Source organism: Carassius carassius, chromosome 13, assembly GCF_963082965.1.
Source record: "Carassius carassius chromosome 13, fCarCar2.1, whole genome shotgun sequence".
Classification (NCBI taxonomy): Eukaryota; Metazoa; Chordata; class Actinopteri; order Cypriniformes; family Cyprinidae; genus Carassius; species Carassius carassius.
In genome coordinates, this window is record NC_081767.1 from 1,143,694 (window position 1) to 1,215,782 (window position 72,089).

Below are 72,089 nucleotides of genomic sequence, written 5' to 3' on the forward strand. Positions count from 1 at the left end.
CTGGTGATAATGCCTGGCCTGCTGTACATGTTCATCACTGCCACAGAGCTTTATCAGTCTTGTGCTTCTTCCAGATCTGTGGCCACCAGTCCTCCGAAAACACTGTTTGGCCAACAACAGCTCAAGCCTTTCTTTATCAACCCCATCATCTCACATCCTGTAGCGCTCAATGCTATTAATCCTTCCCTTCTCGTGTCGACCACCAGTACGATATCAATGCCTTCAACGACACGTACAACTTGAGAAAATCAACATGCACGTGGGCAGATTTTATCAAGATCACTGGGATGTTAGCGCAGCGATAAGACATCTTCTATAAGTTAATTAGCTTTTTATCGCACCACACAAATTACCAAATTGTCAAGCTGCTTTTTAAGAGGCAGCAGAAAGCGTTTTGAGAGAAATACAATAACGCAGAGCAGAAGCGATGGAGTGTCCATTCAGCAGAGGTGACACGGCTGTAATTCAGAGACGCTGCTAAATCAGCCGGCTTTATTCTACCTCCATCGGTTCGCTGCGGCCCCATGCAAAGTGCACCGTACAGGGGCCTCCACTCGACTGCCACACTGATAAGAGAGATTAATGGGGTTGTCGCACCGATCAGGACTTGAGCAGCACAAATGTGACTGCTATCGCTGCCATCTGCATCCCTGCAAAGCACTGAAGTGGATGAAACCAAAGGACAAGCCGCCTCGAACTGTACACGCTACCAAAAAGTCCCCGAAAGAAGCAACTCTGAATGCTCAAGCATGTACAAATAAAAGAAAATTGCACGGCTTGAAAAGAACAAGAAAAAGTCGTGGAATATGACTGCTATTCTGGCAGATACTGTATTTGCATGGAAATGACATCTTTTTCTATCGATGTGAGGTTTTGTGATCAGACTGGTAATCTCAGCTCTCCACACTTTTATTTTCCTTTGGGTTTCACTCAGAGATTCTCCTCAAAGCAACAGAAACTCTAAATGGAAAATTCAGATGGCAAAAACAACAAAACAACTTCTTATTATAAAATGTTTTCTATAAATTCCCTTAAAGCAGTTCTGCTTTCATTTCTCTTGGTCAGCCATCTTACAGACTTTATGTAATATTCATATTTACTTTTATTTATCCAGGATGCATAAAATTGATCAAAAGTGACAGTGAATTCATTTATAATGTTACAAAAGATTGATATTTCAAGTAAACCCTGTTCTTTTGAACTTTCTATTCATCTGTGAATCCTAAAAAAAATCAAATGTATCACAATTTCCACAAAATATTGTGCAGCACAACCGTGTTCAACATTGATAATAATCAGAAATGTTTCTTGAGCAGTAAATCATGATATTATACTGATTTCTGAAGATCATGTGACACTGAAGACTGGAGGAATGATGCTGAAAATACAGCGGAGCATCACAGAAATACATTACACTTTAACACAGATTCACACAGAAAACAGAAGTTTAAATTGTAGAAATATTCAAACATTTTAACTGTTTTTTATCAAATAAATTCAGCATTGGTGAGAATAAATAATAGCATACTGGTCAACATAATTACACTTTATATTTAAACAGGATGCGAATAGAGTATAAAAGCAGTAGTATAAAACTATTGCACTATTAATGTTCTGCTCTAGTGAGCTCTTAACTTCAAAATTGGAAAATAAACCATCTCTTCAAAATGTACAGTGAAGCCTGAAAGCACAGACTTATTCTATCCCCAGGCTTCCCCTTTCAGCACAACACTGGTCCATCTTCTTTGGTTTGAAGTCATTTGGCTATGGTTTTATTAGCTTATTCTGTAGTCTACACGATAGTTCTCTTGCTGTAGGAATTGGCTTTGTAACAATTAAATTGTCAGTTTTCTTGGGTGATTGATGAGCTGGATCTCCTCACTCTGTGCTATCTTTGGCAAACGCAGTGTCTGTTTGTCTCGGAGATGAAACATCACTGATAGATGGACTTGTTAAGGTGCAGTGAGCAGATGAAGCCAATTACAACAATGTTCTACAACAACTTCTGTGATATTTGAGATGGCCTGAAAAGACAAGCACAAAAGGATCAAATTGTTTACACCTTACTTTTGTGTGACATAATCCTTGAGATTATTTTACAGTTTCTCAAATATTTTATACAAAAATTAAAATAAAATAATATTATATTATATTATATTATATTATATTATATTATATTATATTATATTATATTATATTATGTTATATTATATTATATTATATTATATTATATTATATTATATTATATTATATTATATTATATTATATTATATTATATTATTTTATATTATATTATATTATATTATAAATTATATATTATATATCACATCAATACAAAGTGTGGCAAACTTGTTCATTTTTAACAGTTCTAAGACACATTTCGAGTCTATACTTTCTTTACTTTGATGTGAATGTTTGAAAAAGATTTGATGTTTTTAAATGAAACATTTTTTTTTATTTTTCCAAAATCATATGCAAACAAACCTCAATTAATTTTCTTTGAACTTGGAACTGGATTTTTAAGACTTCCTTTTCCCCTCGACTCATAATCGCTCCTTGGCCTCAGTATTTGTGTATGAGGTCTGTGAGTCCGATGTGAGATCTCTGTAAACCCTCATCAGTAACTCTCAGGCTGCAGTGAGGAGCCACGTCAGGCTAATCTACATGACATTTATCAGCAGGAATGGCCTAATGGGGATGTCAGCGGAGACAGGGAGTATAGAGGAGGAGGAGGACCACAGCGCTGCCACGTTTGGCTTCTGAAAGGCTCGGTGACAGAGACGAAGGGCTGCGTGACCATTAGTGATCTCTCGACTGCTGTAGACGCTCTTTAATCTGAGCACTGCTGATCACGTTACAGTGAAAAACACAAAACATCACTGCACTGTGGGATGAAATCAAACCCTATATATCTACATTCAAAAAGATATGCAGGCCTAAATGGAAGTTTTATGTATTTGCATTGCATATTTTTATCCAAATTCGAATACATAAACGTTTTAACATAAACTAATAAAGTTAATGAGATGCATATTTTTAAATGGGTCTAAAAACTATACACGCACACACACAAAAAAGTTGTAAAGTTCACAGTTGTAAATAAAACAAAATGATTTAAATGTGTTTTACTAGAAATAAAAAATACTATTTTAGTCTTTAATTCAGTGTTACCATTTGTTTGTAATCATTTGTAAAATTAACTAACAAACTTGTTTAATCCGTAAACAAAAACTACACAAAATATTAATGTCATATTTTATTATTAAATATTTGCATCTATTTTATTTAGATAATCATAATTTCCAAACGAATTTATTCAGATTGTTTAGTTAATTGTGAAAACAATTAAATTGATTAAGTTCACAAATTATAACCATGGTTAAAATATGGCTAGCTGTGGATAAAGGAATTATGGTTAAAACAAATGAGATTGAAACTAATTAAATGTATTAATTATATATACATAAATCTGGTTATTGTATATAAAACAAATTTATTTTACTAATTGTAGAAATCTTTTCTGTTTATTTATGACACATTTATCACGCTAAAACTGTAATGAAAAACACACGGAAATTTGATGTTGTCTAAAAAATAAATAAAACAAAGATTATTGAAAATGATACACTCAGAAATTGCGTTAAGATTACACAAATAATTACAAAAACACATTGAAATATTATTATTATTATTATTATAATTGTTTTATTCACAACATAAAGCCATATAGTATACATCAGATACAGTTTCCATCCATTTGTATTACATAGTTTTAACATAATAAAAACAAACTTATTGTGATACATTTTTGGCATTAAAATACATAAATCCTGAATTAAGGCATTAATAGCTCAGAAGCATCTGTTCTGCTGTCAGACGATCTGTCCTCAGCGCTTCATCATGCTGACCACACCTGACGTTTGTGTTTCTTTTGTGCTTTTATAAAATCTGAGGAAGCGCTGGCACGCTGGCCTTTAATGTTCCCTCACGCTATGATGAAGGACGGCTCTGGAGAGGACGGACGGACAAGCAGAGCAACAGGAGAAGTGTGAATGTGCTGAATCACTCAGACACTTTGTGAATGTGCACAGCTCTGTAGTTTCGAGAGGAAGCGTGGCTCAGACTTCTCTCTGACATCTGAATAGGTTTTGAGGCTTTTTATATGAACAGATCTTGTCCATATGATTGTTAATCAAGTTTTGCTCACTGGGAAACTCACCCAAACTGTCATCCAGTACTGACCCTCATATTTGACCAGTCCTGTGACTTTAATGGGACAGTTCACCCCAAAATTTAAATTAGCCCATGATTTACTCACCCCCAAACCATCCTAGGTGTGTTTGATTTTCATCTTTTAGATGAATACAATCAGAGTTATATTAAATAATGTCCAGGCTAATCCATACTTTATTATAATTATATTTATTATATAAAAAAAATGGATTTCAAATTTTGGCTACCATACACTCCATTTCTAAAACATTATTACTCATTGTATTACAGTATATATATATATATATATATATATATATATATATATATATATAAATAATTTCTAAGTTTTAGGGGCAAGAAATCTTACAGTAGCCTACAATTAGGCTTTATGCATTATTTGATTTATTTTATTTTTTATTCAAATGTGTTAAAAGTCCACACGTCATAGACAGCAAATAAAACAAATAGATTTTTTTCTTCAGATGTTACATACAAATGTGCACAAATATATTTCAAATGTTTTAAAATATATATATTTATATGGTATTAAAATACTAGTCATTTTGGATTTGTGACCAAACTACAAGTCCCACAATTCTCAGAGGCAGCATGAGAAATAAATTTATACATATGAATTTAATTATAGACCCAAAATGCATTTTGCACTTAATTTTATTGCATGACACTAAAATGCACTCTTTCTTAGATAGAACTGTAAAAAAAAGAGAAAAAAAAGAAAAGAAAATTTCCAGCCAGTACAGTTTATTCCAATCAAAACTGAAATGACTTTAATGCACAATGTGATTTCCGAACTCATAAGGAACTTATCAGTAAGAATTTATAAAGCAAGTCATTAAAAGAAAGAAAGAAGCATTTTTTAACAGGTTTGTGTTCTGGTCTCAAGTCATGAGATCATCTGTGAGGAGCGGTGTTAAAGACTCATTCTTCATCGACTGGAGCTCATGTCTGTCTGAGCGAGAGATGGAGGGTTTTTGTGATCTCCTGGAGCGCAGCAGTTCTCCTTCAGTGTTCCTCGCTGGACTGTGGTTATGTACGGCCACACACGCTCATTAAGATCACACCTGGTTTCAGCTTTCATGAGAAACAGCTGCAGTGTGTTCTGCTTCTGCTCTGACTGCTGTTGTGAATATGCAGTTGCCATAACAACAACAACACAATACACTACTGTACACTGACAACACTGTCACTTTAAAACTTCTCATTATATAAAAACTTCATGTATACTGTAAAATGAAGGTGTTATGAAAGGAGACTCAGACCGTGGATTAGAATCAACGTTGATGGCAACAGAGTCAGGATGGAGAATGGCATGTGAGTGGGTGATAGAACAGACAGGTTGTCAGAATGATAGCGGTAAGCAGTAATACTTCTTGATCTTACAGGAGCTCGGGCAATGGTTGACTCCATGACGAAGGAGGAGATAGACGCTGAAGAGGAAGTTTTAGTAATTTTCTCTTTTTTATTGTTCATATTTTATTAATGTTTTTTTTTTCTTAATATTAAGCAATGTTTTTATGTTCTGTTTAAGATGTTTTTTTTTTTAATATACATATTAAAATGGATTGGTGTTCATCAGTCTTAAAAAAAAAAAACTTATATATATTTCTGTTAACTACAATGCAATTTACTACTACAATTTACAATTTATAAAAAAATTAAAACCTTTTTAGACCTTTTTATAAGCTTTTTATATTTAGTTAAACATTGATGTATATATATATATATATATATATATATATATATATATATATGTATATATATATATATATATATATACATATAATAATATGTATATAATTTATTTATTTTTTATGAATAAACTCTAAATAACCTTTTTTCAACTTTTGTTTCCCTTAATGAATAAACTTCATAAACTTAATGAATATCCATCAATTTAAAAGTATTCAGCTAAAATAATATACATTTAATTTTGTTGTTTGATGAAAATTTTTCCATTTAGTCAGTTTTCCTCTTGACATTGGATCAAAAATATATTTAATGAAAAAAACAACGACAACAAAAAAACTATGTGAACTTAAGTGTGTTAAGGACAGATAGAGAGACCGAGTGGGAAACAAATGCCTGAATTTGAATGAAGTAGACGCTCTAAGAGAGACTGACTGATCAACACAAAAACTGCATGATGTGTTGTTGTTTGTGTCTCGGTGAGGAGGGAGAAGCTCCTCACAAAAGCTTATTTCCTGCACCATCTGCTAGCGTTCCTTCACACCATTCCCCAAATCCATCCCATAAATCTACATTGAAAGGGATCCCCTGCATAAGCTGTCCATGAGCCAACTGCAATCACTCAGCTACATCTACAACCTGGAAAAACAGCTTTAAAACAGAGAGAACAGAGACAGAGGAGACGAGCCGTGAGCCTCAGAGGAAACCAGCAGTTCGGAGGAATGTTACTTTTCAAAATATTGTATCTATGTTTATTAAAAACAACTACACTGTGTATTGAAGTACAAAATGTACTCAAAAAAAATGTGAGGGTTAAAAAATGGTTGAAGGAATGTCTGTAAACAATATATATATATATTGCCCACTGCTCCGGGTGTGTGTTCACAGTGTGTGTGTGTGTGTTCACGGTTTGTGTGTGCACTTTGGATGGGTGTTCATATAAATCATTTGTAAGACCGAAGTCTGAGTCTCACAGGCGTCTCTGTAGCTGGCCGTTTGTGAGACGCTAAAGCATCCAAATCAAGAGACAAATCCAGACAAAGTGATTTGGCTGACTGGCACTAACTTACATCCAGCTTCAAAACGCCAACAGCTGCTTACTAAATCATCTGTAAAAGAAGCAATGCCACCCAAACTCTCTTGAAATACCACACCTTCCTACCTCTCGCATTTAATTGTTGGCAGAACAGCTGGTGTCTTGTTTTAATTAAGGGACGAACAGGCTTCATTGTCTCGCGGTGCGTTCAAGTGCAGGGTCCTTCATCTCCAAAAGCGTTTCCACGCAGCAGAACGCGGCCACATTTAAAATGCATAATGTCCCATTACTGTCTCAGATCTTTATGTTTATGTCTAACACAGAAGCAATGCAGCTAAGATAGTTTAGACTAAAACTAAACACTGGAGCAACACTAGATGAGAAACACACATTTGCATGACATTTGCTTGTCTACAGTCCACATCAAATTCCTGCAAACTAGCAAAGCCAATCAGAAAATATTTGTTTAAGAAGAAAGTATTGGAGCAGTGTTACTGCAAAGCAAAATGAAATAAAATGAAACGTGTCAGGAATTATATATATTAGCAATGAAAGATGGCGGCGCGTCCACACGCAGCGGCTTCTCTCTGTCCAGACAGAACGGGGTTTTCGTGTTTTTTGTCTTGTGAGTCGCAGTGTTTTTGAACGCTGTCGTCGCGTCTACCTGTCTGTAAGCGCAAATACAGTCGCGAGTTTCTGCTCGATGTCGGCAGAACCGCATTTTTACAATTAAACTCCGTGCACGCAGAACAGCTGCGAAACTCGGTCTGCTACGGAGGCCTCACCATCACCGACCCCCACTACTGCATCTCGCCCACAGCTGAGGCGCCACAAGCGGTGTGAGAGGAAGCAGAAGAGGGGTAAACGCAGAGGTATCCGGGCTAGGCTAACGGCTAAGCCACACAAGGCATCTATCCCCACCATCGTACTGGCTAACGTACGCTCGTTGGACAATAAACTGGACTACATTCGATTACTACGCTCAACTCAGAGGACTGTAAGAGATTGTTGTGTTTTTGTGTTCACGGAAACCTGGCTCAGCAACAACGTTCCAGACTGCGCTATTCAGCTCGACCAGCTGACGTGCTATCGAGCGGACAGAGCTCTCATCGCAGGAGGAAAAACCTGCGGCGGCGGGCTTTGTGTTTACATCAATGACGCGTGGTGCCGCGATACTGTTGTGATCTGCAAACACTGCTCACCCCTGGTGGAGTTTATGATTATTAAGTGCCGGCCGTTCTATCTGCCGAGGGAATATACTGCTATACTGCTCATTTCGGTGTACATTCCGTTCAACATCATTAGCAACAGGAACGATGCTCTAAATGAACTGTACCAGCACATCAGTGAGCAGCAGACAGCACACCCTGATGCTTTTCTCATCATAGCTGGGGATTTCAACCATGCTGACCTAAAGAGTGTGTTTCCAAAAATACACCAACACATCAACTTTCCAACACGAGGTAATAACATTTTGGACTTTGTTTACACCACACAGAGAGGAGCTTACAAAAAAAACCCTCCCCCACATCGGAGCCTCAGACCACATCACTGTCATGCTAATGCCTGCATACAGCTACATCAGACTCGGAGAATACCCGGCCGTGATCAAACACTGCTTGTGTTTTTTGTAACTTGCAACTTATAAAATTAGGAAAAGAAAAGAGTGAGCCAAAAAAAAGTGATCTCTCTCTCTCTCTCTCTCTCTCTCTCTCTCTCTGCTTTTAGAAGCAGAGCGCGCAGACTCAGAGTTAATACAAGTGCACACATGGTGATAATGCTTGCAGACTTGACACACTAATATTTAATATATTTCAAATCAGCAACACAATCTGAGGTGAACTGTCACATGAATGTTTTCTACGATGCTCAAATTGCGTTAAAGCATTTTAGGTTGATACAGCTAGCACGCATGTGCAGTCTCGAGTGCATTTCATGTTTCTATGGCAACCAGTGAGGGACACTTCGACCGCCAAACCGCGTTTTACATTTTCTCCTATTTTTATAATAATATAAATGAACCGTTTAATCTTGAAGTTTTAGTGGTCAGTTTCAGACTCGATGCAGAGCAGAGAGCACAGAGATCAGATGATAGCAAATAAATAACGTCAGCGGCCATGGCATTGCACGAGCGATCGTTATTATAGTTCAAAAGGGCAAACAGTCGAAGTTATTATGCGAATTAACTTGAGTCAGAATGCACAGTTGCATTTGTCATCCGTCACCGTGTCATCAAGTGGACTTTTGAAGCTGAAATAATGAGTGGATTCAGCTTGGACTTGGAATAATGAGAGGAATAACATGGATAACTTTCTTGTCGGAGGATTGTAATGCATCAAAGGCAGTCAGGTACAAGGAAGAGAGACTACGGCTCCTTAAATTAGGTAAGACAAAAAGCTGTATTTTTTGCAACAGGTTTATTGACTTGTAATAGCAATTTAAGGTGGAATATGTGACAGTCGGGTCTGTGTCTTCCCGGCGGGTTCGGGTCCAGATTTCAAATAATATATGGGTCCGGGTCGGGTCCGGGTAGGCATATCTCAGATCTACACGGGTCCGGGTCCAGCTTTTGAAATATTAGACGGGTCCGGGTCGGTTCGGTGTAGTACATTACGGGTCTCTTTCGGGTTCGTGCACGAATTTTTGGACCCGTGAAGACCTCTACTGTCACTGCCTACATCAACAAGTGTATTGATGATGTAACGGTCACAAAAACCATCACTGTCCGGGCCAACCAGAAGCCATGGATGACAGGGGAGGTCTACATACTCCTGAAGACACGGAACGCTGCCTTCAGAGCTGGAGATGAGGTGGGCCTGAGAACAGCTACGGCCAACCTGTCCCGTGGCATCAGAGAGGCTAAGAGACAGCATCCTGACGAGCTGCATCACTGTGTGGTACGGCGCCTGCAATGCGTCCTGCCGAAAGACTCTGCAACGCATAGTGAGAGCAGCTGAGAAGATCATTGGTGTCTCTCTCCCCTCCCTCCAGGACATTTATGGAACACGTCTCACCCGCAAAGCCCTCTGCATCATAGGTGATCCCACACACCCATAACAGCTTCTTCAGTCTGCTGCCATCAGGGAGGAGACTGCGGAGTCTCCAGGCCAGGACCAGCAGACTGAAGGACAGCTTCATCCACCAGGCTGTCAGGAAGCTGAACTCACTCCCGAAGGATTATTGGATTATGTGGATTATTGTGATGTTTTTATCAGACTTTCTTTCTGACGGCACCCATTCACTGCAGAGCAATTGATGCAGAGATGTCACATTTCTACAAACTGTAAATAAATTTGTAGCTAATTTTAATTTGGACGGTTTTTAAGGATTGTGTACATATAAAAATCGACTTTCAAATAAAATATATTTAAAAAAAAATCAATAAATAAATACCCTAAGAAATATTCAACAGAGTTAAAGTGATAGTCCATCCATCCATCCATCTTCTACCGCTTATCCGGGGCCGGGTCGCGGGGGCAGCAGTCTAAGCAGAGAACCCCAGACTTCCCTCTCCCTAGACACTTCCTCCAGCTCTTCTGGGGGGACACCGAGGCGTTCCCAGGCCAGCCGGGAGACATAGTCTCTCCAGCGTGTCCTAGGTCTCCCCCGGGGTCTCCTCCCAGTGGGATGTGCCCGGAACACCTTCCCGGGAAGGCGTCCAGGAGGCATCCGGAACAGATGCCCGAGCCACCTCAGCTGACCCCTCTCGATGTGGAGGAGCAGCGGCTCTACTCTGAGCTCCTCCCGGGTGACTGAGCTTCTCACCCTATCTCTAAGGGATCGCCCAGCCACCCTGCGGAGAAAGCACATTTCGGCCGCCTGTATCCGGGATCTTGTCCTTTCGGTCATGACCCAAAGCTCATGACCATAGGTGAGAGTAGGAACGTAGATTGACCGGTAAATCGAGAGCTTCGCCTTGCGGCTCAGCTCTTTCTTCACCACGACAGACCGGTACATCGACCGCATTACTGCAGAAGCTGCACCGATCCGTCTGTCAATCTCCCGTTCCATCCTTCCCTCACTCGTGAACAAGACCCCAAGATACTTAAACTCCTCCACTTGAGGCAGGAACTCTCCACCAACCTGAAGTGGGCAAGCCACCCTTTTCCGACTGAGGACCATGGCCTCGGATTTGGAGGTGCTGATTCTCATCCCAGCCGCTTCACACTCGGCTGCAAACTGCCCAGTGCATGCTGAAGGTCCTGGCCTGATGAGGCCAACACGACAACATCATCCGCAAAGAGCAGAGACGAAATCGTGTTGTCACCAAACCTGACCCCCTCCGGCCCCTGGCTGCGCCTAGAAATTCTGTCCATAAAAATCATGAACAGAACCGGCGACAAAGGGCAGCCCTGCCGGAGTCCAACACGCACCGGGAACAAGTCTGACTTACAGCTGGCAATACGAACCAAGCTCCTGCTCCGTTCGTACAGGGACCGGATAGCCCTTAGCAAAGGGCCCCGGACCCCATACTCCCGGAGAACCCTCCACAGGCCGCCGCGAGGGACACAGTCGAATGCCTTCTCCAAATCCACAAAGCACATGTGGACTGGTTGGGCATACTCCCATGAACCCTCCAGCACCCTGTAGAGGGTATAGAGCTGGTCCAGTGTTCCACGGCCTGGACGAAAACCACACTGTTCCTCCTGAATCCGAGGTTCTACTATCGGCCGGATTCTCCTCTCCAGTACCCTGGCATAGACTTTCCCAGGGAGGCTGAGAAGTGTGATCCCCCTGTAGTTGGAACACACCCTCCGGTCCCCCTTCTTAAAAAGAGGGACCACCACCCCGGTCTGCCATCCCAGAGGCACCGTCCCCGACTGCCACGCGATGCTGCAGAGGCGTGTCAGCCAAGACAGCCCCACAACATCCAGAGACTTGAGGTACTCAGGGCGGATCTCATCCACCCCCGGTGCCTTGCCACCGAGGAGTTTCTTGACTACCTCGGTGACTTCAGCTTGGGTTATGGACGAGTCCACATCTGAGCCCTCAGCCTCTGCTTCCTCAATGGAAGACGTGACACCGGGATTGAGGAGATCCTCGAAGTATTCCTTCCACCGTCCAACGACATCCCCAGTTGAGGTCAACAGCTCCCCACCTCTACTGTAAACAGCGTTGGTAGGGCACTGCTTCCCTCTCCTGAGGCGCCGGACGGTTTGCCAGAATCTCTTCGAGGCTGACCGAACCCGACTCCTCCCAGGCCCGAGTTTTTGCCTCCACAACCACCCGGGCTGTAGTCCGCTTGGCCTGCCGGTACCTGTCAGCTGCCTCTGGAGTCCCACAAGCCAACCAGGCCCGATAGGACTCCTTCTTCAGCTTGACGGCATCCCTTACTTCCGGTGTCCACCACCGGGTTCGGGGATTGCCGCCTCGACAGGCACCGGAAACCTTACGGCCACAGCTCCGAGCGGCCGCTTCGACAATGGAGGTGGAGAACATGGTCCACTCGGACTCAATATCTCCAGCCTCCCTCGGGATCCGGTCGAAGCTCTGCCGGAGGTGGGAGTTGAAGATCTCTCTGACAGGAGACTCGGCCAAACGTTCCCAGCAGACCCTCACAGTACGTTTGGGTCTGCCGAGTCTGTCCAGCTTCCTGATAGTCCACTGAAATAAATACACTGAACGTCAGTCTCTGTTTCTGTCATTCCAAAATCAGCTCCAAATCATGTCAAGAAAAGTGTTGATAATGAAACAATCACTGTAAAAGTGTGACAACTAGCCCCGGTCTCCCACTATACATACTCTCCACTATAAAAGCATGTTGACGTCATCTAAGATATTGTTAGAAGGCCTCAAACCCCTAAAACGTTCTTCTATTCACTTAGTCCAGCTCTTGCCCTGTAAAACAAAGGTACACTGGACTGTGAAAGTAAAATCTGTGCAAACGTTTGAAGTGTCTCCATGTTTCTGAGCACTGGAGCAGGTCTGTCTCAGTCTGTGTGTTGGGTCCAGTGCGTCTGTGTCAGGTTGGGCTACCTCTCGCTGCTTAATCCCAGGACAGGCATTGCTATTAGTTCAGGGCAGAAGCCTGCTGGAGAAAAAAAAATCAAGTCATTTCAGAAAGATTACTTTTTAAGCTTCTCTTCCTTTCCATTCTTTTCTCCCCACATCAGAGGCTTGAGTCCATCGCCCTCCTCATCCTCCTCCGTTCACCCCTGGATGATTTGATATCGTTTTGTCAAAGTCCACAATGTTTGCCTTCCGTTTTCATTTTTTGGGATTTCTTTAAAGTCAACATGAACACTATTTACTTTCTGAAGTCATACTTCAACCAAAAATACCAATGTCGCACACGCTCATTACAAACGCTCTTTCCAAATCAAAGTGATCGAGGGCTGTCAAACATAAAAAAGCAGCAGAGAAACAGACATAAGTTTATTTTTATATTTTTGCATGTGCATGTGTGTCTAAATGTCTTGATTTAACTGAATCATTCTTTGAGTCGGATCTCATCAATCAATTAGTAGATTCAGTACACAAAACTGATTTAGTTCTCAAATTCAGTTTGCAAACGCAGATATCTGGTCCGTTAGCATTTGCTCGTTTGTGTCCTGCAAAATGAATTCAGATGGGCTTGTAATTATAATATAATATAATATTCATAACATTTATGCAAAGCATCTCTAGAATGACTCTTAAATTCCTCTTTTTCAGCTGTTTACTGGCTCCATTTTGGTATTTACATCCACTTATTGCAATCTAATCAAATCACACTACATAAAACCAAGCTCCAAATTATTATTATCATTATATTTTTTTTTGCATTGAATACATCAGATTAGAAAAGTAAAATGGCTTCAAACAGTTTTGTGTCAGGCATCTTGTCTTATATCTGCGTGTGTAATTCAGAGCAAAAGTCCTCCGTAACTTCTGAACGAGGGCAAGTTTTTGCCGCATGATCATTTGCATAGCTAATCTGATACTTACATGTATCAATTGCTCCATTAATTAGGTCAGTGATCAAAGCCAGATCACTCAAGAGAAATGAGGAAGACTGTGATTTCTGACTGAGCATGGCACTTTTCAAGACATGATAAAACATGGGGGAGTGCAGCCTCATTTCTTGCAAAGAAGAGCAGCATAAAAGAGACTGCATTCTTATATAAGAGAGAAACACCATTAAAATGTGTTGGGGAGGAGAGAAGAAGAAAAGAATTGGTCTTACACTAAAGGTGAAAATATAGTCCACCTCTGCCATCTACTGTTCTGGATGTGATATTTATGATCACTGGATCAGTTTAAAGTCCAGAGGGAAGCGTTCAAACATCCCCAAATCCTCTTCTTGTGCAGTATGCATGTATATTTGAAAGAATTTTTATAATCAAACTCCTTAATGCAGTCTTAGAAGCTGTAATGCTGTGCATCGCATGTCTTCGAGTGCATCCTGCCTTCACTTTACAGAAGATAAACTTCAAATCACCTTAGAAAGAAGAAAAAAATACTCATAATATGACAAACCATTCGTTTTCTTGCTTTCCACAGTAAAGAGAAGAAACGTGATCGATTTGAAAGGCATGAGCAAATTGAAAAATGAGTCTTGCTTTAATTGTCTCCAGTGGAGTGATTCTGGCTTTAGTGAGTTACATGTCTTCATATTTGGATCACGCGCACCGACTACACACTCTTGAAGCAAAGACATTGTACTCATCATCATCATCTATTAAAATGTCTCTGAATTAGCAAAGCGTTTGTTCATAAATGAAGGTAATGGTCCTGAGCTTGTGTAAACATTTATGACTAAATACCTCCGTTTATACACTCAAATGATTCAATGAAATTAGACAATTTGGTGTAGAAACAATTTTAACCCAGAAATTGCTAGTGGATTTCATTAATAGTAAAAAAAGGCAATTAACACAATTAAAGGTGAACATTTGTTGTAAAAATCTTTACAATCTGAGCATTAAAAAGCCACTAGATATTAATAAAAATAACACTAGATTGTTATGAGAAATTTGCTGCTGTTAATATATCAAGATATAATATAATATATAACAGTAGGCTATCAATGATACTAAAATAACACTGGCAGGCCTAAAGTACAAAACTAGAATAAAAACAAGAAAATAAACCCCAAACTAACAATGACAAAGTAAAAAAGTTATTTACGGACTTATTACTGTATTACAATGTCTTTCGGATAAACCCGCCCATAAATAGCATATAAAAACACCTTGATTGACGGCTTTACACATCACTCAAAATCATTATAAATACAAATTGACACCAAATTTAAAAAATCACCTTTGATCTTTAACCTCTGCCCTCACATTTTCAGCTGGAGGGTTATTATTGACGTGCTTCTGAGACATTTCTGTCCAATGGGATCATTCTACCCAAGAGAGAGTGAGAGAGAGAGAGAGAGAGAGAGAGAGAGAGAGAGAGACTTCTACTGTGGCCAATGCATTGTGCTTTATGATGTGTGTCCTGGCCAGTCCCTTTCCCAGCATTCAACAGGTTGCCAATTAATCAGCTTCAACCCACTGAGAGTAACTCATGCCTAGAACCGTTCCCTCCAGAGACGAGGCACATCTCTCGCTCTTTCTCTCTCTCCTTCCACCCAAACATGATTAATCTCCAGACAGCTCCAATTTTTCACCTGTGGACACTCAGTCTCCCAAACATATGTATAACTTTAGATCTGCATTATCAGGATCGTACTGATTAATTGGAGGCACACATGTTACAGACTCAACTTTAAAGATTAAGAGGAACTTATAGCTTGGCTCCAGCGGATTTCTATTCAGACTAAGACATAAAGCGGCCAAAGAAAGAGCTTTGTCTAATTAAAAGCTAACATCCAGATGAAATGGGTCGTATCACGAGGCATCAAAGTTTCCTTCAGTTCACTGTGCTGAGAAAACATACTGTTTTATTCCAGTTGTGTGCTTCCACAACTTTCTAATGTCTGAAAAATGGATGAATATTTTAGACACCATTAGTTTGTGTTCAGCTACTGCATCCACTCATCACAATGAGATTATTATTCCTGAACAGTAAGAACAAATAATGAGAGTAAATTTGGGAAAATACTCTCAGTTCTTGTGCCGATTCTGGCTGTGTGTAGCCCCTACGATCAGGGTTATCATCCTTAACTAAAACCAAAAACAAAACCATTTCTGTGTTTCAAAGAAAGAAACATTAACCAAAATAAAATAAAAACTATGTCAGCACCTTTTCAAATTTTCGTTCAGTTGTACGATGTACAATAATAAAAAATAATAATAATAATAACAATAAATAATAATAATTATATATAAATTGAACTAATTCATACAAGGACAATCACAGGTTTATTTAAACATTTTAACAAGACTTTGATCATTTCAGTCTGATCTTCAACAGACAGTGCATTTAAAGATAGTATGAAGATTATGAAGACTGTTTCAGCTGTTTTTGTGCATAAAGTGCAAGTCAATGAAGTCCAAAGCAACACTGTATACAGTTTAAACAAACATTCGGAAGTCTATTTCAACTTTTGGGTCAAAAAGAGGGCGGGAATGGTCATTAAAGCCTGTTTTGGCATTTGTTACAACCTTACTAACATTTAAAAAAAGAGTTCAGGGAAATGATGCACAGCATGATTATGATATGAACAGTTTCACTGATGCCGAGTTATTTTTGGCAAGTGTGATGTGATTTTAGCACATTTTTGAGGTGCAGCTACTTTGCTTTCATTTGTAGCAAAATCTTGTGGCCTTCTTCTCACTTACAACAATTATTCTCTGAAGTTTCAGCAGTCATTTTTTAACACCCTAATAAAATTTCATTTTAAGGGGCTGGTTGGCCTCCTTAAAACCGGCGACGATTGTTGTTTTGAGGACAGTAAAAGTACTTTCACTCTTCTCTGGTGCATAATGCACAAATGTGGTTTTTATTGCCAGAGAAGGGTCAAAAAGATATGAATCCCCACGAATCCAGACAGACAACCGAAATCACCTTTGAGAAATCAATAGCTGTTACACTTCGCAAAACATTGACAGAAGGAATGGTAATTATAATTCTCTTCCCCTCAGTGTACAGTATGTATGTGTTGTGTTTATCTGAGAATATGTGCTGGTTGGAGTTTGTCTTGTATTAGTGACAGTACACTGTGACTAATCTGTGCTGATGCTGGCTTTTGAGACAGAGGAACAGAATGAAGTGAAAGAAATAAAAACTGAGCAGTGGCAGCTTGGGAAACCCATCCAGAGCAGAATAAAACAGCAAGCCAAGAGAGGAAGTGCTTTACAGTGATTTTACTACATGTAAAGTGGGTCCTAAAATCTGAAACAGCATGACTATGAGTGGCTTTATAAAACGGTATTAGAAAACACACCAATGTTCAATAGTTTATTTGTCTTTTACACTGGATGCACTGGAAATTGAAATGCTTGTTACAAAAGAATCATTTTAAAAGACTCATTTGATTGTGAATCATACTACACTGGTCACACTGTATGTTTGTGATTCAGTATAACCAAACTGATTTAAAAGAATCATTTATTTTGAATCAGACTATTCCCGCTGGCTACACTGGTCACACTGTAGGCTATGTTTTTGATTATGTAAAAAAGAACCGGTTTAAAAAAGTAATTTATTTGTGAATTGGACCACACTGGTCACACTGTATGGTTCTTATTCACTGAAAAAAAAACTAATAATAAAAACATATATTTTAAAATATTTGTTTGTTATTCAGACCACACTGGTTTTCTGTATTTTTTCATTTACTAAAAAGAACCATTCTAAACGAGTCATATGTTTATTATTTGGCCTACACTGGTAGCGCTGTATGTTTTTGATTCACTAAATAAATGACCAATTTAAGAGTAATTTGTTTGTTATTCAGACCACACTGGTCATACTGTACTGTATGTTTTTGATTCACAAAAAAAAAAAGTCAGTGGTTTGTGATTGTTTGTTACTCATTGATTAAATAAATAAATAAATACATAAATAAATACAGCTTCATTTGTTTGTGATGGTCACGCTGTATGTTTTTGATGTACTAAGAAGATCCGTTTGAGTCATGTTTGTGATTCGAACTATACTGGTTGTGTTGAATTTTTTTGATTCAGTAAAAACAAACAAACAAACAAAAAAACATTTAAAAGAGTCATTTGTTTGTTCATTACACTAGTCACGTGTTTTGATTCACAAAAAAAAAATGGTTTAAAAAATGTACTTGTAAATCTGAATACACTGGTAACATTGCATGTTTATGATTCACTAAAGGAATTTGCTTAAATAATCTGTTGGCTCTGTATTGTTATATATAAACACAGTAATGTTATACATTAGCTTGGAACCCAGCTCATCCAATCAGAATGCAGAGGCAGAGCTGTCCATTTACAAGCTTATTTTATAACATGACACATTTGTTTGATGACATGAAAATGCATGAAAATGTTTATGGTAAATATAGAAATGCCTTCCATCACTGCATATTGTTGTCAGTGCACAGCTAGCTCAATGAATACAGAAACAAAAAGAAATAGACATTATGAACTTCCTTCGGCAGTCATTTACAAGAAAACTAACCGCAGACAGTAAATCCTCATTTTTAAGTTCCCTATTTTCAGCTTGCCTCCAAACATTTAAATGGTTGCTCTGGGACAGCTGTGTGTGTGTGTGTGTGTGTGTGTGTGTCAGAGATGTGGACCTGCATCTCACCCCTGCACCAAAGATGGATTACCTTCATTGTTCAGCGGCGGACCTGCCCCCCTCCTTCACCTCAGGGCTTTATGCCTTCAGTCAGATTTAAATCAGGGCCTGATTGCTTGACTTCTTATATTAAAGTTGCAAGGCTGTATCAGTCTTTCTGAAATATTAAAACAACTGTGTTCATGTTTAAGAAGCGACAGAAATAGACTGTTACTTTATCTCAGGCAGAGATATAGTGAAGAGTGGAAGAATAAATGTATCTCTTTTATTTTGTGAAGGCGATGTGAATATGGTATGAGCATAAGTGCCCTTGTGTTATGCATAATAGCAGCTAGAGGCTCTAAAGTGCACCTCAAACCATGAACACTTACTCTTTCATTTAAGTGTACTTGTTCTTAATGTCTATTATCTCGACTTTGACGTCCTCATGCTCTGTTTGGAGTCTGGATAGATTGTTAAAATAGCTCAAACTTCATTAAAATACTTAACATCTGATTATTAGGTTGATACTTCAAGACTCTAGTTTTTAAAGAATTGATTATAAATGTTACACTACTCATGTTTTGCACCTTAGAGAACCCAGATTGATGCAAAACAGACACAGTGTTACCAATAGTAAGTTACATGTGTGAAATTTCAATGCTGTATCTACACCCAAAGCAACATTGAGCAGCTTTTAAAAACGTTCACTAACCACTGATAAGTCAGCTCTGAGCTCCAGCAATAAAATAACCAAATAAACATTAAATATTTGATTTACAACTTGTACAAAATTGCTCATAAACATAAATTGCCCATTTCCAGCACATCATTGTGAAATAAAAAGTTATAATATGAGACATAATTATAATAATTATGAGACAGTAAGTCATAGTTATGAAACCAAGTCTAAATTATGAGATAAATCGACATAAAATATTTAATATGAGCTACTAAGTCATAATAATGAGATAAAAAAGCCTACATTATGAGACACTGAATAATTATTGTGAGATACAAATTCAAAATTATGAGATACTAAGTTATAATCATGAGATAAAAAGTCTGCATTATAAGATCAAAAGAGAGGCTCATGAATATTAATTAGACAAGCTAAAATCGACCTGTTCTTAGCAGACTGTTAAAATATAATGAGATGATTTTTGGTTGTTATACTGCAAATATATACTCTTAAGGATATCAAAACCTAAAATAAAACTCCAGAAAAGTGTACAAATTTTGGACCTTTAAAAATTGGAGATAAAAATTCTACATTATGAGATCATTATGAGTTTTGACTCATTGATTTAATGTCATTGTAATCTACAAAAGCATTATTTTGTTTTCTTTTGTGGTGGATTCCATATATATATATATATATATATATATATATATATATATATATATATATATATATATATATATATATATATATAGATATATATATTAAATAATTTTATGATGTTATATTTATATAAATGTATGCTTAGAAACCAATAAATACAGACTTGAGAGAATAGAGACTGGTATGACACTCTGGCTTTAAAGTAGTGATAAGAAGTTATGAAATTAATTCTTATTTAAATTAATAAGAAATACTAAGAGATATGCCCTATGATATTCCTAATTCAGTTTCAGACAGAATAGAAGAAGTGCAAAAATTAAGTGGTCAGAGAAGCAAAGCAGTATTGAGATTTGCTGCAACGCTTCCGGTGTAAATCACTCTATTAATGGGAAAAATCACATTGCACATTTCTGGGACCTCAACCATAGAATAAATCTCAACCGAACATAAGGGTTACAAAAATGACATCCAAATTAAACTCCAGGACAGACATCACAAATCTGATGCTAAAAAGGCTTCATAGAGTTGTATTCTCCCATGATATATTGTTGTGAGTTTATATGTGAGCAGTCTGCTTTGGCTACAACTACAAAAACAGCACTATACTACTGACCCGCTCTCTTTAAACAATTCAGTTAAGGTCTGAGACAAATGTTTAGTCGTGTGTTTTATCTCGGCCCAGCCGCTGGAAGGATAAGATCAGCGTTCAGGCCACGGCGGCCTCGGCTTTGGCTTCTGGAGGACTAAATGAGTCTCTGGATGACAGAACTGCACCTCAGTGTAATGAGTAAACACATCACAGCGGTCAGTGATTTATACCGGAGACCGTAGTGACTTTTTTTGTGGCGCTCTGGAGCCAGTGTGCTTCATCCTTGATCTCTCTTTTACTTCACCTTCCTCATACCTCTCCCCCCTCGTAAGAACGAGTGTGGAATTCTGAGTGGGCTACTTCAGCAGTGAATAAAGGACATTACATGTGTGTGTGTGTGTGTGTGTGTGTGTGTGTGTGTTATGTGGTGTCAGGAACAGGGCTGTGGGTGGGTCTGAGGGAGCGCTGGATGAATAGTGATGTGCATTAGACAGTAATAAAGACCTGAAATACAGCATGAGGAGAATAATGTTTGTCCCTTTGTCACCACTCTCCATCTCTCAGCTCTTCTGAAGGACATGCGAGTGCATGCGCACGTAAAACATTCACTCAGTCTTATGAAAGTGTGCTATTATCTAGACTCTGCAGACACCTTTGGACAAATCTTATTTAAATTGCATTTAAGTGACTTTCATTAATGAAGCAGTATTATTATACACTACATGATCAAAAGTGTTCGCATCTCATTGGGACAAGCGGTTTGGAGAATGAATGGACTGTTGATAATGGAAGTTTCCAAAGTAATTGGTCCATACCATTAAAAATATGCAATGATATATAATTACATATTCTATTTTATAATTATTAAATACATTATATACAACGTAGGTGTTTCCACAGGTGTACAATTCACATTCAAAGCATTTCATAATGTTGTTTCAACTAGACTTGCAATTTTATATGAACATCTAGCTCATAAGTGTTAAATATTAAATGTTGTCTAGACACATTTAGTGAATGTGAAGTGAAGTGTGACATTCAGCCAAGTATGGTGACCCATACTCAGAATTTGTGCTCTGCATTTAACCCATCCGAAATGCACACACACAGAGCAGTGAACACACACCCGGAGCAGTGGGCAGCCATTTATGCTGCGGCGCCCGGGGAGCAGTTGGGGGTTCGATGCCTTGCTCAAGGGCATCTAAGTCGTGGTATTGAAGGTGGAGAGAGAACTGTACATGCACTCCCCCCACCCACAATTCCTGCCGGCCCGGGACTCGAACCCACAACCTTTCGATTGGGAGTCCGACTCTCTAACCATTAGGCCACGACTCCTTTATACATTACATTACTACACACATAATATCACGGTAACAGGTTCATTTCGAGTCACATATGAAAGGATTAGTTCACTTCCAGAATAAAAATCTCCTGATTATTTGTTCGTCCCCCTGTCATCCAAGATGTTTTGCAAAGAAATGAAGGTTTTTGAGGAAAACATTCCAGGATTTTTCTCCATATAATGGACTTCAATGGGGACCACTGGCTGAAGATCCAAATTTGCAGTTCCAGTGCTGCTTCAAAGGTTCAACACGATCCCAGTTGAGGAATAAGAGACTTATATAGAGAAACCATCACTCATTAAAAAAATATAAAAAATAAAATAAATAAAAAAAAACATTCAGTGCCAGATCGCTCTGCTTCACTGTACGAAACGTAAAGTGTTGACTTTACATAGACATCAGTATTTCTGTGTTGTAGGTGATGCATTTGTCTCAGCACAGCAAATGCTCAGTCAGGAGAAAATCCTACATTATGAGGAGGGAGCAACATATGGGCTTAATTAATGAAGTAGCACATCGGCTACAGGACAGCACTTTGATAGTTAGTTGTCTAGAGATGGAAAGACAGAGAGAGGGAGAGAGATGAAGTGATGCTCTGCTCCTACGAGAGTCATAACAGAGAGAATTAACATGCCGACATCAGCCAGTTTTAAAGCACTCCTGAGCTGCTCATTCTCTGTCATCTGTACTTTTATTTTCTGAGGAGTGAAACAGCAAACTCAACACTTCTTTCTGCGTATAAGATCCTGCTGTTTCAAGAAAGCTGTGCTCTAAAGATGCAGGGTGTTCACCTAAAAAAAAAAAAATCAATGCATAAAAATTAATTGTTTAAAATATTTATGTTGTAAAAATAGTTTACTGCATGTGCTTTTAAGTCAGTTAACACTAGGTGGCAGAAAGTTGCGTATACATTTCTTATACAGTAAATCCAGCCTTTTGACTACATTTCAAAATCAGAAAATTCCCCAAAAGCAGGATAGTTTTTATAAGAAGGAGTTTTTTGACATGCAATATGACTACTAGAGTAAAGTGTGATGTAACATGTTGATGTCATGGTGCATGAAATGGTAATTGTTTAGTACCTCATAGTACTGTGTGTTTCTTTGAAATAAACTTGCCCAGCGTTCAGATGTGTACTGAAGTGTGGTACGTGTTGAGTAACGCACTGTTTACTGTGAGTGTTTACCCTCAGAGAGTAAGAAACTGAGGTTACCATTCAGCTCAATGTAGAATCTGGTATGAAACCCAAGCATCATGAGAGAAGTAAGGCCCTCTGTGTGATACCCATCTGTGACTAATTTTTCTTATAGTAATACATGCGGTATTATTTTTGTCAGGATGCATTGTACATGCCCAGAGAGAAGACAAGAATAGGGCATTTTTACATGCATAAACATAAAACACTTATGAAATACATTCTATCTTTGGGCAACGTAAGTTACACAAACACTTTCACAATTTATGTTTAAAGATGCTTTTAGAAATTAATGCAAAAGGAAGCCTTTGAGAGGAAGCCTTCTGGCTTGCATCAGATCCTGTAATGATTGTATTGATGGATGAATGAATGAAGAATTAATACATAATGATTATATGCATGATTATATGCACCACATCCATTGCGCCAGTGCTGAAACACTCCTCTGCAATGTGCCTGAATGACTACTGCCCCGTAGCACTCACACCTGTTGTTTTGAAGTGCTTTGAGCGACTGGTCCTAGCACACCTCAAGGACTGCCTCCCACCCACACTGGACTTAAACCAATTTGCCTACCGTAGAAATAGGAGAAAAGAGGATGCAGTATGCACAGTGCTGCACTCGGTACTCACACACTTGGAAAATAACAACACATATGTACGGATGTTGTTTGTTGACTTCAGCTCAGCATTTAACACTGTCATTCCCTCCAAGCTGACCACAAAACTTGGAGACCTGGACATTAATACCTCCCTCTGCAACTGGATTATGGACTTTCTGACCAACAGACCTCAGCATGTTAGGTCAGGCCACACCTGCTCCACCACCATCACAATCAACACTGGCGTACCACAGGGCTGTGTGCTGAGACCATTCCTTTACTCCCTTTACACCCACGACTGCAAGCCTGTGCATGGATCCAACCACATCATTAAGTTTGCAGACGACACCACGGTGATTTGCCTCATCAGAGACAACTATGAAACTGCCTACATGGAAGAGGTACAGCACCTGTCTACATGGTGCACTGACAATAACCTGCTCCTTAACACCAGTAAGACAAAGGAGCTCATTGTGGACTTCAGGAAGAGGAAAGGAAGCATGTATGACCCCATCCACATTAACAGGATGGTTGTTGAACGTGTCTCCAGCTTCAAGTTCCTGGGAACCACCATCTCGGAGGACCTGTCCTGGACCACAAAAACCTCCAGCCTGGTCAAGAAGGCTCACCAGCGCCTCTTCTTCCTCAGGACATTGAAGAAGAACCAGCTGTCTTCAGCCATGATGGATAACTTTTACTGAGGTGCGATCAAGAACATCCTGACCAGTTGCATCACAGTCTGGTATGGAAACTGCTCAGTGGCTGACCGCAAAGCACTGCAGAGGGTGGTGAAAACTGCCCAACGCATCACAGGGACACCACTTCCTGCTATTGAGGACATCCAGAGAAAACACTGTCTACGTCGAGCTCGCAGCATTCTTAAGGACTCCTCTCACCCTGACCATAGACTGTTTAACCTCCTGCCCTCCGGGAGACGATTCAGGAGCCTCTGGACAAAGACCAGCAGACAAAAAACAAATACACAACAACAACAAAAAAAACTGTTACACATGTTATTACTTGCACTACCGTCTGTTCATCCAGAATACTAAATGATCGATTTGCACACCGGTATATTTTTCTATGCACTTTTTTCTATGTCCATTGCACTAGTTAAAATGATGTTCACTGCTTGTGAGTCAGACATCTGAAGTTAATCTACCTTAACTTTGAAACTAATGCAACGTATTCCTCCACCTAAAGGTAGAAAAATAGTTGTTCCCAACATTCCTTCTCATGTTGAATACAAAAGATTAATTTTTGAACAGTTTCCTGAAAACGGTGTTGCTTTGGCTTTACTTTCAAATCTTTCTCATTCATTGTATTTGCATGGAAGAAATGACCAGCACGTTTAAAATGTCTCCCTTTGTATTCCATGGAAGAAAGAGCGTCATACAGGTTTGGAGCGACATCAAGGTGAATAAATGATTTTTCATTTTCATTTCTGGCTAAAGTAATCCTTTAAAAAAACATGCAATAGGAGCACACAAATCTCTGCAGTACTGTGAGGTTTTCAGTGAGAATTTCAGCAACTGATAGAAGACAACATCAGTTGACCGAATCCCTGACCTCCTGACAAACTGCAAACAATTTCAAGATGAACCACCACATTCAACACTTGCTTGAAACACATGCAATCTTTAAAAATTCTCCATAAGTAAGTGCTCTGACTGTGAACCCCCTTGGGTAACCTTCCTTTCATTACACAAAGACTTTGAGCCTTTGAAATGGTTTAATCTGACAGCGAGGCTTCGTACACATGCCTTTGGATTTTGGCACATTGTAATACTAAGCTGTGTAGATCTAAACAACGATTTGGGAGATATTATGTCTGACATGTTGTATATATGAGAGACAAAGAATAAACAGGATGGTTTGTAGATGAAGGCATATGGTGCTGCTGTGAGGGAATCTCCTGAGGGAATAACTAGCTGTGTAATTAGGTTATGAAGGTTTATACATTTTCACAGGTCATCCAGGGTTCAGAATATGTAGACCCTTAAATGGGATTTTGTGTTACAGTTATGTTATTTTGTGTATTTTCACAACCAAATAAGCCATGACAGACTTTGTACAGAATGTGCTCTCATATGTCACATTTTTGCCTTTTGTCCAAGTGCACAAATGGTATTGATAGGTCGGTTACATATGATGGCAATGTGTAAATGCATGCGTGAAGAAACCACTGAGTAATAATTATTTTACAGACATATATCCTGAAAACAAATCCTAAATATTGCTTAAGCTGCAGGCAGTTTTGGGGTCAGTTGTGAATCTTCAGCAACATTTTAGAAACTATTAAAACTATTTGTTTATGTATAGTTATTTAAAATAGTATTATTTAATAATTAAATTAAATATTAATTTGAAAAAAAAAACAAACAAGGAAAGTAACATCAAAATCAACACCACTTGTTGCAATTTTAGACTGTAAAAGCAAGGAAAATTCCTGATTGTCTGTCTGATTCTTTCTCATAATTAAATTAAATTTCCTCTGCAGTGTTTGGATCAGAGAGCTGCACGGGTCCGATTTAGTAAATCCGCACCCGCCCGTACCCGCAGTGCTTAAAACCGCATTCGGCCCGTTTTCCGACAGCAGCACTAATTAAAATTCGCACCCGACCCGCTTAAAATAGAATCGACACACGACCCGCAGCCGAAATCAAATCAGTTAAGCCAATCACATTAGACACACTTTTTTCGAATTTTATTGCCAGGTCATACAGAAGTTATTTATGGAAAACTCTTTTTAAAAGATATTCGTTTTTTATACATTATCTTAATTTTAATCAATGTTTTATCAATCAGTAATTACTAAAAAATATTTTGCTACCTAAAAGTTAAATATTTTTTGTCTCACGCATGCATGCATGTCTATTTCCCTCATATTAAATATAAAACACATGTGGACTGATATTTTTCCAATGTCTGGACTCCTTTATTAATGGAGTATATAAACAGATGTTTCAATATACTGGTATTAAATGCATTTTCTGAGAATTTATATTTCACGTTTTTACTGCAAATGTCGAAATACGTGCTCTTTGGTCCATCAGTGCTTGAGTCACTGATCATATTAGAATAAAATATCTCATAATAAAATACAAAATTGACTGATTTATGAATGCATAGTTCTCATCAGTCGGAACTACAGATAAACGCTTTTCATTTGTTGTATTTTTGATCCTGAAAGAAAACAGAACAACAAGAGCGAATCATACCACCGTCTGAGGTTGTGCTTCAAGTCGAACGGTTCACAGCTGAGCATCGCGAGAGGCGGATCTACGCCAGAGCGTACATGTGAATGAGCTGCACAAAGTCATTTTCAGATGCAATTAAAAAAAACAACAACCCTGGATGGCCTAGATTAGGCCCATATTCACAAATGTGTTAGCTATGGAATGAAACATCTGATATTCCGATTGTCAAATACATGCAAGAGGAAGTGTATTGTTGTTTAAACACCTTTATAACGATCGCGTTAGTTGAGCTGTATGCGTGATATAATTTTATGACACAAATTTTGAAATAGGCTTAAATCCAAACACATTTTAATTCAGATTCTGTATATATATATATAAACGGAAAACAAAAACAATGAAAAAAAAAAACAGCTGGCTGATCTTATACGTCTGTTAACTAAAGACTCATGCAGTCGTTTGCGTGGTTGTAATTTTTTTAAAAGTGGAACGTAGGCCTATTTTTACGTTTGCACGTGACTGTTTTGACTGTTGTTTTTTTCCCCTGTGTCCGATCTGGACCCGTATCCGACACAGTTGGATATTTTTCACCCGTTTCAGCCAAATTTGCGGGTCACCTGTCGGGTACCCGAACCCGTGCAGGACTCTCGTCTGGATACAAATCTTAATTATATGCTGATGTTCCAAAAGACCAAAAAAATAAAATTAAAAGAAGAAAAAAAAAACTTAAAATGAAGTAAAACTAAACTTAATATGCTGACATTTCGTTTTTTAAGATTCTAGTAATATGCATGATAATAAGCAACTATTAAAGAGACTCAAATAAAGTGTTACTGAATGTCACGTTTCACTTACTCCGTCGTGAGTCATGTCAGGTACGTTACAAACCATTCTGAGAGAGTGTACGGTCCTAATGGCATCTGAGCGCTCGTTCAATTGTGTGGAGTCAGATTTCACACCTGGCCCTCTTTACTCAACACAATAAATGACTTAAAGGGGAATAAGAATTGCCTTTTTAAGAGCAAACATAAAAACCGGGCGCTTGCAGCTGCTATAAATGAGCACTTTTGTCAGATCTTGCTGTTAACTAACATGAGCAAATTTGAGGGTAATTGCTTTGGACTTGTAGTGGGTTGCGCAAGTGAATGAAAGGCTGTTGGCATTTTAACAGCATGCTCAGAAAATAATGAGCTTTGCATTGACAACAATGGTCTGAGGAGAGAAGTCTGGCTGATTAATCAAACATGTTTTTGGGACAGGAAAGTCTGGAATATGGGAATACGGAAATCACACTGCGAAGATTAAATCCCTATCTATTTGTGTTGCAAAAGCACCGCCCTGTTGATCTGTTGAGGGTTTTACTTGTGCAGAGCTGCCCCAGGATTTGTTTTCATGACCTGGGAAATGTAGAACTGAACATTGCTGATGGACATTCCTACAAAAGACGTAAACGGAAAACAGGATGTCAGGACATTTGAAAACAGCAGGATATTTGTGGTGTTTCTCACAGCAGGATATTTGTGGTGTTTCTCACAGCAGGATATTTGTGGTGTTTCGGGGGAAGTCGTGGCCTGGTGGTTAGAGAATCGGACTCCCAATCGAAGGGTTGTGGGTTCGAGTCCCGGGCCGGCAGGAATTGTGGGTGGGGGGATTGCATGTACAGTTCTCTCACCACCCTCAATACCACGACTGAGGTGCCCTTGAGCAAGGCATCGAACCCCCAACTGCTCCCCGGACGCCGCAGCATAAATGGCTGCCCACTGCTCCGGGTGTGTGCTCACAGTGTGTGTGTGTGTTCACTGCTCTGTGTGACATCTGTGTGTGTGCATTTCGGATGGGTTAAATGCAGAGCACAAATTCTGAGTATGGGTCACCATACTTGGCCGAATGTCACTTCACTTCACTTCACTTACAGTTTTTCACTTGCTCTTTTTATTTTCTGTTGAAACACTGATGAGCGCCAAAGAGCTCTTTTACAATTCCCAAATGATGTATCATGAGCACATTTACACATTTCCCCTTTGTTGCACATAATTCTCTCTCTCTCTCTCTCTATCTTGATTTTTCTGAATTCACTTTTCACAAATCTCAAACCTCAGGTCTGATCTGAGACCAGCTAGTATAGTAATAAACATATATGCACTCTTATAAATAAAGGTTCTTTATTGGCATCGGTGGCTCCATGAAGAACCTTTAACATGAATGGAATTGTTCAGATGCATAGTGGAAAAAGGCTCTTTAGTTTATTAAAATATTCTTCACACTAAGAACAAAAAAACAAAACAACAACAACAAAAAATGTTTGGGGTACCCAAAATGGCATTGCTGCAAAAGCTCCTTTGTGATTTATTTTTAAGAGTTTAAATCCAACAATAAACATCCTCCACATATAGTACATACTGATGGAATAGTGTGCCTCGTTTAATCTCCAGAGCTCTCTCTCACCTTTCTCTCCTTCTTTCATCCCAAGAACATCAATATAACACTTCACTTTGATTCACGTTGCCATGCATCTGCCAGAAATGTGCCATTAAACCGGCCTATTATCCGTCTGCGTGTTTTGGTAGGTTCAGTTTCCCCAAAGCCGGCTTGTTAGTTTAAACATAATCCTGTGAGGAATGTCGTCATGCCTTGTTCTCCAGTACATTCTGGACATTACCCGCTCCATGCGGGGCCAATGCAAACAGCTTGGCAACTGTTGATTTTGATAACAATGGACGGCGTAATCTGATATGTGGAATATTTTGAACTCACTGTCCCAAAATTCATTCCAGTGTCATGCAGTAATCTAATCCTCTGCTTCCCCTTATTTGGAAAGTTACTGAGTACACGGCTTTTTAACTCATCTGCTGCAAAAGTGTAGGACACAGCAGGCAATAACAAAATAAAGACATTTGGTGTTTAGCGCATATCAATATTCTGCAAGTGGAATCGAATCAAGGAGATATGGCTTAACAAAAGACAAAGGCAGAAAGACTGATGTGCTTTTAGCTCTCTGATCTTGTTTTTCTTTCGAGTGCTTACAGCTCGACAGCAGCGGCCGTCCATCAGAAGAAGCAAGGGATGCTGAGTCTCCCTTAAAATAATTGTTCTGACTAAATGTAATGACTAAAGTGATAAAATTAACTAGCTCAAAGCAATAGTGTCTAGAACTGAGCTCCCATGAGCACAGATGGCAGACTTCAAATCAGGTGCTTCCAGAGCAGCCTGCGCCAGATGAGCAGAACTGAGATAACTGGGAATACTAACTTTTTATTTATTTATTTAAACCAGATATTATAGACCTACTTGGAATTAAGTTGGAATCACTTCATGAATAATTGTCACGGAGTGACTTTGGGTGCTTCTCAATTCTTATTTGTGCATCCTCGTTTCCTCTCCTCGCTTCCTTTCCTCGCGCTCAGCTCCGCCCCCTGTAGGATGCGAGGGAAGGCTGCAAGGAAAAGACGCGAGGACGGAGGGATCGAATGAAAGCTTTTTTTACACATTGGAATCCTTGATCACTCGAGCGTCACTTCGTTGCGTCATAAGCAGCGCTCAGAGGATCTGCCCTCATGTTGTTGAAATTTGTTTATTTAAGAAATTCATAATAAATAATAATAAAGAAAGATACCCTGTTGAAATATGTGAGGTGTGTGGTTTATATAAACTGCAAAAGTAAAGTAGAAATCAAAATTATTGTGACCGATGTGAAGGGGGAGGAGAATTTATACGTGCGTCACGTTTTAGTCGATAAAACTCTTCCGCATAGGATGCACCTGTGTATCCTCGCTCATGACTCCTCTGGAAGCCTCCTCACTCCTCGATCCTCGACTCCTCGCGGTGCAATTAGAGAATTGAGATGTCCTTCAAGATGGCTGAGCTCGATCGGTTTCCGGGTCATAGGATAGAGGACGGAGGAGAGAGGAGACGAGGAGGGATATTGAGAAGCACCCTTTGTAAGGGCGGAACTAGGAGAATGGAGATTGGTTCCGCCCGGACCATAATCCTCAAACACCGGTCACTTCCGGGAACTCCGGGGAAGGAAATTAGGGTTTCATTGATCGCAGGTGGCTAGATGAATGGGGCGATCGCGGATTGGGCAGTGTGGAGAGAGGGAGGAGTATAAAGAGGGCCTCAGAAACTGCAGAGAGGAGTTGTATTATTCCAGCCGATACGGCGAGTGAGTTGGAGTGTTTGGGCAAGGGCAGCGGAAAGAAGGCGGAGGAATATTGTTGGCTGGGCGAAGACGGAGACAAGGGTTTGGCTGAGTATATTGGGATGTCTATCTAACTGTGAAATGCTCTATGGACATGTGTAACGAATTCTGAGTGGTTGAGAACAGGAAGACTCACCGGAAATATCGCTGAAGGAGGCCCTTTTTGGACAGGTCACGTGGCAGCAGGAGAAGTATCCAGGAGCTGGAAAGAAGAGGGAAAAGAGACCTCGTGTTAGTAACGGTGTGAGTACTCCAAACCATCGTACAGCAGCATAATTATCTGGAGTGAACTATCTGTGAGCCTTTTTGTGAGTTTTTGGCATAGTAAGTGAGCGGCCCCACCGTGGAGGAGGATTGTGGGTGAGCCGGGACCAGGAGTGAGAAAAGACGTTGGGGTGTCGTGGCGGCGACGTTCAAATCTGAATATTCTTTGCATCAGTGTTCTCACGATTTCCAGGATGAGTCTTTGGTCAGACGGGGGGTTTGACCCTAAATTCACCAAGAGTGTGTGGAGTGCAGTGGGTGAGCCTTTGTCCTTTGCTGTGAGTGTATACACTTAAAAATTGCAGTGTTGTGCTGTATTTGTGTCGTCGAAAACCACCCTTTCAGGCCCGACGAAATCCTGTGGAGGAAGTAAGTACTGAGGCAGGCGAAGAAAACAACATCTCTAATTAGATGCCGTCGATGACATCCTGACCCTTCTACCCCACGTAACGGAGGTGGGAAACAAATTCAAGTAAGAACAGTGTGGATATAGTGGGAAGTATTAATGGTGAGGAGTTTTGCTGCTGGAGGAGGAAATCAGCTGTGCGTGTATTATTACCTGCTGTGGAGTTCTTCAAAGGTTCGCCCCTGTCTAGAAGACTCACCCTGTTGGTTGGCAGAAAGGAGAGGGAAGCGTCCGACCCACCCAGTGTAGCACACCCTGGGTGAAACAACTTACCTGTGTGTGACATCAGCGGAGGCCGTGTTCGGCCCAACGCAGCAGCAGCTTTCGACCCGCATCTCTTTCAGCAGTTGGTAAACCTCAGAAAAGGAACGCCTGACGTCTATTTCCCCAAAAGGTGTGAGTAACATCCCTTTCTGCTTCCCTGTATATTCACCGTAAGCTCTTGCCTAAAGCTAAAGTCAGCATATTGTGTTGTACATTCGCCTGTATGCCCAGAGTGAAGTCCCAGTTACCTTTTGATGTACCTACCTTATGCCCAAAGCTAAAGCCAGCATATTGTGTTGTACATTCGCCTGAATGCCCAGAGTGAAGTCCCAGTTACCTTTTGATGTACTTACCTTATGCCTAAGGCTAAAGCCAGCATATTGTGTTGTACATTCGCCTGTATGCCCAGAGTGAAGCCCCAGCTACCTTTGATGTACTTACCCTATGCCCAAAGCTAAAGCCAGCATATTGTGTTGTACGTTCGCCTGTATGCCCAAGTGAAGCCTCAGTTGTCTTTCCTACAGACTTACCTGTGCCCCGAGCAAAGAGCCAGTGGCCCCTCTGTCCACCGTCCATGTCCAGTCCTGTCATACTTACTTGTATGTTCTTGTGCAGATCTAGCAGGTCCCTTTGAAGTGTCTACCTGTACGTCGACCCGTTACTCAGGATACAGAAACCGCAAACACCTCCCGTACACTTACCAGTACGGTCTCAGTCGGGTCCCGACAGCCATTGTGCAGCTCCACCAGCATCTGGACGACTGGGAGTCCAACCCACTGGGCTGCCTCGGAGTTCGCCACGGGAAGCAGCAGGTATACACCGTGCATTCAAACTCTAAATACTTACCACTTGTATCTGATACGTCCAGGAAAAGGAGAGGGCCCTGGGCAGCTGTCCTGCAAGCTAGACCAAAGGGGCACTCGTGAATAAGCCGATTGTCGTCACATAGCCAGAAGGAAAGAGGAGTGAAGGACTTACCGAGATCTCCCGTGACGGAGTCTAAGAGATTTGAGATTGATACTCCCCCAATTGGAGAGTTGGATTTTAGCTTCCCTCCCCCTCCCTTCCCTATACCTTTTTTTAGTAATTTAATAAAGCTGTTTTAATATTTACTTACCGTCTCTCGTGTGTCTGGTCATTGGCGTGTTCTTGGGACCTCCTCGAGGTGGAAACTAGGGAGGGGCGTGACTCACGACACCTGTGGTCCGCTCCAACCTGTGACATAATCATCATTTTTAGCTATTTATTCCATTTGTTTCCTTTTATTCACAATTGTTGAAAGATTATTTCACATTTTTATGAGACTTAAGTTGTCTTTTTTTAAGAGATCGTCAGTTCACAAGAAATTGATTATCAACAGTGCGGGGTAGATTACTTATGAATTCTACTCTGTTACTGATTACTGATTACATGATCAGAACAGCAGTCAGTAATGTAATTTAATTACTCATTTTAGGTATTGACTACTTAATTTCTTTTTGTACTAACTTGTTTATAGATTTGAATGGAATTCTTAAATCAAATATGTTACATTTATTTGTTATCAACATGCAATTAAAGATTACATTACTTCAAAAGTAACTGCAATCTGATTATGAGCATCTCAAATGTTCAATGAAAATCGGTTGATTGAATAATCATAGCAGTTCTCAAGTGTACAGGAGAAGATTATCCGTAAACAAACACTTAAATGCAGTCAGTATCTCAAACAAAGCTGTCATATGATGTCAGAAAATAATAGCGCCATTGGTTTATTAGACTACTCTTTACATCATATTCCAAATTAGAAGTGAAATGGATTACTTTTAGGAATCTTTTAAGGTTAAAGAGTGAACCAATATTATGCTTATTTTTCTTTTTGTTCCACAGAAGAAAGAAAGTCATCCAGGTTTGGAATGACATGAGGGTGAGTTAGTGATGTTGGGATTTGGGTGAATATCACTGCAATAAATCTCACACAGGGAGTACACATTCTTGTCTATAAGACTCGAACGGACTCATTGAACAGATCTCTGTATAAATAAAGTAAATTATTATCGTGCTTTAGTAATCAGCACAATGTGCTGATGTATAATTGGATGGGGAATTCAGTAGTTCAACAGTAAGCAGAGTTGAGAAAATGAATGGGTTTAGGCTATTGCCTGAGGAGAGGGGTGATAAGAGGCAGCTGGCAGGATGTTAAGAGTTCAGAGTATTTTAAGACCTTTGCATCAAATTCGAGACTCTTAGATGTCAAAGATGAAGGTGAGATCACAGCTAGTGATCAAGTCTTCTGAGCTTTGGAGCTGCCAAAGCACATGCTGGTGGAAAGTTTTGTAAACTTTAGATCATTATCATTACATAAAACTGTGGAATCCATTTTTTGAAACCCAACTGTTTAGAGCAGTGAGTGTTGGGTTGGCTTTCAGTGCCCATTTGAAACAATCACCCTAAATTATTAAAAACCGTTAGTTAAAATATTACGGGTATTAACACTGGCGTTTTTCTTAACATAAAAAGCTTGTTGCAACCAGCTGTTGGCCATTAATAGTCTGAAGCCAGATGAGCCCTCATCCATCTTCAGAAGTCAAGAAGATGTTCTTAGTTGTTAACCCATCTAGTCAAAGAAAACAAGAAATTTCTTGAGATCAGCAGCCTTAACTTTTTTAAGAACCTTAAGATTGTACATGATTTATTGACTCCCTCTAAAGATATGAGTCCAATGCAGTATTTTATATATATATATATATTAAAATAAAATTCTTTTGCTTTAAAGCATTTTTGTAAGATATGTAACAGTGGTAGTCATGATAGACTACAGAAGAAGTTATATGATTTTGGATTGTGAGTTCAGCTCCTTCTGATGCAAAAAATTAAAAACAGTGGTAAATTTTACAACTGTGCCATGCACTCAGGATTAGTTTCCGATCTTTATAGTTTCTTTACATTATGCTAATATCTGTTACCCATGTTTACTGAGTCTGAGCTCCCTCTGCATATTTAAATAAGGCTTGTAGAATAATGTTAGTTTTTGTAGTGTAAGTGATGCTTATATGTCTGCTTTCATCTGTCTTCGTTTACTGGAAAGTGCTTTTAAATGGAACTGCTCATTCCAAATTCTGCTGACATTTTTGGCCTCCTATCATGTACATAACTTGGATTTCTAAAAATCCTGTCGTTTTAATGTTCTCTCATCTGCTGTGATGATGATGATGAGTGCAAAAAAAATTGCATTTGGAAAAACATGAGACAAAGGCACAGCTCTCCTATAGCACCTGGGTGGATGAACCTAGGCCACACACCAGACATCCCTGCTTGTTCAGAAGGATCAAAGGAAGTCAGCGCAGGCACGCTAGATATTCAAGTATCTTCACAGATGGTGATGTTGACTCTGGAAGCCTATGCACAGACCTGGCTTTGCAGTGGTTAAGGAAACAGCTCTAGCACTAGGGCCATGTGGGATCTCAAAAAAGAGCATGTTAGATTCAGTGAGAAAGGGAGAGGGAATGAGAGAGAGTGGGAGGGGGAGATGAGAACATTTTTTCTTTTTTCACCACAGACCATTGTAAGCAGTCAGAGAGGCAAATAGTGAAGTGCAGAGGAGAGCAACAGGCAGTCGTCTCCAGAGAGAGCCTGAGAGCAATGCTCAGTCCACTGACAACAAATCAACATCCGGACAGTAAGAAAGAGGGAGGTTTTTTATACTGCAGCCTGCCCTGGGGCCTCAGAAATCATCTGCCTTCTTCACAGCTATGCCTGCACCACATACTGAACCAAGGACAAAGTTTCATAACTGCATGTAGTTTGATTTGCACATGGACACTGTAAGTCCTCCATGCCTTTCCATCTTTAACCTGCTGGATCAAGAGAAACAATTTGGAGTTTGACTGTCCATTCTTTTCTGAAGTTGTTAGGAAGTTCCATGCAAGTCTTGTCAAGATGCTGCCTGTGGTTTTCATGACATTGTGGATCTGGGTGTTGCTTGGAAGTGCAGGGGGACAGTCCCAATCTCAGCATCAATCTCAGACTGATGACTCAAACCCATGGAGACAGATGATTCAATGGGAGAACAATGGACGTGTATTCAGTCTTCTCAACAGTGGGGCTGAATACGTCCCGGCTCGGGTACAGGAGCGTGGCAGGAACACCCGAGTGTTTCTAGCAGACGCTCCCAACCGTAGGTCACAAGGTGGGAATGTACGGAGGCAAGCACCCTCCAGAGGAAGCTCTGAGACTGTAAGAGGCCAAGCCAGACACCCTTTTGGTTTTGGCCAGGTGCCGGACAACTGGCGTCAGGGTGCAGCTGGGACAGGTGAAACAAGTCGCTTCCAGTCATCTACTGGCACTCGTTTTAGAGCATCCTCTGGCTCATCCTCCTCCTCGTCATCCTCTTCTTCTTATCCACAGTATCCGTTTCCTCAACAGCCTCCATATTCTGCTCCTTATGACTCTGTACCAGACAGACCATATGAACCTCCATTCCGTGGAGCGGGGTACTCCACTGGTAATGGTGGTGGCTATGCCGGAGGCGGATATGGAGGAGGTGGGTACTCCACAGGAAGTTTTGGAGGAGGCAGCTATAATGGAGGGGGTCCTGCAACTGACGAGAGGTATCGTTACTATTCCTCTTATGGTCAAACATACCAAGCTGTTCCAGGCCAACCTGCGCAGCCACCTATCTCTGATGGACTGGACCACAGATACACACACAGCCTGTACAACGAGGACTCTCGAGATGGCAGTAATGTTGCAGTACCTGTCTCTAATGGTGCCTTGAGCAATACAGGCTCATCATTCCAGCCTGCAGTGCAAAGCCCCCAGTATGAACAGTTTCCACCCTTTGGAAGGCCCCAGCCACAGCCTCCGTTTATACAACCAGCTCCACGCAACCCTCTCATCTCTAACAACGCAGAGAGCCCCAACACAAATGTAGGGAGTGTTTATCGTCCTCAGCAAAGAGGTATGATGTATCGACATCGCATACACCAGTAAAGAATATCATTGTGCATCCCACACTAAAGTAATACTCAATAGTTTACTTAATTGGTCATAGACCAGCAGTTCAGAAAGTGTGCTTTGCAGATTGTCTCTTTTGATATTGCAGCGAATGTTACATGTGTTGAGTAAGGCTGCAGCTCATTTACTAGGCTGCTATGCTAAGTAAAGTTAATCACAGAGGAACTACAGTAGGTACTTAAGCTCTTGCACGACTGGAGATTTGAGGGAAATGGATGCACGTGTAGAGCTCCTTTCTGATTCTCGCTCTCTCTCTAAAGAAAGGAAGTGAGAAAAACAGAGAGACATCTAAAAAATGTAGCTCTTCTGCCATCTCTTTGTGTTTCCTGGCAGCCACGATCCCTTTGGATCTGAAAAACACATAACCAGAGGGACTCAGACTGCACAAAATTGATTGTAAAGCTGTTTGCTTACGCAGCTGTTAATGGACATTACTTTTGGGTAAATGTTTCTGTTTGTTTCCAGTCAGTGAAAATTACTCTTTCCTAACGTCTAATTTCACCCTGAGCATCTTTCATTTCCATCCCCCAATGCCCTTGTGTTTCAATTTACAATCAAAGAAGTTCCAAGATCATCTCTGAGCATGGGTTATTGGAACCAGGTGTTGTGGGATGTGCGCGTGGGTGTAAGAGTTTTTGGTAGTTGGTGTGTGTGCGTAGTGTCTATGGATACTCACTCTGCACAAAGAGTGCTCATTGTTTGAAGATTTGGTTCTGGTTTTCGTGATGACTGCACTGCGAGGGCTACGGGTGAATGATTCCTGTATTTGCTTTAGAGGGTGGGGTAAGGGGCTCAAGTGGCTTGGTTGTTGTGGGGTGGGTGGTGAGTGTGAGGGTTGTGTGGGGGATTGTGGGGTGTGACTACATAAGGAATGGGGAGATGGAAAGTACCCAGCACACATGGGGTCCATTGCCTCAGGAAACAGAAAATATTTTGCTAGCCCCTAAATAAAAGTGTGCCTTTGCATATATGTGAATGTTTGTGAGGAGGCGGGTGTGAGTTAGGCCTTTGGGACATTGCTAGACACTGCCAAGGCTCATTTTGTAATGTGAAATAGTCTTTGTCTCTTGCTTGAGTCACTTCATGCAAGACTAATCACCCTAGTTTACAAAATCTGGTCATAAGGGAAATGGGGGTAAACTAAATCCACTGGGAGGTACACACGGGGGAAAAATTCATTACTCATTACCCAATGATGCAATCACAAACAAATAAGAGCAATATTAAACAATCAATATCAGAGCTCCAACCTGCAAACACAAATCTGTGAATTTGAGTCTTAGAAATCGAAATAAGATTAGATGGCATACATTAACATGACTTGACTCATAGCATTAAAACCTCTGTTTGTTGAGATCTGGTCTGTATCTGATCAGTGGACATTCATTTAATTTATTTAAAAGCCTAGTTAATATTTTGGTACATCTTCCTGAAAACAGTATGCTGTCATCAGCCAGAATTAGATTATTTTTGTTTTTCTGTATTCTTGTGGAGTTTTTGAATTGGCTCTTATGTTAACTTCAACAAAACCTAAAATTAAGACTAATTTTAGCTAAAGTGTCCTTATCCCTTCTACATTAATGTACATGAAGTCAAATTAAAAGGTAACATATGGTTCTCAACAGCTGTTTATAATAAATTTTGGTGTAGTGCAGGCATCCAGGGAACAGTGCTTTGTGGAGGAAAGTGTCGACTGTGTGAAGAAACTTTTCCTAGATAGACCACAGTCTTTCACACACACTTTACACTGTTTACAAAAGCTGACCAAGGAAGTTTCCAGAGGCCTTAAAGTTTGTTTCGGACCGAGCTGGCAAATCGGATGTGTACACAGAGATGGGGATTGCAAAGCATTCACTGGAGTAGAGGGGTTGCACTAACGAGTCTGAAATAAGGAGACTGACCGAGGCCATCATGTTTTATAGAGTGAAAGTTGCTCCCAACTCCAAACATGCCTGCAGCAGAAGTGAAATTAGAAATTGCTTTGAAAAAAAAAACTCCCTGCTGGAAACACCCAAATTTTTATGTTTATAAAGGTTTAGGTTATAGGTTTATGTTTGTTATCACTGGTTTGGTGCTGGTCTAATGCTGCTGGATGACCATCAAAGTCTTGCTGGTTAGGGTCATTAAGAGGCCTAGTAGGACTCCAGCATCATACGCTGTAGTCCATCAGTGCTGATCTTCGCAACAGGGTTCTTTTCTCAGAAATCCATGACATGCAAAGCAGGAAAGCAAATATGCTGTCGCCTTGCCTTTGAAGAAATTTTAATGTACACCTACGGACATAGACAGCACTGTTATTATATTCATACGATTATTTGTACATAAAGTGAGCACAACCAGCTTGCATTTTAAGTGTGAATAAAAGTGATAAGTACTTTCTGTGCTGGCCCTATACAGAGATTTATGAATATTAGCTGTTACAGCAAGCACTGTTTTTCTTTTTATTTCTTAAAAAATGTTTTATCTTTTTAACAGACCCCATTTGGATACAGCAGGAAAGTCATCTCATTGTTGTTTCGCTGTCACCTCTCCCTCATCTTTTGTTCTCTCTCTCTCTCTCTCTCTCTCTCTCTCTCTCTTCCCCCATATATGTAACACTTTGTTCTTTTTTTCTTATTTTTGTGTGACCTTGAAACCAGATGAGAAACATTGTTTGATGCATTATCCTGTGAGGCTTCAGCATTACCTCATCAAAAACCTCTTCATCTCTTGTGTATTTTTTCTAAAGGTATGCTCATTTGGATACAGCCATTTTTCAAATATTTTACTTTCTTTTACATTCAAAAGTATGTAACATCAGAACAGCTCGGGATATTAAAGAAGCACATTTGTCCCCAGGACAGTGTTATGAGACCTAACATTGTTATTATCCTGGTTAGAAAAACAACCTAGTCTGGTTTCCTGCTCAGAGTTTATCTCCAAAGATATTCTGTTTGCTGCACTTTTCAGATGGCCAAGATGGTCTGTTTGCTTGTTTTAAAGGTATTTTGACATTTGGTCATAGCTCATCTGCTTGGTGGTTTTAGAGGTTTTTTTGACATGTTCAACATGATCAGACTGGTCAGTTTGGTGGTTTTGGATATATTTCAGATGGCCAGACAAGGGTGTTTGCTTCTTTTAAAGGAATGTGGAAACTTTAGGTTGTCAAACATGATATTTTGGCAGATTTAGAGTTTTGGACTCGTTTCAGGTAGACTAGTCAGGGTTTTTGAACACTTTTCAGTTCATCAGACAAGTCGGTTTGGTAGTTTTAAAGTGGTTTTGGACACTTTTTAGGGTTACTTTTCATGCTGGAGACCAGCTGAAAATCAGCTTGGCCAGTGTCAAAGACCAGCCTAGACCAGCTATTACCAAGAAAGTTAAGTAACCCTGATGATGTCTCCTGTTTTTAGGTTTGCCTGACCTGGTTCCTGACCCAAATTATGTCCAAGCCTCCACATACATTCAAAGAGCCCATATGTACTCCTTACGCTGTGCTGCAGAAGAGAAGTGTTTGGCCAGGTGAGAATCCTCAAAGCTTCTGTTTATGAAATGGCAAAACAAAGCTGGACAGGCAGTATTTACACAATAACCCTCCCACACTTGTTTACAAATGTTTACACCACATCATCAAATAATACTTCAAACAACCAATGGGAAGGGTGTTATATGATGTTTGTTGGTGCCGCAGCCTGTTGTTATGAGCTCATCTTATATATACAACATGCTTTATTACTCAGTGCTGCCATCCCTCATTAAGGTTTTTCCCTCCTCAGCTCCGCCTATAGCGCTGAAACCACAGATTACAGTGTCCGGGTTCTTCTGCGCTTCCCTCAGAGAGTGAAGAACCAAGGGACGGCTGATTTCATGCCCAACCGACCTCGTCACACCTGGGAGTGGCACAGCTGTCACCAGTGAGTCTCTCTTTTACATCTGTATATGTGGAGACATAACAATAGATCATAAATGCTCACCAAAAAGATCACAAATACTTGTCCTCTAGTTCAAGTTCAAGTTAAAATTCTTTATTTGTCCCCAATGGGGCAATTTATTGTGCAACAGATAGTATAGTACAAATCACACACAGTCACACACACAATACCAATACAAAGATTGTCTACCTTGCAGGCATGGGTAAAAAATATTAAAAACAGTAAACAAACAATAAATAGTAAGTCACTAAGTTATCTGTGCTTCTTTATAGAATTGAGAAGCAGAATGGCTGCAGGCACAAAATAATGGTTCTGAATTTAAAATTCATCTGGTAAGGGATGAGACCTATCTAACAGGATAGATTCAACCCTTAACTTAACATCTGCTTCTGATAAAGTTCCTCCAGACCTTTCTGCATAGAACTTGTAATGTAGCTGATCTCCTTAATTAACTTTGAAAGGGAGATTTTTTTTGTTTTTTTAAGATTAAGATTTAAGATTAAGTAAAAAGGTAACAACCGACTCAAAATAAGACCGATAAAAAAGGGTCTTATCCACATTAAACTTTGCCAGCTTCCTCAGGCAATACAGGCGCTCCTAGCCTTTCTTGCAAAGCAAACTGTTATTTGACTCAAAAAACAACTTATCATCAATAATGGATCCTAGATACTTATACTCTGTAACAACCTCTATTTCCTGACCATTTATACTAGTTTTTTCAGTGTTAATGACATTTAGCCTTAAATCAATACACATGTCCTTGGTCTTAGAGACATTCAGTTCGAGAAAGGCATCCTGACACCATGTAACAAAGTGATCAATGACCGAATCATGTGAATTTTCCTCATTGTTCAATAAGCTGATGATAACCATCAGCAAACCTCACAAATTCAGTCTTCAATCACAGAGCGACAGTCGTTAGTGTACAGAATATAGAAAAGGGGGTAAAGAACACACCCCTGCGGTGAGCTAATTGATTTAGGGGCCAAGTCAGAGAGATGGTAATTTACTCTCACTCACTGGGTTCTATTTGTGAGGAAGTCTAGTATCCCGCCCACAAGGTTGGCCTCCAGTTTGAACTGACACAAGAGCTTCTCAACCAGCAGTTTACAACTCCAACTATTACCATAACGCTAACTGTGTTTATTCACCATTAAAGCTCCGATGCTGCAGCTGCAGATCAGGATTATACACAATCATGTCTTTTTACAAGCCTGTAGCTACAAATCATTACAAATCCTGCCCTGATATGATTAAAAGTCACAGAATAATGGAATTATAATAGGGCCAGATTGTGGAAATATTCAATGAGTTGATATTGCTTATTTTATATCAATGCCAAAATTCATTGAGATTCTGATATAAGTATTTGGTTTCACTTGGCGAAAGGCTGTTATCCTCAGAGGGGATTTCCACAGCATTTTCATAACTTGTGCGGTCTTTGTTTGTTCGCCTGTGGTTGTTCGTTACATCACGTCAGCATTGTAAGTGAGATGGAAAATTCACGAGAATTGTTATTTTGCATCGTGTTAAACATCATCGATGATGGCTGTCAGTCATGTTGGCTTGAATTGCCAACCTACATGCACTGTCACTGCAAATTGCTGCCAATGATAATGTTCTAGTCAAAGCTCAGGTCCCCAAACTTGACATGATCCACTTCAGAAAATAATTTAAAATGTATGATTTGGGTTGTCAATTAAGCATGGCAATTTAGTCTATTTAATTTAAAAATGAGCCTTATTTTTATAAATCTTACTGACTAAATAGAGAGGGAGAAAGAGACGCTATAGACTACCAATAACCCATCTCTCTTAGAGAACTAAAGAGCAGTTTCCCTTCTTCCTTTCATTGCAAAAACACTTGAACGAGCTGTGTTCAACCAAGTCTGTGCCTTTCTCACAGAGAACAACCTCCTTGACAGCAACCAATCTGGTTTCAGAAGTGGATATTCAACTGAGACTGTCTTGCTCTCAGTTGTTGAAGCCCTAAGACTGGCAAGAGCGGAATCCAAATCTTCAATACGTATCTTGCTGCTTTTGAAATGGCTAACCACCAAATCCTCCAGTCAACACTACTGACAAAGGGCATCTCAGAAACCGCACTCCAGTGGTTTGAGTCTTACTTATCAGATAGATCCTTTAAAGTATCTTGGAGAGGTGAGGTGTCCAAGTCACAACATCACGCTACTGGGGTGCCTCAGGGCTCAGTTCTTGGACCACTTCTCTTCTCTGTCTACATGGCATCATGAGGTTCTGTCATTCAGAAACATGGCTTTTTTATACCACTGCTATGCTGATGACACTCAACTCTACCTCTCATTCCATCCTGATGATCCTACGGTAGCTGCTCGCATCTCAGCTTGTCTAACAGACATTTCTTCCTGGATGAAGGGCCATCACCTTCAACTCAACCTAGCCAATACAGAACTGCTTGTGATTCCAACAAACCCATTGTTTCATCACAATTTCACCATCAAGTTAGGCACATCAACCATAACTACTTAGTTATGGTTATGATTTATGAGTTTTGATTGATGATCAGCTGACTTTCTCAGATCACATTGCTAAAACTGTCCGATCCTGCAGATTTGCTTTATTCAACATCAAGAAGATCAAGCCCTTTCTTTGGGAACATGTTGCACAACTCCTTGTTCAAGCTCTTGTTCTGTCCAGACTGGATTATTGCAATGCCCTCATGGCAGGTCTTCCCGCCAATTCTATCAAACCTTTACAATTAATCCAGAACGGGGCAGCAAGATTAATTTTTAATGAGCCGAAAAAAAGAATACACGTCACACCTCTGTTTATCAATTTGCACTGGCTTCCAATAGCTGCTTTCATAAAATTCAAGGCATTGATTTTTGCATACAAAACCACCACTGGCTCTGCACCCCTTTACCTAAGTTCATTACTTCAGACTTATGTGCCCTCTAGAAGCTTGCGTTCTGCAAGTGAACAACGCTTGATTGTGCCATCCCAAAGAAGCACACATTTTACGGACTTTTAAATTAAATATTCCCTCCTGGTGCAATGACCTCCCCAACTCAATCCGAGCAGCTGAGTCCTTAGCCATCTTCAAGAATCGGCTTAAAACCCATCTCTTTCATCTTTATTTGACCCTCTAACTTTAGCACTCACTATTCTAATTCTAATTTAAAAAAAAGAAAAAAAATTCTAACTACATTTCTAATCTTTTTGTATTCTATCTTTTTCTTTTTTATTTATTTTACAATTATAAAAATGACTTCTAACACTAGCTTGCTCTAATCTTTTTCTATTCTATCTGTTTTCTTTTTATTTATTATATTATTTAAAATCCCATGCTAGGTGTACTGTGTTAACCTAACTGAGACTTGTTATAGCACTTATATTTCATTGCTCTTTTGATGTTTTTGATTGCTTCCAATGTCCTCATCTGTAAGTCACTCTGGATAAAAGTGTCTGCTAAATGACTAAATGTAAATGGAGACTATATACAGACTTCCATATAGTTTGGGGTCGATTATATTTTTAGAGAAGATTTTAATGTTTTTGAAAGAAATCTGATTGTCAATGCTGCATTTATTTGATAAACAAATACAGTAAAAAAAAATAATAATATTTTTACTATTTAAAATACCTGTTTTCTGTGTTTCTGTTAAAGTGTAATTTATTTTTGTGATGTTCAGCTGTATCAGCATCATTACTCCAGTCTTCAGTGTCACATGATCTTCATAAATTATTTTAATATGCTGATTTACTGCTCAAGAAACATTTCTGTTCAGATTGTCTTGATTTTTATTATATTTATTAAAACTAAATTTTAGCAAATATTGACAAATGTCATTAACTGAGATTAAATTTAATTATAATTAATTAATAATTATAATTATAATTAATTATAATAATTATTATAATTATAATCAATTACAATAATTATAATTTACATATCATGATTTACTTTTAAAAAAATAAATTGTTTGACAGTCCTGTTTAAAAAAAAAAAAAAAGTTTAATTTTGTTATAAGATCAATCAGTAATGTAGATGAACATTTAGTTGGTCTAATGGCTTGATGCAATGAAAGGCATCCAGTGAAAAAAATGAGAGGCATTTGGTTGTATTTTAACATGACTTCTGTTGTACAACAACGTTAGCATCAACATTCATCCCTGTTTCACTTTAGGCGTCGAAATTAATGCGAGCACTGACTGTAACCTGAAAATGCCAGTACAGGAAGTATTCAGCACTTTAACTCTTTTCTAATGCAATTAGACAGCTGAGCGGTGTGATGGCCTAAATCTGACACCATGCGCACAAGCACCTGACTCTCTTTGAAAAAGAAGAGCTGCAGGGAGATGTTTGTCAGTGAGCAGAAGCTAATCTATAATTGCTCGCACATCTTCGTTGTGACATGTTTGATATTTTTGTAGAGATTGAAAGTGTCCTTGGCGTCTCATTACTAATAGCTGAAATGAGAGCCGCCATAGCCGGTGAAACTGCTGTCCAGTGCTTTGATTTCTCTCTGCATGCACAAAGACAACAGCAAGGTGAAGTGCAGACGCACACACACACACACACACTAAACATGCTGTCAATGTCAGTCAGATTTCTTTGTGTCTAAGGATGGGACTGACTTTGACTCTTCATCTCTGATATAAGAGCTAAGCCATGGTTCCTAGAGGCTTCCATGATAGACCAGAAGAAAATATATACATATATGTAACCAGAACCCAGCTTGTGTCATTTTCTGATCCCCACAAATCTTTTAAAATCTGTTAATCAAAAAGGCAGCTCAGTTCTAAAAAAAATAGTGTAATTGTTAATCATTTCCAATCATTTTTTAATCCCAATGATTAATTTTAAATAACCAATTAATACTAATAAACATATTATATATTACATACATTTTCCTTTAAAATATTTATGTATCCATTATTTTAAATGTTTTATTTATTGCTGTTTTCAGTATTTTAGTTGTTTGCCAATTATAAGTAAAACTAAAACAGAAATTAAAAGATAAAGAAAAACGATATAAACATATAAAAAAAAACTGAAATTAATAAAAATGACAAAAAAACACAACAAACTAAATAAGAACTTTAACTAAACTTAAAGTAAAAAAACAATCAAATATTAATTAAAAACTATAGTATAAAAAAAAAACGGTTTGTAATTTGTTTAAACATTGTAATGCTCAGCTATTACAAAAAACATTGTACAGTAAATAGAAAAGTAGTAGTGGATTTGATAGTTAGTTAACTGTGGTAGCATTAATCTTTATGTATTTATGTATGGATATAGGTTTTGTTTATTTACTTACTGTTAGTGAGATGACAGCAGGTGGTTCCTTCACAGTTTACTGCACAATCACTGCTCCATATTTTAACTCATATTTCTCTGGGATCATACAGCATAAAACAGTTGCACATGTAGAAGAGAGTTGCCTTATGTGGTAAGCTGGGCCCAATTTTGCCACTGGTGTGTTTGTGTGTGTGTGTGTGTGTGTGTGTGTGTGTGTGTGATCTGTCATTCAAATTTAGTTTGCTCGGGGATTTGGCTACAGGCTCCTGAAATGTCTGTCGTCCCCTCATCAAATAAGATTTAATATGCTTGCCATATTTTGGGAAATATAGTATCCCTGTGGAAACTCTGAACTCTGTCAGAGGAAAGTAACTGTTTTCCCTGGCGCAGTCCTTCAGGTGTTACCAAAGCATTCCAAAAAAAAAAAAAAACCTTTTGCCAAAAGACAAAGCAAACGCTAAGAAACGGTGCCATGACATGTTGAATTAGACTCCTGAAATATTCATGCATTTCAAAGACTTGACCAGAAAGAAAAAATATTTTTCAGGAAATGTTATGTGCTTAGAGTTAGGAGGATTTGACTCCTGACCCTAGGGTTGTGGGTTCGAGTCTTGGGCCAGTAAAACCATGACTGAGATGCCCTTGAGCAAGGCACCAAACCCCCAACTGCTCCCCGGGCACCGCAGCATAAATGATGCCCACTGCTCCGTGTGTGTTCACTGTGTGTGTGTGTGTGTGTGTGTGTGTACAGTTTGGATGGGTTAAATGCAGAGCACGAATTCTGAGTATGGGTCACCATACTTGGCTGAATGTCACTTCACTTCACTTATTGATTCTATACTATAAGTTTTTTTTACATCGAGAGTATAACGTTTACAGATTATTAAGTGATTTTCTGTAATCAACTGCAATTGGGTTGAAATTATTTTCGTGTTTATTTAATAGTTTTGATGGAAGCATCAGAAGGAAGTAAAATGCTCTTACAATGTTAGCAAGATTATTTTTAGTTTAGTTTAGTTTGGTATCATGCACAGTGACAAATGATTGTCAGTATATATCAAAGTACCTTTGCCATCTGACTGAAGAATGGTGCGAACTAAGACTAAAACTTTAGTTACTTTAAATAAATAAAACTTTACACTGACCATTACAATATTAAAAAAAAATATTAACAAAATGTTATCTTATTTTATTTCATCTTGTAGTCAAGTATAAAGTAACTAAAACTAAAACTGTATTTCAGTTTTAGTTATACTTAACTACTAGCTGAAATAAAATAAGTTAACAATTTTAAAACTCTATAGACATATAAAGTAAAAAAAAAAGTAATACAACTAAAACAGAAGATATAAAAATAAAACCAATTTTAAAATATTAATCAACTATAAAATGATGTACTAAAATAAGACTAAATGGTATTGCGTTTGACCAAGATTTGAGTGTGGTCTCGTCTCTTCTCTCTCCGATCAGACATTACCACAGTATGGATGAGTTCAGTCACTACGATCTGTTAGAGGTCAGCAGCGGCCAGAAGGTGGCGGAGGGACACAAGGCCAGCTTCTGTCTGGAGGACACGACCTGCGACTTCGGCCATCTCAAGCGATACGCTTGTACTTCACACACTCAGGTACACTTCTGTCACCCATTCTCTTCAAATGCTTGTTTTGTATCAATAACATATGCCTTTATTAGAGTTTATTTGAATATTTGTCTTTGTGTAGCTAGTTTAATGTTTTGTAATTTTCCATTAATAAGTACATAGTTTTTTTACTAACAACTACTGTTTTCATTTGCTTTCATTTTCCAGGGCCTCAGTCCAGGTTGCTTTGACACGTACAATGCAGATATTGATTGCCAATGGATTGACATCACTGATGTTCAGCCAGGAAAGTATATACTCAAGGTAACGTTCTCAAAGACTTCTGTTTCACTCTTCTTCAGAGTATCTTGTGTCTAACTCATGCAAACAGAATACGACACGTCTCTCTAAAGGTTTGGCACGAGGAGACGTTTGATGTCACGCATGTCGTCCAACTCTTCTGTTTGATATCGATGCAGCTGGTGTAATGAGTTTGGTATGCCGCCTGTGCTCATAAATAAGACAGATACAGACATGCATCTTCAGGCAGATCCCAGCCGCTCTCTTCCTGACCTTTGACAAAACAAAAACACAATAGATGAAGCACAATGATGTTAAAAGTGGTCAGCATTATCTTCTCCTCTGAGGCTAAATGTTGATATGCTTTCATAACAAAGGAGTATTGAACTGCAAGCAGTCTGAAGTTCCCTGCAGCAAGTGGAATAATTGCCAAAAATGATGTAAGAGACGGCTATGAGCTATTAAATGTAGGGGTGTACTTACTTTTTCCACAGATGATAGGTGAATTTTTGTTGAAGAAAATATTTCAAAGCCGACTTGTTGATGTTGTTGTCTAAAACCTTATACCACCTTCACCTATGTGACCACATATATATGTTTGATTGGTGGGGGCACTTACTTTTTCACAGCACCGACGGTCTAAATTCTATTTAAATTCCAGCTCCAGGTTAACCCAAAGTACTTGGTGCATGAATCGGACTACACAAATAATGTAGTCAGGTGCAATATCCACTACACGGGCCGCTTTGTCAAGACAACAAACTGCAAAATCTCCCAGTAAGTACAAATGGCTATTTGAGTGTTTTAATAAATCAATAGCTAAATAAAATGTGGCAGGCATATATTCATTTACAGTCTTAAAAATAAAGTTTAGCCTTAAGGAATCTTTCAGTGATCAGTTCTTAAAAGCAGCATGTTTTCTTCTGCTCCTATAGGTCATGATCTGCCAGATCTGGATGAATCTCAATGAAAGCACTGGTCCATTGCAGTGTGAATGGAATTCCTGGTGTTTCTGTGATTGTTTATTGTATATTCTTGGTCCACCCCCCCACCACCCTTTTATTTTTTGTGCTGTTCTTGTGAACCAGGGTTCGAGGAACTAGCACATATACTGTCACCCTCACACAAAATCAAATGCACCCTAATTCACAGCACACCGCACACAGACCAACATCATGAAAACACACACTCGCTGCCCCTAAGAAGTCTAATTCCTTCACCATTTTTAAGTGGGTAACATTGCTGGAATGCAAACTGAGATCAGGTATGGGACACTGTTAAACTGTAATTCTGTAATTCAGATCAGAAAATTCAGCAACTGGAAACAATCTTTCTTTTTCCAAGACTCTCTCCTTGTCTGTGCCACTATAGCGAAGGTGGAATACTAAAGAAAGAGTCTTATGAGTGAACGGCCAGCCTGTCTGTCATGCTCCAGCTAACCTATTAAGTAAAAAGCGGTTTTAGCTTGAATGATCAGCCTGGAAAACATGAAATGGCTTTGGGATTAAAGCACTTTGAATACAATGAAAAATGTACATTCAGGTGGCTTGTAATATTGCCTTGTATGTCAGCCCATTGATAATCCAATGCACACTAGTTAAATTCAGGCTATACTTTAGACATTCCCCCTACAAGCATTAAATGAATATTTTGGGCTTAATAAAATAATTAACTGACTGAATTTGTGGCATAATTTTAATTACCAACACAAATAATTAAAAAAATTAAGCTAGAAATTGTGCATTATTTGAGCTGTAATTGTCTTGGCAAAGAAGTTGTAAAATTGGATGTTGCTTTACTCAGAAAAGGTAGAGTTAATTTCATTTTTTTATTATAATTTTTTTTTCACAATAAAATCATCCACATTTTTGGCAAAATATGGCTATACTATTAAAACAGATATGGATTTTCCCCATTCACTTCCATTGTAAGTGCTGTAAACTGTAATGATTTTTTGTAACAATAATAATAATAATAATAATAATAATAATAATAATAATAATTATTATTATTATTATTATTATGTGGTTATCTATATTAATTACATTTATGTATTTGCCAAACAGTTTTATCCCCCCAAAAAGTTGCATTGCATTCAAGGTATGATTTTTTTCAGTTCATGCATCTATTGGAATCAAACCCATGACCTTGCTGTTGCTAGCGCAATGATTTACATTTACATCTATGCATTTGGAGTTTGCTTTCATCCAAAGTGACTTACATTCCATTCAAGGTATGCATTTTATCGGTTCATGCGTTCCTTGAGATTCGAACCCATGACCTTGCTATTGCTAGCAGCATGATCTACATTTATATTTACGCATTTAGCAGACAGTTTTATCAACAAAAAAAATAAAAATACAACTACGACCTGCATTGCATTCAAGGTCTATATTTTACGAGTTCATGCATTCCCTGGGAATCGAACCCACAACCTTGCAGTTGCTAGCACCATGATCTACATTTACATTTATACATTTGACAAATGCTTCTGTCCAAATTGACTTACATTGCATTCAACATATGCATTTCATTAGCCAATACATTCCCTGGGAATCGAACCCATGACCTTGCTGTTGCTAGCGCCAAAATCTTCATTTACCTTTATGCATTTGGCAGACTCTTTTATACAAAGTGACTTACATTCCATTCAATCTATGCATTTTACTGGTTCATGTGTGCCCTGGGATTCAAACACATGACCTTGCTGTTGTTAGCAGCATGATCTACATTTACATGTATGCATTTACCAGACAGTTTTATTTAAAAATAAAAAGATCTATTATTTGAGCTACAGAAACATTATTTCACAAGGGCTGTTGTATTGAACTTATATTGTATTGTATTGAACCCGGGAATATTCCTTGAGTGTTAAGCTTGTAAACCTTTTGTTGTGATATACTTGTACAGAAGTCCATGTTGGAACAAATCTATTATTTCTTTAACTGCCAACACTGGTCAGCTGCCACAGGTCACCATATATGATGCGGTTAACCCACTGATGCATGACATTATCTAGGTCAGAAATTATTTCATCTTATTATATGCATACCCACTGCTCTCATGTACTGTGTGGAGGGGAATGATGTACTTGTTAAACTCCAGGAATTCATATTTCGGTTGCACTTTATTTTACAGTACGTGTACTAACATGTACTTATAGTGTACTTAAAGTGTATTTATCTAAGAAAGTTCTGGTAAGACAAGGTAACTACATGGGGTAGGGTTAGGTTTAGGGGTAGGTTCAGGGTTAGTACCTAGTTATTACATAGTTATTGTAATTCCTATGATAAGTACATAGTATGTACATGAGGAACAGGACTGTAAAATAAAGTGCTACCCATATTTCTTTGTATCTGAAATAGCAGTTTATGCCTTGATCGTTAAATAAAAAACAGACATAGACGATACTACTGTTGCTAAGCTAATATTGCATAACTTGATGTTAATGACAATCTTAATACCATCTATACCTACCTCGGAAAGAGAAATATAAACTTATGCAATGAGAAAGAGCTCCTTATGATGCTACACTTGAAGAGCCTTAAATGACAAACATCCAACATATGCTAATAATCAGTTAGACATGCTATAATCTAATAAATTCAGCTAAATGCATAGAAAAAAAACGTGCTTTCTGTTATGGTCGTTGGATGTATGAATGGAGTGTGTATTATGATGCATCACACGCTTGAACCAAAGCTAAACGAATTCCTCTCTGCAGTGATCAGTTCTTTTATATTGAAAACATGTTACTGTGTTTTCTATTATCACGATCCAGAGCAAATGCAGAACAGACTTTGTTTTATCGTATCTCTTTATAATCTGTATAAATGATTATTGTAACATTGTTTATAGTGTAGACAGTAAATTTGCTTCTGGTTGCTATCTGCTTTTGTGGTCCAGGACAGGTGCACATCAATCTCTTTGAACTGTTGTTATCATTGTTGTGGTTGTGGGTTTTATTATAATTTTTTACTTTTTTTTGTGCTCAGGATCATGTCTTAGAGTTCATACTGGATCATTAAATAAAGACTAAAGGGTAAAACATGTACTGTACTGAATGCCAGCAGTTTTGTGTACCGAAAAACAGTTTTGATTGAGAATTAGGCCAGTAATAAGAACTCTATAACCCTGGAAGCAGAGCAAAGATTCACATCACATCCACAGTATCTCAGCATTTCTTTCAATCTACACTTTTCAAATCGTCAAAGTTAAATACTTAAAGTGCAAGAAAGGAAGTAAAAAGAAACAATTAAGAACACTTCAAATGTGTTTCCTTCCTCAAAATAAATACACATGCAAGCTTGAACAGACGTTTACAGATTTTTTCCATCAGAATCTGACAATATTTTTTGGGGATTTGTATCAGCCTGCTTTGATATGTAATATGAAAACCAATAAACGTCATTTCTGAAAAAGACAGTGATGCCAACATTTACAAGGGGGCAAACCAGAACACAATGAGCCTTAGTTAAGCTTTTTGTAAATTGGAGAACACTATGAGATGCTAGCTATGCAAAATAATAATAATAATAATGATAATTATATTATATGCATTTATTTTTTCCACCAGCTGATACCCTATTTGGGTATATAGATATTAATGAATCCATACATGTATAAATACCTTAATTTAATGCATGAATAAATGCATTAAAAAAAACAACAAAAAAAAAAAAAACACAACAATAATAATAGTAATAATTCTTCTTATTATTATTATTATTGTCATTTTTATTGTTTTTCAAATCAACTATTCTACTTTACTGGCTATTAAGTATTGGCGATGTACTATTTATATAACTTTTTTACTTTTTTTTTAATGTTGACTACATTTTGAATCAATGTGAAAAAAAAAAACCTTTTAGTGAGTGTGAACTGCAGTTTATAGACTACATGCTTGTGTGTTTTGAGTGAGCAAATGCCGCCAAATAATAGGGGTAAGACAGAGTCAGAGGCCTATTAGTGAATTCCACAAACAGTCACCCGGATCCAGTACGTATCCAGACCAGATGGTCGATCAGCACCAAGAAAGGACCTCTACATCCCTGAAAGACAGCGGAGACCAGGACAACTAGAGCCCCAGATACAGATCCCCTGTAAAGACCTTGTCTCAGAGGACCACCAGGACAAGACCACAGGAAACAAATGATTCTTCTGCACAATCTGACTTTGCTGCAGCCTGGAATTGAACTTGAGCCTTGAAACCCCCCAACTGAGCCTGGTTTCTCCCAAGGTTTTTTCTCCATTCTGTTACCGATGGAGTTTCGGTTCCTTGCCGCTGTCGCCTCTGGCTTGCTTAGTTGGGGTCACTTCATCTGCAGTGATATCATTGACTTGCAAATAAATGCACAGACACTATTTAACTGAACAGAGATGACATCACTGAATTCAATGATGAACTGCCTTTAACTATCATTTTGCATTATTGACACACTGTTTTCCTAATGAATGTTGTTCAGTTGCTTTGACGCAATGTATTTTGTTTAAAGCGCTATATAAATAAAGGTGACTTGACTTGACTTAACATGACATCAGATTAAAAACAGAACGCGGAGCCATTTTCAGCCGAGTGCCAAGTAATACGTGTGCTTCAGTTTTAGAGTAAACACGTGCAGGAGCTGACTGCCCAGATTTACTTCACTGAGAGAACAGTCATGAGGTCTGCAAGCCCTCAACGAGAAGAGAGCAATGATGACAGTGAATAGAGAGAGAGAGAGAGAGAGAGAGAGAGAAAGAGAGAGAAAGAAATGCCAGGCCAGAAGATTAGAAGGGTGAAAATGAATCATAAGAAACTGGCATTTTGTCTTAGACCAGCAAACCAGAATCAACTGGCTGTTTTTTTCTGGCATTCGCTGATTACCAGACTGATTTAAACTACTCAGGCTGATCTAGTTTGGTGGTTTTAGAGAGGATTTGACCTCATCACCTGTTCAGGCTTGAAGGCCATCTAAACTAGCTTGGACAGACTGTCTAAAAACCAGGTTAGACTAACAAGATGGTCTTTTCTGTTTGGAAATTTCACGAAAGACAATGGAAAATACATTCATATTTCTTGTTGAGGGTAGATGGAGTCAAACAATTAAGTGACGCAATAACATGTAATAGTTCTTCAGTTAAGTTATTCACATTATGAAGCTCCTTATGACTATATATGATTCATAATATACAGAAATGAAGAAAGCCACTGCAATAATGTCACCAGAGAATGACTGCCATTTTAGCTTTGATGAGCTTATATAACATTTAGTAAATACTACACTGATCGGTTCATAAACATGACACATGCGGTTATGGGTTGGTAAGGTACAAACACACGAGGAAGAAGGAGATTTTAATTAGAATATCCAGAAGAAAGGCAAATAAATCTACACTGCATAAACGAGAATGGACACCGACTAAGGGAAAACAGAGTATTTGTAGGGGAACAAACAAAATAAATAATGAGTTAATCAAACACAGGTGATCAAAGTGACAATTAGGAGTTAAAAATGAAAAACTGAAAAATGAAAATGATGTCATTAATAACTCACCCTCATGTCGTTCCAAACCCGTAAGACCTCCGTTCATCTTCAGAACACATTTTAAGATATTTTAGATTTAGTCCGAGAGCTCTCAGTCCCTCCATTGAAGCTGTGTGTACGGTATACTGTCCATGTCCAGAAAGGTAAGAAAAAAATCAAAGTAGTCCATGTGACATCAGAGGGTCAGTTAGAACTTTTTGAAGCATCAAAAATACATTTTGGTCCAAGAATAGCAAAAACTACGACTTTATTCAGCATTGTCTTCTCTTCCGGGTCTGTTGTGAGCGAGTTCAAAACACAACAGTTCAATGATACCCGGTTCCCGAACGAATCACCCGATGTAACCGGATCTTCTTGAACCAGTTCACCAAATCGAACTGAATCGTTTGAAACAGTTCTCGTCTCCAATAAGCATTAATCCACAAATGACTTAAGCTGTTAACTTTTTTAATGTGGCTAACACTCCCTATTAGTTCAAACACACCAATATCCCGGAGTAATTCATTTACTCAAAGAGTACACTGACTGAAGACTGAAAGAACTGAAGATGAACACCAAGCCGAGCCAGATAATGAACGAAAGATTGACTCGTTCTCGAGTCAAGAACCGGTTGCATCAGTTTTCAGAACACCAGTAGTGATGGGAGGTTCGGTTCTTTTCCGCGAACCGATTCTTGCGGACATTTTGATTCAATAAACCAGTTGAAGAAAATGGTTCAACGGTTCTTTTGCGCTTGACGTAATGACCTCATTGGTGATGGTTGCCCTTCATTCAAGCCTTTGGGTTACCCATGCTCATAACATTAGCACAGAATCAGTTCAGAATCAAATACCAAAAGAACCAGTTCAGTTCAGATGCAACCAGTTCAGTTCAGACGCTCTGTGGGTCGGTCTGCTTCACGCTGAATCACACATGCGCAGTTTCATCAGCTCCTCAGTTCTCAAATCAGACGCGTCCGACAGAAACGGTTCTTGACTCAAGAACGAATCAATCGTTTGTTCATTATCAGGCTCGGCTCGGTGTTCATCTTCAGTTCTCTCTTTACAGCAGTTCAGTCAGTGTACTGTTTGAGTAAATGAATTACTCTGGGATATTGGTTTGTTTGAACTCAGAGGGAGTGTCAGCCACATTAAAAAAGTTAACAGCTTATGTCATTTGTGGATTAATGCGTATTGGAGACGAGAACCGTTTCAAAGGATTCGGCTCGATTTGGTGAACTGGTTCAAAAAGATCCGGTTACATCGAGTGATTCGTTCACGAACCAGATATTATTGAACTGTTGTGTTTTGAACTCGCTCACAAAAGACACGGAAGAGAAGACAATGCTGAATAAAGTCGTAGTTTTTGCTATTTTTGGACCAAAATGTATTTTCAATGCTTCAAAATATTCTAATTGACCCTCTGATGTCACATGGACTACTTTGAAGATGTTTTTATTACCTTTCTGGACAGTAGACCGTTCACAAAGCTTCAATGGAAAGACTGAGAGCTCTCGGACTAAATCTAAAATATCTTAAACTGTGTTCCGAAGATAAACGGAGGTCTAACGGGTTTGGAAGGACATGAGGGTGAGTTAATGACATCATTTTAATTTTTCGGTGAACTAACCCTTTAAAGTAAAACTAGGTCACGGGGGAAACAGGTTAACCGAAAACAACAGAAAGGCCCTCCCAGAAAGGCATTTGCCCTCGCCGTAACTGAGGAGGGAGGGTGGGGGCTCAGGAGGGGGCCAGAGACAAAAAGAGTCCAAAAGGTAAGTCCATGGGGTAGTGGAGGGTGGGTGGAGCCAGGAGCAGGAGAAGCCAGATGTTTGTCAATAGACCAGAAAGGACAGCAGCACACGATGGAGTCAATGAAGGGAGGAACCATAGTGGAGGAAATTATGACAACACCAGGGGCAGACTGACAGAGACTGAGCAGATGGATGAGGAGCCCAAGATGGAGCAGAGCAGATGGAGAGCCAGGTTGACACTGAGGATCCGCAGGTCCAAGACATAGCTGAAAGTTCAGGCGACTGAGGCGGGGCTCCGGAAGACCACAGTGGAACGACTGATGGTGGAGGTGAAGCCAGAGGAGTGAAGTCCTGAGGAGGCGGATGTTCAATGATTGAACGAAGGTGGAGCCAGAGGGACAAAGGAGCCCGGTGGAGCTGGAGGGATGATAGGCCATGGTGGAGTTGAGGGAGCTAAGAGCCAAGGCAGAGATGATGGGTCAAAGGACGGGAGGTGGAGTCCAGGGCTCGGAGGTCTGGAGAGGCGTGCCTTGGATGTAAAACACACAAATCGAGTGGTCTGGATAGGCATGCCAACTCTAAAATATTAGACCATCTCTAAGGAGCGGTCGCTCTGCTCCAGGAATAAAACGGAAACATTTGGATTGTCCATAATGACAGAGGGAGGCAAAAAAAAACTGTAGTAGGTCCGTTCTTCTGTTATGGGTTGGTGGGGTACAAACACACAAGGACGAAGGAGATCAACAAAAAGGTATTTTAATTAGAATATCCAGGAGATGAGAACAGACACTAAGGGAAAATTATGAGAATAACTGGAATTAGTTAATTAATCAAACACAGGTGATCGAAATGACAATTAGGTCATGGGGAACAGGTAAAGTGAAAACAACAGACATGTGACACATGCATTGTGGTATTGCACATATGTACAGGGTATTTTTGAACCCAATTGATAAAATAATTAGATTCAACCATTTATTTGCTTAGTTTTTGTCAAGTCAAGTCAAGTCACCTTTATTTATATAGCGCTTTAAACAAAATACATTGCGTCAAAGCAACTGAACAACATTCATTAGGAAAACAGTGTGTCAATAATGCAAAATGATAGTTAAAGGCAGTTCATCATTGAATTCAATGATGTCATCTATGTTCAGTTAAATAGTGTCTGTGCATTTATTTGCAATCAAGTCAACGATATCGCTGATGAAGTGACCCCAACTAAGCAAGCCAGAGGCGACAGCGGCAAGGAACCGAAACTCCATCGGTGACAGAATGGAGAAAAAAACCTTCGGAGAAACCAAGCTCAGTTGGGGGGCCAGTTCTCCCCTGACCAGACGAAACCAGTTGTCTTGTCCATCAGATTGTTTCAGGTTTACACCAATGCTTTCAATCCGATTGAAATTTAATTCAGGTGTTTACATGAACTGAGAAAACAGGGAATGTTCACAGAAGGTTTTCAAAGTTCAAAGTAATGAACAAACATTCTTCCAGTAACGTTAACCAGAGCGTTTGTTCAGAGTTATTTGATCTTTAATAATGTTCTCAAAACATTAGCACAAAAGCTTCATTTATACATTGTCCATGGAACATTTTATTTTTGAAACAGACATCTAACGGTTTTTATCTTGTTACTTGTTTCAGAACGTCCAAAAGAACATTGAATATTAACATTGTCATATATTTGCATGTTCCTTAAGTGTTTGTATAAACATTTTTTATACACATTATACCAAGTATACACATTTTTTTAAAGGGGTCATATGACGTTGCTAAAAAGAACATTATTTTGTGTAATTGGTGTAATGCAATGTGTTTATTCCATTTAAGGTTCAAAAAACACATTATTTTCCACATACTATACATTATTGTTTCTCCTCTTTGCCCTTTCTGAAATGAGTCGATTTTTATAAACCTCATCATTCTGAAAAGCGAGGTGTGCTCTGAGTGGCCAGCTATCCAGTGCGTTGTGATTGGCCGAATGCCTCAATCGTGTGACGGAAATGTTACACCCTTCACTATACTGTGATGCAGTCTCCCGACATGATCAGATAGAGCCCATTACAAATGAGGAATTTGTTGCATCCATTGAGGACACAACTGTCTTTTTATGCATTGCGTTGCATATCACACTGCATTAACATGAAACCATGTCTGCATTTGTGATCTGAGAAACAACAAACAACAAGCTCTACTCTACACTGCTCAAAACTTGCATTTGAATCATCAGTGGCAAATTCTTTAAATATAAAACATGTACTTACAGTCTCTAAATCAGAAGCACCAGACTGTACTTGAAAAGTTGGAACTGCCCCACTTTATAGAAACAGCCTTTGTGCCACAGACACAGTGTAGGCTACTGGTTCAGGAAACAGTCCTCCATAAAATGTGCTGCACGCATCTGAATATTTGGGTTGAATTGTTCTGGAACAGTGTTGTAAATATGACTTAACCACTGATTTCTAGTTGTATCCTCTTTTGGAAGGCCAATCAAAGGTGTTTCACTTTCACAATGAAACACACAGCATCTCCACAACATGGCAGCGGCGGCGACAGTGAGAATAAAAGTTATGCCTTCTTTCTTTGCGTGAACATTTGGCACTGTTATGCAAATCTTCCCACATCGTGAAGTAGACATGTAGAGGTATGTTTAAACAAGCATTTTACGTGGACGAGTCTTAACTTTTATAAAGAATATTTATGGATTTGAGACTTCAGTCTTTGCAACTTTACAGACCAAGAGCTTGTAACACTCAAAAGAGAAAGGAAAAATAACCCATCATATGACCCCATTTTATAACATTTTTTTTTTTTTTTTTGGAACTTAACTGCAATGCAATGTTAGAAAAAATTTATTAGAACATATCTTTGTTATTTGGGAAAGCTTTTCAATCTGATTATTTGGGAGGACGTAAAACCGTAGCTAAAGAAATCTAATGGTTTATAAACAAATCCAATGGAGCATTTGATCTGCTCTTCAATATTCATCGAGCATGACTTATGATTAAGTAAATAGAAAATGAAAGAGCAGGCAGTCAACATGAGATGTTTGTGTAGTGAGCAAACTATCAAGTTTGCTTTGCTCTGTTCTCACACGACGCGGTGGTCTGAATGTCGCTATGATTTATCTCCAGACTAGAGCCGTTCTCCGCCATTAAATCAAATGATTAACAACTCGGACTCAGTGGGAGATTGTCTCCCTCTTCACATCTGAATGGTTCAAGATAGAGTGCCGTGGTAAATAATTCAACTATCACTTACAGTGAAAAACAAAAGCATGAAGATATTTCACCTCGGCCTCAGCAAGCGGCTTGTTTGCTTTAGTAATGATGGCCGGTTGCAAACGTGCAAATGGGCCGTTGCTGAGACAACAAGGAAGGCCATAAGGAGGGAGCAATGGGGAATAAATTCTCATTACACAGGTGCTGCTAACAGAGGGCAAAATTGTCGCAGGGATACGCTTGTCTATAGACTCACAGACAATTGGAACAAATGACTGGGAATGGGTCTGGAGTTGATTATTTTACAGGTTCTTCATCAGTAGCTTCTAAGTCCTGATGAGGCTTTAAATCCACAAGGGTTTAAAACATTGACAATTTTGGGTTACAGTGGCTCAAGAGAGCTGATCTAAATCTCACAGGACCTTTACCAAGGCATGAGGCCACTGGGCCATGAATGTTCAGTTCAGACCATGCAACAGAGTTAATAAACTGAATGGAATTGAGCTGAATAATGACACTATTGTCCTCTGTGGAGTTGCTTTACAGCTGAAATTAAATTTGTTTCATCACTGATCAGTTAAGGAGTACAAACAGTCTTATTTTCTTGTTTATAATACATAAATGAAACACAAAGATCTAGCTATCCATCTGTCTCACATACAGCATTGGGATCTCTGGGACCCAGACATAAAATAAAAAAATAATATCATGATGATGGTCAAGAGAACAACGATGCTTAATAGCTCATCATGTTGTGAAATAGTGCATTGCAGTGCATCAGCAGTTTACAGGCATGATTGGAAATACGAGATGATGCCGCCAAATCCGGTCGCTCCGCTTAGATTGTGTTTTTATTTACTTTTTTTACCTACTTTTGCTTTCTCTTTTTACACACATTTTGTCTGCACTGATCATTTACGACAAATAAACACTTTTGGACATTGGACACCGCTTCACTGACCTGTTTCAGGACACTTTATCATCAAATCCATCGTGGCTATCTGAGATTCTCTGGAACGCCGAGATGAACCATGGCCACCTGAATAACCACCCGAGGCGACGGATCAAGAAACACCGCGGGAAATGTGCTGGGATTCGCAATAGACTGAAAAAAAGAGTGCACAGCCCTCCGCTGCCGAGCATTCTGCCTGCCAGTGTCCAGTATATATACATAATGGACTGTAACATCCTTTGTTTGTCTGAAACATGGCTCACGCCCTCGGTCCCGGACGCTGCTGTAATGCCGTCTGATAACTTCTCTGTTTTACTGATGGACAGGAAAACCGAGGCCGGTAAATTCAAAGATGGAGGAGTGTGTTTTTTTATCAACAAGAAATGGTGTGACCTCATGAATATCTCCACTCTGTCGTGCTCCTGCTCACCTCATCTGGAACATTTATACATTATCTGCCACCCATTCTATCAGCTCCGGGAGGTTTCATCGATCATCATCACTGCTGTTTACATCCCACCACAAGCAGACACCAGTTTGACTTTGTCTGAGCTTCACGATGCGCTCAGCATCAACATCAAAAAACGTCCTGACGCTGCTATTATCATCGCTGGGGACTTTGAAGGAGCCGTATGTAGGATTGTGGCCAAAACTGGTACTGCAATCACTATAAAAATACTGTAGAGCGGTGTATCCCCTCCCCCTACCCCCTGACTCATCACGTCAGGCCAAAACACAAAATGACAACATCAGTTGAGGACTGCAAGTCCACTTTTTAAATGACAATATCCTGGCTGGACTACTGTTGTCAGTGATATAAGTATTTGAAATGAGCATGATTTCTTAATGTCTAGTGACACATCAGGGCCATTTTATGATTAATTGAAATAGATTTCTTACATACAGCTCCTTTAACAAAGCCAACATCAGGCAGGTTTTGCCTAATTTGTATCAATATGTATTCTGTCCAATTAGAGGACCGAAAACACTGGATCATTGCTATACTCAGTTTAAGAATGTGTACAAAGCTCGCTTACTACCGACTTTCGGCAAATCGAACCATGCCGCCATTTTCCTCACACCGGAATATAAACAAAGGCTCGTTCAAGATCCCCCGGTGCAGAGGGTGGTGACGTGATGGTCCGCCCACTCAGAAGCCATGCTACAGGCGGCATAGACTGGGACATGTTTTGGTGCAAGTTCATCTGACATCAGCGAGTTCATGGATGTAGCATTAAACTTTGTTAACACGCTATCCGAGCAAGCAACTGAAACAATAACTATAAGGACCTTCTCAAATCAGAAACTGTGGATGGACAGAACAATCCGTGCAGCAGTAAACAAACGGACTGCTGCTAACAACGCTGGTCTTTTGTCGGGAACATGAGCAAGTACAAAGCATCGTGCTATGCTCTCCGACGCGCAGTAAGAGCCGCCAAACACTGATACAGGGAACGCATAGAGTCACATTTCCAGATAAATGTACGCATGTGGCAAGGACTAAGAACCATCTGTGCCCTTGGAAACAAATCCTCTGCAGAGGTGAGAGCAGATCCGTCATTGGCTGATGAGCTAAACACTTTCTATGGCTGCTTTGAAAACAATCTAAGCAGTGCGAGTCTGCCGTTCAGCGCGTCAGGAAGCAGCAGCGATAATCATGTGATCACTGTGTTGGAGGACGAGGTTCGGAGGGCTCTAAAGCGAGTGAATGTCAGGAAAGCAGCCAAACCTAATGGGATTTCAGTCTGTGTCCTGCAGTCCTGTGCTGATCAACTCGCTGGTTTGTTTACATCCATTTTGATGAGTCTCTTGCTACCTCGGTGGTTCCCACCTCCTTCAAAAAATCATCATCACTGTGTCTAAGAACAATAAACCCTCTTGTCTGAATGACTATAGTCCAGTTGCCCTCACATCAATAGTCATGAAGGCCTTTGAGGGACTGGTTAAAAACTACATCTGCTCCTCCATCCCGGATACTTTAGACCCCCTTCAGTTTACCTATCGCCCCAACAGATCCACTGATGATGCCATCTCTCACATCCTGCACTCTTCTCTCACGAACATTGACAGCAATAACAGGAACTATGTAAGGCTGCTATTCATCGACTATAGCTCAGCTTTCAATACTAAAGTCCACATAAAGCTTACTTCTAAACTCATGAACCTCTGCCTGAATTCTTCACTCTGCAACTGGATTCTTAATTTCCTCATCGGCAGACCTCAAGTGGTGAAAGTAGGCCAGTACACCTCCAGCTTCAAGTACCTTAGTAAACATCTCCGATGACCTGACTTGGACTAACAACATTTTAACATAGATTAATAAAGCCAGGCAAAGACTGTACCATCTGCGACAGCTGAGGAAATTCAGGGTCTCACCAGCAATCCTGAAAACTTTTTATTCAGGGGCCATAGAAAGTTTATTGACTCAGTGTATCTCAGTGTGGTATGGGAACAGCTCCAGTCAAGACTGCAAATCCCTGCAGAGAGTTGTGCGCTTAGCTGAGCGCATCTCCGTGTCTGTTCTCCCCTCTCTGCAGGACATCTACCTCAAATGCTGCAAAAGCAGAGCTGTTAAAATCATCAAGGACTCCATCCACCCGAGTAACCATCTTTTCAGTTTGCTGCCATCTGGTGAGCGTTTCCGTAGCCTGATGGCAAAAACTGAGAGACTTAGGAGGAGTTTCTTCCCCCAGGCCATCTGACTCCTAAACTCAAAACCAGCCTCTTAACATCTTCATGTCTCCTTTTAATATTCACTTTATCAGTAATATATTCATCATTCACTACCTCACATTGACATACTGAAAGTGTCAACCTGTTTGCACATGTGCCTCTTGTACATCCCTGGGTATCTTAATATTTAAGACTGCAGTGTACTTTAATGCACATTATTTTCCATTCTATATTTAATTCTACAGTATACATCTTTTATATATTTTATTCTTATATTTTTATGGTTTACTTTTATTTCATTCTTCATAGCTATATTTATGCATATTTTCATCTGTGTTGTATTCTTTAATAATTGCACTGTCCATGGAGCGGACCTGACTCACATTTCACTGCTGGTTATATATGCTCTATATTATTGTTTATGTGACAAATAAAAATCTTGAATCTTGATTATAATTCATAAACAAAAGCTGCGTAGCTACCCTACTAATCCGATCATAATATAACTAGACGCACAATCAGAATAAAAAAAATCACATGTAAACATGTCAATCGGATTGAATTGGCCAGATCCGACTAAAGTTTTGATCGGATTTTAAGGGGTTGTTTATTCCATTTGTAATCTGAGCAAGAGAACATGTAAACACTTGATCAGATTGCAAACCGAAACTGGAAATTACTGTGCATGCGCAGTGGCATAGAACTAGCGTAATGACGTAAGACATGTGGAACAAACTGATCTTCCGGGCACATAAAGTGTCATAAATAAGTATCCTGTCATTATAAAACTCCCATTTCACTCAGCGTCTGTGAAGTGGAGCAGGACAACATTCCACCAGAGTCCTTGTTTAAGACTCTCATCAACAAATGACTGGTTATGGATATGGGAAGGGGCACTTTTTTATTTTTGTAAAGTAAGCAGCACTGCACAACAGTTCATGTGCTTGTCGTCACCTAATTAGCTTCTATTAATTGAAACAAATCAACATTTGGTGTGATCACCCTTTTTTTTTTTTAAATACTGCTTTTGTCCTTTATACACCTTTATGCACATAGTTTTTCGGGTAGCTTTGCAGGAAGGTTTCTCGCAGATGTCGCCACAGTTCTTCTTGATTTAGTCTGTCCCAGTTTATTCTGTTTCTTCATGTAATTGCAGACAGATTGGATGATGGTGAGATCAGCACTGGCTGTTGTTAGACTCCTTGTGCATACAAAAATCTACACACACACACAAACACACACACATGCACGCACGCATGCACGCATGCACACACACACACACACACACACACACACACACACACACAGCTTGGTTTGGTGCAATGAGATTTTAAGAGTGGATTAAGTGTTTATATACTTTTTGGGACCTCTGTATATATTCATGTGCAAATTAAGCAGTTCATGACCCAGAATTTGCAATGCTAAATTTCTTAGATTGACTATTATATCTCAAAACAAGTAAGAAGGTCCTCAGATGTTTAAAACAGCACTGTGATTATGAACATGAAGAGCGTGTTGATCATAAAGTGAAGGAGAATTCCATAAAAGAGACAGAGGATATTAGCCATCTTAACATAAACATTCCTACACCGTTTGTAAAACCCAAGCATAAAGCTCTCTCACCCTTGAGTTGGAGGACACAAAGCTGCTCTCTTCACTGGAGAACTGACTCCCTCTGTGTTCCCCTTCAAATACACTTTATTCCTCTTCTCCCTCCTTTATCCGACCTCTCTGCACCCCCATCATGACCTAAAACCATATTTACCATACTTGAATTCCCCGTCATGTTCCCCCTGATGGTTTTTATCACAATACTGATAAGGTTAAGGCCACTGGGCCGCTCCAGAATGAAATCCTCTTCTTTTGAGTAGTGGCTGTTTATTTTGGGGTGGTAATGCAGCATTCTAGCAGAGCCAGCTGTTGTCTCACACTTGCCATGGAGATCCGAATACCAAAACAGATAGATGAAGTCATGTCCCAGCCTCCATTACTTTATCATGCCTTCAGGCCCAGACCAAGAACACACACACACACACTTCTTTTTTTTTTTCAATAAAATACTATACACTGTGCTGCACTGCGTCCCATAGTGCATGATACATATAAACCCTTGTTCTTGCTGATTATGGATTTTAATTGATACTTATGGACAGAGATGGAATGAGAATCAACCTAGGACCTACTCTTACAGCGTGCTAAACCATATTGAATGTGCACTTGTAGTATATTTCAAATCTTTAAGTAATTTACACACACACACACACACACACACACACACACACACACACACACATATATATATATATATATATATATATATAGTAATATAATATTGATTAAATATAAGTCACTTAAGTGAATTAAACAAAACTTTCATGACTGTTTTGTAAAATACTTAAGTACATTTTACTCTATATATGATGTACTGTAATAATGTACATTTTTACGTTTTATTTTATAGTACATTTTAAAACATTATGATTTAATTATATTTTGTCGTGCTTTAAAGAATGAAACTTATTTTGATGTTGAGTAACATACTAAAGCACATGTAAAGATTGATTATAATTGTATTGTGCTATTTAATATTACACAATTAATAATTATACTATAATATGATGTGTGGAACTATATTGTTGTAATTAGTATCATAACGATCCCCCAAAGGTGAATTTACCCTCTAATGAATTGATGATTATAATTCTAAACTAACAGCCATTTCAACTTAAAGATGAAGATTTATTGATGTTGTCCACTAGCGTTTGCCAGGATCAATCTTTTAATCCTGATCTTTTTCTATTAGATGTCTTCTCTTTGAATGCACGGAAGTACATAGATTTAGTTCATTTGTATAAATATGGTGTACTGACTGTATAGTTTTATATATATATATATATATATATATATATATATATATATATATATATATATATATATATATATATATATTTATTTCTATATATTTATTATTATATAATACAATTTCTATAAGACATTTATTATTGTAGCATGAATATTAAAACAAACACTTAAACTGCAAGCATTATTATACACAATTACAGAAATAAATGATAAAAAAAGAATGTTTCAGATAAAGTTTTGAGCAGCAAATATCTTCACATTTAATTGAAATTGACATCCTATGACATGCAAAAAGAAGCATATTATCTTAAATATTAACATACTGGTTTGTGGTGCAAACAGTTAAATGGTTTACTGCTCTTCATCTGCATTCTACAATTTCCACCATTTTTTATGTTCGCTTACAGAGGAAATACTGCCGACTGAGTTGCAATACAGCTAAAGTTAATATGTAGGTTCAATATTTTATTAGAAATAGTGTTACATCAGTTTATTTTTATTTTTTTATGGCCATGTTCTTGCTCAATGAAGGGAACTTGAATAATTCTGTTAGACAACTAAAACAGTTACAACCCGAATTCCGGAAAAGTTGGGATGTTTTTTAAATTTTAATAAAATGAAAACTAAAGGAATTTCAAATCACATGAGCCAATATTTTATTCACAATAGAACATAGATAACGTAGCAAATGTTTAAACTGAGAAATTTTACACTTTTATCCACTTAATTAGCTCATTTAAAATTTAATGCCTGCTACAGGTCTCAAAAAAGTTGGCACGGGGGCAACAAATGGCTAAAAAAGCAAGCAGTTTTGAAAAGATTCAGCTGGGAGAACATCTAGTGATTAATTAAGTTAATTGATATCAGGTCTGTAACATGATTAGCTATAAAAGCTTTGTCTTAGAGAAGCAGAGTCTCTCAGAAGTAAAGATGGGCAGAGGCTCTCCAATCTGTGAAAGACTGCGTAAAAAAATTGTGGAAAACAATGTTCCTCAACGTCAAATTGCAAAGGCTTTGCAAATCTCATCATCTACAGTGCATAACATCATCAAAAGATTCAGAGAAACTGGAGAAATCTCTGTGCATAGGGGACAAGGCCGGAGACCTTTATTGGATGCCCGTGGTCTTCGGGCTCTCAGACGACACTGCATCACTCATCAGCACGATTGTGTCAATGACATTACTAAATGGGCCCAGGAATACTTTCAGAAACCACTGTCGGTAAACACAATCCGCCGTGCCATCAGCAGATGCCAACTAAAGCTCTATCATGCAAAAAGGAAGCCATATGTGGACATGGTCCAGAAGCGCCGTCGTGTCCTGTGGGCCAAGGCTCATTTACAATGGACTATTTCAAAGTGGAATAGTGTTTTATGGTCAGACGAGTCCAAATTTGACATTCTTGTTGGAAATCACGGACGCCGTGTCCTCCGGGCTAAAGAGGAGGGAGACCTTCCAGCATGTTATCAGCGTTCAGTTCAAAAGCCAGCATCTCTGATGGTATGGGGGTGCATAAGTGCATACGGTATGGGCAGCTTGCATGTTTTGGAAGGCTCTGTGAATGCTGAAAGTTATATAAAGGTTTTAGAGCAACATATGCTTCCCTCCAAACAACGTCTATTTCAAGGAAGGCCTTGTTTATTTCAGCAGGACAATGCAAAACCACATACTGCAGCTATAACAACAGCATGGCTTCGTCGTAGAAGAGTCCGGGTGCTAACCTGGCCTGCCTGCAGTCCAGATCTTTCACCTATAGAGAACATTTGGCGCATCATTAAACGAAAAATACGTCAAAGACGACCACGAACTCTTCAGCAGCTGGAAATCTATATAAGGCAAGAATGGGACCAAATTCCTCCAGCAACTCATAGCCTCAATGCCCAGACGTCTTCAAACTGTTTTGAAAAGAAAAGGAGATGCTACACCATGGTAAACATGCCCAATCCCAACTATTTTGAGACCTGTAGCAGAAATCAAAATTGAAATGAGCTCATTTTGTGCATAAAATTGTAAACTTTCTCAGTTTAAACATTTGCTATGTTATCTATGTTCTATTGTGAATAAATTATTGGCTCATGTGATTTGAAAGTCTTTTAGTTTTCATTTTATTAAAATTAAAAAAACGTCCCAACTTTTCCGGAATTCGGGTTGTAGAAATGCACAGATGCGCCGTAAAATTTACATCAAAAGTGACATCAAGCTTCAATTTTATTATTATGTGTTTTCTTGGCAATCCAGTCCATGGCCTTTACCTTGTTATTGTCATTTACCAGAGCACTGAACATCCAGGCCCTTTGCTGTCAGTGATATAATGTACCTTTACAAGCCAGTTTGAGCAGAGTCCGGGTCTGAGATGATATAATAGTCAGTACTCACTGATATAAGGAACATATGTTTCACTGTGATGGTGACTTTATTGGTTATACTTCATAAAACAATTTGATTTAAGATGGTAAATATGCTCATCTTCATAATGCAATCTCTGAGTTTTATTACGTCGCCTGTGTGTTAGTGCAAATCGAGCGTGTTCCCGCTAAAGCAGAGGACGTCGGTGATGTCTAACGTGAATGATTCCATCATCGCTCTGCACAGAGAGATACAAATGACCAGAAAGAAAGAGAACATGAGACAAATCCATGTATTGTCTTCAGCCATCTAACCTGGGTGCAGACACATGCTCGACGGATGTCCAAATTTGCATCTAACTGAGAGTCAAGTGATTAGCCTGACAAAGTAGAGCTGTTGTTCAGGTCTTCTGGGTGGTGTCCCATTGTCTGGGGAATCCCAGTCTCCAAAGAGAGGGAATGGCAATCATGGAAAGATCTCAGCATAGAGCAATACTGCGCCCTGCTGGACAAACACAACTTGGAAGCCCAGAGAGCAAACGGGTTTAGATGATGCATTTGATGATTTTCGATGTTGGTGATTTATTTAAAGGAGCCGTATGTAGGATTGTGGCCAAAACTGGTACTGCAATCACTATAAAAATACTGTAGAGCGGTGTCTCCCCTCCCCCTACCCCCTGACTCCAGGTTGCCAGATAAGCTGCAGGATTCAGCAGAAACGCAGGCTGCTTCAATGAGCTTCCAATGGCAAGTGATGAACAGACGTACACAGTAAGTTTTTTTTCTTCTGTTAATTATGTTTATGCTTCATGAGAGATATTTTGATAAGTAATTGTGTATTTAAAAAATGTACTAATTGTCATTAGTTAACTATAATAGTAAAGATTTATGCTTGTATGTGACAGTATAATCGTAAAGATGTATGCTCGTACGTGACAGACAGAAAGGTAGCTGTTAGTCTAACTTGTAACGCTATGTATCTGTCATCATTTCAATCAGAAAATATTGTTAGAGTAACTAAATTACATTAGCAATGGTCATACAGGTCAACTTGCAGCATGTGTAACTTAGTCCACGATATACATGAAGAACAAATGACGACTCATTTTTACTGAGGTAACATTAGGTTACTGTCTCAATTACGTTTGAAATTGCCATAATGGGTGTGCTAATGTTGTTTTCCTCAGCGTCTCAGCATAATGACAGAGAAACGGGCTCCTATAATGCATTGCTAATGTTAGCATACGTCCATGTGAGCTAACGTTATGTTACTTTGCACAAACATGCATAACTTTGTTCGACTGTCATTAATATATGAAATGTCCATTGACATCAAGTACAAGTTAGCCAAGCATAGATGAATCTTACCTGTCCAGGAGAAAATTAGCAACGTTGGCGTCTGTGTTCAAATTCTTCTCCGTTTTCAGCCGTCTCCATCAAAAGCATCTCCAATACAAATTCTGGTTTTATTTCGGACTTTGTCACGATGAATTTCTGAATTATAACGAGGTCTTTTTGATTTAGTAACATTAGACATTTTTTATCCGACTGGAGTTAGGGTAGGTTACAGCAAAGCTGGCAACACGGATCCCGAAACACTACTGACTTCGTGATTGGTAGATAGGTGGAGGGAGGCGCGTCAGGCCAAAACACAAAATGACAACATCAACATCAGTTGAGGACTGCAAGTCCACTTTTTAAATGACAATATCCTGGCCGGACTACTGTTGTCAGTGATATAAGTATTTGAAATGAACATGATTTCTTAATGTCTAGCCATTTTATGATTAATTGAAATAGATTTCTTACATACAGCTCCTTTAAATTCAAGTCATGAATCAGTAACATGTGGAAAACATGTCTAAATGTCAAAGGCAAGTCGTATTCAATTCCCTTTTCACACAGGTATATGAAAGAAAGAAAAATAGCAAACAGAACTGCTTCTTCAGTGGCTCTGTGTTCTTCACGAAATGTCTTATTATCTATTTATATATAAATCCCAGATATTTCCAGCTTTTTCACGATCATACTAATTTTAATATACTTAAACTTTTAAATTGAATACGGTCACATAACAGCAACCCAGCAAACAGAGAACAATCTCAGAACGCTGGCTAATGTTCTTTTCAAGTTTTGAACAAACGTTCTTCCAGTAACATTAATACAATATTCATTCAATGCTATCTGCACTTTAATAGTGTTCTCAAAACATTTGCACAGAAATGTTATTCACGCATTATTCACTGGAATGTTTTATTTCTAAAACGTTTGTTAAATGTTGCTATGTGTTTGAGAATGTTCAGACACCATTCAAATGTAACGTTCACATACTATTTTGAAAAAATGATAAAAAAAGGAATGTTTGACTGTTCAGAGAATAATGTGTTCATAACTTAATGGGAACGTTCAAAGTTCTTATAACATGTGGGGAGCAAACAGGCTGAAATAGATACAAAAGCTTGAATAAAAACACAGAGATTTCAATTAAAAAGCCAAAGAACCCAAGCATCGCTCGGTTGGTTCCACCTGGAGTTTCCTCCACTTCACCTGGCGGTCAGCGGGTGTTGATGACCGAGGCGTTGGCTGTGTTTCACACGGTGTTGTCGTAGTCGGGTGTGGAAAGCTGTGCCGTCGTTCCCTGAGGGTTCTTCCAGGAGCCAGAGACCCACTCCTCCTGCGCTTTACTCATGCTGCCACCACTGCCACGATAGAAGTTATGAACCTGCAAAGATCAGTCAAAAGAAATACACTGAAGCATACTTTGAAATAGACCACTCATATATACTTAAGTTCAAACAGAATGTTTTCAGACACTTAACTGCATGTTATTTACAATGAAATGTATTATAAATTTAATTAATATTAAATGCAGTTAAGAGAAGTTAAGAGAATTTGCTGACTCACTTATGCAAGACTTTGGTGCATATTTATATGTAATTTCATAATTACTTCTACTGTATTTGAAATATAGTTATAGTTACTGTTGAATGTACTGAGAAGCATTTACGGTAAGCTAAAATATACTTTAATGCTATTGCTATTGAAACTTCTATGTCATGTATATGGAATGATATTCTGGACAATATATTTAAAAGGAATTGCATTTTCAATTTTCAGTCACAAATTGAAAACGCAATTCCTTTTGAATATGGTCTGGAATAGTGTTCCATACATGTTTTTTTTTTTTTTTTTTTTTTGACATTTGCAATGATGAAGTTAAAGTTTAGTAGATTTTAAATATATTACATTTATACAGCAGTTGTTTCTGGTTCTGGATTCTGATTGGCTGAGAGCCTTTTCCAACAGTGCAATATTCCAGTGTTAACAGAACTCCAAAATAAGTGTTCATCTTTAAAGCACAATGAAAGTTTATTAAAACACAATTTAAATTAACTTTAAAACTAAAATTTCAATTATTTCAAAGTGCACTTTTTTAAGTATATTTAATGGTGTTGTGTTGTGAAACAGTTATGAAAGTGTCTCCCTCTTTCAATAATATTTGCAGTTTCAAGAAATATAGGTCACAAGATTATTATAGTTAACTAAAACTAAAACCAAAAATGTGGTTACTTGATGTACTAAGATAACAAAAACTGAAATAATAATAATACAAATTTTGAATAATTAATAAAGAAACTAATAATAAAAAATTACATACAGCAAAATTACATGAAAAATAAAATGCAATAAATAAAATTAAAACTATAACTAAATAAAATAAAAA

The 72,089-nt window shown here is 38.9% G+C and overlaps 2 protein-coding genes across 3 annotated transcripts in view; one reads left to right on the plus strand and one right to left on the minus strand.

The window, feature by feature from the left end:
* The first annotated feature begins 35,509 nt into the window (after nucleotides 1-35,509).
* loxl1 (lysyl oxidase-like 1) lies at nucleotides 35,510-49,846 on the plus strand. Of its 2 annotated transcripts, XM_059564512.1 has the most exons (8): nucleotides 35,510-35,791; nucleotides 35,875-36,927; nucleotides 40,376-40,484; nucleotides 40,739-40,876; nucleotides 47,648-47,804; nucleotides 47,985-48,080; nucleotides 48,718-48,833; nucleotides 48,992-49,846. In XM_059564512.1, exons 2-8 carry the CDS (start codon nucleotides 35,907-35,909, stop codon nucleotides 48,996-48,998), a joined length of 1,644 nt encoding a protein of 547 aa, XP_059420495.1. In that variant the 5' UTR covers nucleotides 35,510-35,791; nucleotides 35,875-35,906; the 3' UTR covers nucleotides 48,999-49,846. The 2 variants fall into 2 exon arrangements, with proteins under 2 accessions (XP_059420495.1, XP_059420494.1); XM_059564511.1 differs by having other exon boundaries at nucleotides 35,511-36,927.
* Nucleotides 49,847-70,190: 20,344 nt separating this feature from the next.
* Nucleotides 70,191-72,089, minus strand: part of LOC132155809 (secretory carrier-associated membrane protein 5-like) — a 9,414-nt gene continuing 7,515 nt past the window's right edge. Inside the window, exon 7 of the mRNA XM_059564513.1 lies at nucleotides 70,191-71,087. Coding sequence (XP_059420496.1) covers nucleotides 70,956-71,087 — 132 coding nt within the window. The 3' untranslated portion in view covers nucleotides 70,191-70,955. The remainder of the gene's footprint in view (nucleotides 71,088-72,089) is intronic.

Bases quoted from the DNA above. Each gene is read 5' to 3' on its own strand.
- loxl1 (XM_059564512.1), top strand. From the start codon at position 35,907: ATGCTGCCTGTGGTTTTCATGACATTGTGGATCTGGGTGTTGCTTGGA. The intron at 40,485-40,738 runs GTGAGAATCCTC...TTCCCTCCTCAG, and splicing joins GAAGAGAAGTGTTTGGCCAG to CTCCGCCTATAGCGCTGAAA. The intron at 48,081-48,717 runs GTAACGTTCTCA...TTTAAATTCCAG, and splicing joins CAGGAAAGTATATACTCAAG to CTCCAGGTTAACCCAAAGTA.